Source organism: Micropterus salmoides, unplaced genomic scaffold (assembly GCF_014851395.1).
Source record: "Micropterus salmoides isolate LMB-PRFRI ecotype aquatic unplaced genomic scaffold, ASM1485139v1 Ms_hic_scaffold_2646, whole genome shotgun sequence".
Classification (NCBI taxonomy): Eukaryota; Metazoa; Chordata; class Actinopteri; order Centrarchiformes; family Centrarchidae; genus Micropterus; species Micropterus salmoides.
In genome coordinates this window covers 1-51,084 of record NW_024041869.1, presented here as the reverse complement: position 1 = coordinate 51,084, position 51,084 = coordinate 1, and the positions used below count along the sequence as shown (strand labels likewise).

Genomic DNA, 51,084 nt, shown 5'->3' with positions numbered 1-51,084 from the left:
TTTGAGCTGATTGAGTGTGGCTAAAAATGAAAGAAAAGAGAATTCAACTGCTTCAAGGTGACGTGGGATTAGTGAAACTCTTCATACTTCTCCACCTTCCCTGATTTATCTGCAAATTATGTTCCCGGCTAAGTCTCTGACAGGGGCCACGTAAAACAGAATGTGTCCTCGATAAAGTCCTTCCCCTCAACCACTTAGTAATGCCTAGTTCGAAATAGTATTCTTAGCAATTGTGAGCTTGCATCTCTTCTGCTCTGAGATTATGTTTCCAGTTTAATTTTTCCCATAAATGTAGATATAAAACCCTTTATATTAATTTCATAAAACTTGAAAAATACTGTGGCCTGAGCAGCCATTTCGTCTGCCTTTGACCCAGAGCGCACCAGTGACAGACTTGGAAGACGGTGAACGTTACGCTGCCTGCAACATCATACAGCATGACCGGTTTGGCAGTGCTAGCTAGCGGTCCCCTGACTGCTGTTAGGTCGCCTACCAGGATGAAATCCTCAGAGCCACTGTCGAAGAATCAGAATCAGAAGGCGCTTTATTGCCAAGTTTAACACATACAGTAATTTGCTGTGGTGTTAAGGTGCTACACGTAGACAAACATACAGTTGACATAAATAAATCTAGAAACATATACACATGGAATAAACAAATGCAAGTTATGAAGAATTAAAAAATATAGAGAAACTATTTGCAGAGAAAGAACAACGTGTCAGTAGGGGACCCGGGCCTTGTTGAGGAAGCCCACTGCCATTGGAAAGAAACTGTTTTTGTGGCGAGAGGTTTTGGTCCTGATGGACCGCAGCCTCCTGCCAGAGGGGAGAGTCTGAAACAGTTTGTGTCCGGGGTGGGAGGGGTCAGCTGCAATCTTTCCTGCTCGCCTCAGAGTCCTGGAGGCGTGCAGGTCCAGAAGAGAGGAAGATTGCAGCCAATCACCTTCTCTGCAGAGCGAATGATGCGCTGCAGCCTGCGCCTGTCCCTGGCAGTGGCAGCAGCGTACCAGATGGTGATGGAGGAGGTGAGGATGGACTCAATGATGGCGGTGTAGAAGTGCACCATCATTGTCTCTGGCAGGCTGAACTTCTTCAGCTGCCGCAGGAAGTACATCCTCTGCTGGACCTTCTTGGTGAGGGAGGTGATGTTCAGCTCCCACTTTGACCTCAGGCGGGTGCAATGGGACCTGGGTTCCCCTGGTGCAGGACGAGGCTCGGCCTCATGTGGCCAGAGTGTGTGGGCAGTTCCTGGATGATAAAAGCATTGATGCCATTGACTGACCTCCATGTTCCCCTGACCTGAATCGAATAGAGACCCTCCGGGACATTATGTAATGTGTACCGACTCTGTCTGTGGCTCTCAGCTCCAACCGCATTCTGACATTAAGAATATATATTAGGCTTTGGATACACACGCAATACTTATTCGTTGCATAGGATACATTCAGTGTCGGTTTATCTCTGCACATGAGATCTGTGAATTTTTTGAAAAATATAGAATCTCACCAGAGATTAAATATTCTTAATGTCAGTTTTAAGTGAAAACGTGGGAGATAAATGATTCGTTCCACTTTGTAAATGGAATATTGCAGCTGGAGGAGCAGATTTGGAGCAGAGCCTGAGGGTCCCGTCCCCCTCCATCAAACTATCTGGCTCAGTGGCTGAAGTTGTCCGTCCATTAGAACATCTCCTCATTTGTCATGGCTCGTTTCCCCAGCAATCAAACCCCATTAGCCGCCTAATGGGCCTCTGCATGATCTCAATGTACATACAGTACGACAGCACTGATAGAAAATGCTCCAACCACTGTTAGCTTTTTCTCAGAGATATGAAAACAACAGTGGTGTTAGAAAAATACACCAACCACAGAGAACTTATCAGTATGTCCTCACCTTTAACATTAGCATAACAACGGCTTAGCTAACTTAATTTTCATGAGGTTTTATGATTAAGTTAATAACCAAGAGCAGACAGGGGGAACGCAGCTGGAAGCAAAACCAATTCTTTAGTAAAATTAGTAATGGTTAAATACTAGCACAGTCTGGAGTTTTGAACGAGATCAAACATTTGACCCCTATTCTGTATTAGCCCAGCCTGAACCCAAAACATTTAAAAAGGGACTTACAAGATATAGATTATTAGAAAGAAAGGTCAAAATCTGTGCAGCAGAAGAGGCCGAGATATCCTGATTACTAGTACTTAGAAGTAGTAGAGTCAAGCTCCAAAAACTCTGGATCCTACATTTCCCATTATGCAACTTAATAGCATCTTTAATTAGACCTCCCCTGCTTCACATGCAGCCACATCCATTAGGGTCAGATGGTGGAATGTGCCCAATCTTACAAATATCTCGGGACAATGATCGACTCAAAACTGAACCAGCGTTTGTTTTGTTTGAGGCAACTGTGCTATTTCCACATTGAAAAAACCATGATGACTTTATATTTTTTCATGCTTTTGAACCAATTTTATATTTCTCTTTGGTGGCATGGTTTGGAAACCTGTCCCTAAAAGACAGAAACTCCCTAAACCAAAGTTGTCTTAGTAGGCTGATTGTTGAGTCCCAGCTCAACCCAGCGTCCCTGTACGCCGGTTCCAGCTGATAACTGCCTCGATTTTTCAATGACGACTTTAATGTCTTCTTCCTTCTAGACGAAGGTTTACAGTCCCAAAGGGAAGAATGCGGCATTAAAAGAGCTTTGTTCCAGCAGCCATCACACAGAAGAACGTGACGTTGCACAGATGTAGAAGCAACATTTATTTATTTTAATAGAACCTTGAGTACTTGTGATGACTTGTCCAATGCAACAAAACAAAAAAGAAACCTGAACCTGCCCTGTACCCAGTTCTTTGAAACTCCACACCTCACACACCTGTGATTTCTGTTGTAAATTACAATTCTCCAAGACTAACGCTCATCATTATGATATTATTAGGGCTATTCACTGACACTTTTTCTTAAGCTTTTGACCATTTCCAATCCACTTCTTCGTCAGATACAGCTAGCTGAGGTGTGGACATGTGGGGACCTTTGGTCATTAACAAGTCGTCTTAGGTAATACTTCCAACCGTTATTGTTTGTATGTTTCGTCTTTTGTACTGATAAATAAAAAGGCATTAATTAGCGAGTATTGAAATCAGTCTTTCTAATTCCTTTCATGAAGCTTCAGTGGTGTTTGTTGTGTGTTTATCATCAGTCTCGTATGTCTGCGTTGCCGGTGTAATATTTTGTCACCTGCTCGTAAACATGACAGCAGACACAAACAGTTCTGTTTTCAGTTGATTTTATGCAAACAATTATTCTCATGCTGAGCAGAAGATTCACTTGGCTGCACACACAATGCTGCACAGTTCCTGCACTAATGACACGACAAGATAATGTGAGTGCCTGGTGCTTTGCACGCTCATGATGTTTTACATGAAACCACATTACAGAAAGTAACTACCTATAGTTATAGCAGAATAAATGCTAGTCATAGATAATATTAAAATTTTGGTTTGATATGATGAGGTGATGAAGAAAGAGCACTGACTTTTATATACTTGTACATACTACACAATCAGTCAATATACAACTTTTAAAGAGTTATGTGTTCAGTTTCCTTGTCTGTCACCACTTCCTGTTTTGTTTCAGTTACTTTTCTTGTGTTTCGTTTCAGGTCTTTGTCTGCCGTCCCTCCATGTGTGATTACCTGTCCCCGCCCTAATGTGCTGCACCTGTGTCTCATTGTCTTCCCTCCCTTAGTTTATATAAACCCACCTTCCCTTGAGGTCTTTGCCAGATGTTTCCGTGACGGCGTTCCTGCCTTATTCCTTGTGTTATTCCTGCATAGTCAGAGAGTTTGACCGTAGCCTTGTGTTTTGGATACCTTTTCCTGAACTGTAGCATCCTGCAATAAAGTTATTGCTCATTTTATTGGAGTTGTGCTCTGTGAGTTCATTTCCTGAGAAAGCCTGACACCTATATTCATATCTTAATAATAAAAAGAGGATCAAAGAGATGTTCGAAACATTTTGAAAATCAGTGCATAGGAGATGGAGCGTCGAGTGAGCTCAGTGGTCGAGGTGATGTAATCATCTCCCATAAATCATACAGCGCAGGTCAATGGGACCCTCGACTCCGTTCAAGGCCTACATTTCCATTTTAATTTTCTGCTCAGTGGAGTTGATGTATGCAGGGACACAGTGAGTAACCAGGCTCTTCACTCCCTTCCATTCATTATTAAATGACGATGACCTTTCTTTTGGAAAACTACATGAGGAGACAGGAAAGTATGCGTACACTCAGTGACACCAGACATTTCCCATCCAATGAAGAGACATGCCAAATGTCATGTAGGGTGAGATTTAAAATTCATTTCTTCAAGGTTTACTCATTGTGGTTTGGAAATCACTTGTGTGTTTACCTGCTCAAAGTCTTTGCTTACCTCTAAATGAAGACCTAAAGGACCATTACCAGTGGTTTTGCTTGTTAAACTGGATCACCACAATGCATTGGTTGTGTGTTAGTGCAGAGGAGCATAATAAAAAAACAGATACTCAGCAGTAAATTGGGATTTTCATCTGTGTGTCATCTTTGATAGGTGTGGAGTTGTGCGACTGTAAATTTCACATCAACAAAATGCAAGCTTGTGCCAAGGACATTGCTTTATACGTTCTGTTGTGAGGTTCTTGAGGCATGGCAAAGTAGGGAGAACAGATATGAAAGTAACACAAAGTGAGCATGTACAGCACGTAACACAGGAGTTATTGATGGGACGCTAGTAACAGATGTTTCTTCATTTTCCCTACAGCAACAACAAGTGTTTCTACTCTTATCAAACCACTGCACCTACAGTTTCCCAGACCAAGGATGACGAATGTCTTGTGTGTGAGAGGGAGACTTTCAGCTCATCCTTGCTTGGGAAAGTGTGGGTGCAATGAGTCTTTGGTCTGCACTGTTACCATGAAGCATGTACGAAGGCCACAGAGCACTATAACTGTGACAGTGAATTAAAAAAGAGAATTGATGTTAGTAATACAGAAAATGGAAGGTGTTATTTTTACACTGTCATACTGTAAGAATGTTCAGGTTTATACTATTGTTGTCACAGTTTGCTTCTCAGTCCCTCTCTTCAACCACGCCGTTTCATCCCCGGGCCTCTGTATTGCTCTCTGGGAGCACTGGGTAATAGAAAAGCCAGTGGCCGAACTTAGAAGGGTGTTGTGGGCTACTCGACCCAGAGAAGTTGTTTGGACCAGGAGGATGGGTTTCAGGAGGCGAGGCAGTGCAGGGCTTTCTCCATATCTTGGTTCATACATTCTGCTTGACAATCGTTTGAGGGTGGAATCCTGATAACAAACTCACCAAATGCTTCTTCCGCCACCAAAGACCGATTTAAGAATGAAAAGGGAGGTGAGCGCAGTGAGGTGGGCTTCCACAGAGCTGTACTTCATGATGAACCTGTTGGCAAACCCCAGGAAACGTTGACACCCCTTACATGTCAAGGGAGTGAGCCACTTCATGACTGTCCTGGTTCCTGGGAGTCCATCCGGATACTGATGATGAAACCCAGGAACGACACCTCTTCTTCTCCTGGAGCCTCTGGAGCACTTTCCACGTGTGTCGCACATGCTCCTGTTTGGATTTTGAGAAGATGAGGATATCATCCAAAAATGCATCATTAACTACACCAGGGGAATTGGTGAGTTCAAACAGCCTGACCAAGTACTCATAGTGACCGCAGTGGGGGAGTTGAAAGCAGATGCGTGCTAGATGGTAGGCCTACGCATTTCTGAGGACGACTTTATACACGGCAGTAAACACACCTTTATTTTAAGTACACATACAAATAAAATTCAGATTGTCCCTCTAAAACTTCATTGTGAATACATCTCACATTTACATGGTAAAACAAACACTGATGTGGCCAATAACATGACTCAGATAAGACAAAATAACAGCTGACAATTTGCATTTAAATGTGTATGTTTGACTGTTCCACTCAGTACGGTTGTTCACCAGTGGGTCCGAATGTCACCAGGGAGCTGAAGTTCAAGATAAAGAAGTGTGTAATCTCAGTGACGTTAGAATATTAGACATCCATGACTAATGCTATTGCAATATTTACCACAGTGTATTTGCTGTACCATGCCACAGTCTGTTCGAGCTGATATGTGTGTTTGTGACGTGATATAGGACAGACATGAAATTGCAAACCAGACACCTTTTTCACATTTTGCTGCCTTCTACACCCGTTAAAAGAGAATACGTGTCTGAGTATTCTTTTGAAATAATCATATTTAATACATGATTCACCTCTGGCTCCCCCTGTCTAGGTGATCTGAACAGATTTTGCATTCATTTACACATTGATGAGGAAAAGTTAATGACATATCTGTAGTGGCTCGAGGTTGAGTGAGTGTTAATATAAACATGACAGCAAGCGTACTGACATACAAATGTGTGCTAATGAATGCATCGCTCAGTGTAATAACTGTCTTAATTAGCATGTTTAGTTTAACAAAACATGTGGTCAGAGTCAAGTCTTTTGTTTTAAATACGGCTGAGGTTGATATTTTTTTCCAAATCTGCATGTTTTCCTGCAGCCTCAAGAAGATACTGCACCTAAACTGTGCTATTTATTTATTTTCTTTCAAGTGCAGTTGCTTTTTTATTCTCTCTATTATAGATATTGTTTTCATCTTTATTGACCAATTTCAGACTGGTCAGTAATTTAAAGAGATGTTTACATTTTCACATTGCCTGCTGAGATACAGTGCTTGGAGGAAACAACATTTTGAAGAAGTGCTGAAACATATCTGCCATCTTGTGGTAACTAATGTTAAGTACAGGAACAATGTTACCGAGAGCTGCTGCCTGCCTCATTAATAATACTCAAAAAGGAAACATTCAAAGTTAAAGCTTAACTTTGAACTAGGTAATCCATCACAGCATGACCTGATGATGTCCTGTTATGTTATCTATTTCAATCCATCTTAAATAGTCAGTTCAGCCACAAAGAACATGTTAGTTTACGATAATATATTACTTTATCAATCACTTGTAGAGAAAATTCACATTGGCACAGCAGTACAGAGGAATGAAACAACAAGGAACAAAATACAATAAAAGTACTGTATGATCAGTTACTATTCTATGAGTAAATAAATATATTTACACTATATACACACAACATACACTCACATATAATAACATTGTGTGCAGAGATAGATGTGATATGGGATGTTGTATGAGTTGCTCAAAGCATTGAAAAAATGCAATGTGTCTCATCAGAAACAGTGTTAGCACCTCAGGACCAAACCTTGGACAGTTTTAATATAAACTATTATTTGCATTTAAAAAAAAGAATTATGGGCCAAATGCCGACAGAGATGTTTGGCTTTAGGGCTATAGTTGGGTGTTGAAGAGAAAGTTTCCCTTTGTACTGGTAATTGTAGGATGAACCTCCAGGAAATTACTGAAATGTCCCTCAATTGATGACTGATGCTACAATTGAGTGATAAATCTCTACATGGACATCAAATTAGCTCCTGTCAAATTGTCTCTGAAGGCTAAGATCTATTTGAATTTGTTTGTTGAAATAAATAGCCTTTTGTAAAATAAACAGTATTTGTTATGGCCACTTGTTAACAGCCTTAAATAAGAAGTGAGGGTTAGGAAATGATTTTTAATCCATCCATCCATCCATTGTCAATCACTTATCCTGTAGTACAGGAGGGGCTGGAGCCAATCCCAGCTGACATGGGGCGAAAGGCGGGGTACACCCTGGACAGGTCGCCAGTCCTGATTTTTAATGTAATTTGATTAATTTATTTTAATTATTATAAAGGACTGCTTCCATTCCACATGCCTATACTCATAATTAATATAAGTTTTTAATTCTCTACTACTATTCAGTTTGACACTTCTGTCAACACTGTAGCCTACATATCTAAATGTTTAGATTTGTGTATATATATTGCTATATATTCTACTTACTAATTTTCTATATTTATTTCTTAATATCTTGATATGAAAAGTAAGCAGCCTGAATTTCCTCTCGGGGATCAATAAAGTATTTCTGATTCTGACACAAAGCCATGAATCTCCTCACTGACACGGTAGGTGGCGGCATGAACCTTTAAAGTTAGTTTGCGACTCGCCAACAAACACAGAGAAGAAGAAGAAGAATTAACCCACTCCCATTGGTTTAGTATGATTACGTCAGCGCGCACTTGTTTGAATGACGGAAGATGCGGAAGAGGCGTAAATGTAAAGTAAATAGAAGCTGCGGTGAAACCATCTGCTGTTTTGCAGTTTCAGAAAACTACCAACAATTGGTAACCGACCTCTCCGCATCTTTACTTTTAAAAGTCTGCTAACAGTAACACATTCACAGCTAGAAGGTGGAAGTTAACGATAGCTTTTTAGCTGACGTTAAATTAACCGACCTCTAAAGTTGAAAAAGTTAATGTTACTTGGTTGCAGATATATTTAAGTACTTACTGGGCGTTAATGGGCCATTTGTGGAGGAACTGCATTATGAAATCTAGCTAATTTAGTGCCTGTCATTTCTGTTCCTTTTCGAGAGCGCTTTAAAAACACTGTTGAATATTAGGCAGTTTAATGTTATTTTAATAAATTAAAAATGCTTGCTCGGTTAACTACTTCTATGCCGAATTTACCGCAATAACTTCAAGATTCATAAATGGTATTATTTATTTAATTTGAAGTTGTTTTTTTTGTTAGAGACATTCTGTCATCTTTAAATTGCCCATTTTTTAAATTGAGATCCGCATCAACTTAATACTGTACTAACTGGAAGTCACTACTAACTCTAACGCCGTGCATATCGTTTTATTTCCTGCAGTGGGGTGAAACGATGGAGCAGGTAAGTCAACACTGACTAAAATAACATTAATATAGAGGCTTGTGTGTGGAGGGGAGGGGTTCAGAGAGATCATGTAGGAGTAAGTGGATCGCCTTTCATTCATTGAAGTGGCAGTTTCTCCGCAGCAGGAGCTGCAGAAACTTGATCACTTGTTGGTTTTGAAAGGAGGCACCCAAGATGCAATGATAACAACGATGCTCTTGCTAATTTTGCACGGAGTGGAGGACTTTTAAGAATGGACATGGACAGAGGGACAGCTCATTTTTTGCAATCAAGAAATAAGACATATGTTTATTTGTGGACCTGCAGGCAGTTCCAGGTAGAGCTCAGATGTCTTTACCAGGTTCAAACTGATGTGATGTTGTTCTGATGGGTTGTGTTTGTCTCTGTTGCAGCAGGAGCAAGTAGAGTGGGATGAAGTGAATAAACTTATGCAGCATCATGGTTTTAAGCCAGTGCATTTTGCAGATCCTTTAGAGAATAAGAGCCTTTCGGGTAAGAGTCAGTGCTTCTTATTCCTTGCCAAAATATCAATTTCTAAATAAGATCTAATTAAATTAATTGAAGGAAATAACTAATTTTCTTCTTTGTAGCATTTCTCGCTCAGTAGTTTATTCTTGTCTGCATACTGTACATTTGGCTTTGGGAAGCTTGAGTTTTATACTCATTAGTGAAGCCTCTCGGTCCCGTGACTCCTCATGTGTCCTTAGATTTGGTTCTGCTGGACAAGAAGTCAGCTGGTGAGATCAGGACGACTCTGAGGACGATGCTCACAGACTCTGAGAGAAGGCAGACCCTCATCCAGGAGCTCATCAAGGCTAACAACCAACTCAAGTAAGTCAAACAATGAGGCAGTCACTCATTCCCCTCAGATATGTTGATCTTTATACTAAGTACCAACCTCCTGGACCATCTGTTTCATTAATCACTGCCACCTTTTGCCCAAAACAGTGGCGTGTTCATTGGTGGTGAATGGAAAAAACGGCGGGGGTTAAAAATGTAAGGTTTTTAGAGGGTTTGAATCTGCATGGATGTCGTGATGAAGGCATGCAGGCACCTTACTTCACTTTGTCTTCCATTCAGAGAAATAACCCAGACATTTTAATTGCAGCAGTGCAAGGCACATGTTAATAAGGCCTACAAACACTTACAGGATGTGACTGTACAGCTACTGGAAACATACATCTTTTATTGCTGATGTTCAGCTCACTCTTAAGGTCCTGGGAGATGATTGTGCCCAGGAAGCGGAACACATAGTAATGGGGGAGGGTGGGACTGAGCTCTTCCTGAAATCAGTAGGAATCATCTCCACTGTCTGCAGAGCATTGAGCTCCGGGTAGTTCTGGCTGCACCAGGTCACCAGATGGTCGATCTCCCACCTGTGGTCGGACCCATCCCCACCAGAGATGAGCCCAATGAGGGTGGTGTCATCTGCAAACTTCAGGAGCTTGACGGGCTGGTTACTGGAGTTGCAACTGAATGCAGCATTTTGGTGAACCAGTGCTTGTGTTCTGAGAGTCAGAGACACGTCTTCCCAGCTTCATGTGCTGCGTCCTGTCAGACAAGAAGTCAGCTGGGAGAGCTTGTCCAGCAGCAGAGCCGGGATGATGGTGTTGAAGGCTGAAATCCACAAACAGGATCCTGGCGTAGGTTCCTCTGGAGTCCAGGTGCTGGAGGATGAAGTGAAGGGCCACGTTAACTGCATCATCTTCAGACCTGTTGGCTCTGTTGATGAACTGCGATGGCTCTATAGTCGTTAAGTCCTGTGGTCCTTGTTTTTTTGAGTACGGGATGATGGTGGAGGATTTTAAACAGGCTGGCACATGGCATGTACCCAGTGAGATGTTGAAGAAGCCTTTGAATATCTGAGGCAGCTGATCGGCACAGTGCTTCAGGTTGGATGGAGGCCCCAGGTCCCTGCTCAGGGAGGTGATCGAGGGTCACGGGGGCTGGTGTCAGAACTGTCCTATTGTCTTTCAAAGCAATAGCAGGCCAGGTTGTTAATGGAGTGGGGGCCTTTAGGTTTCTAGTCTGGGGAAACTGAATTTTAACAACGTGCGCTAAAACACAGAGGCAGCCATCTGCAGCGCCATGTTGGCAATAGCAGTATGTAGACTCCATCATGTCCTCGTCCTGGAATGTATGAAACAATTCAAAGTGAAGTAAAACGGTGGAAGCACAGCTGAGGGAATGCTCCAGTGCATACATGCCTGCAGCATGGATTACTGCAGGTGTATCTATTTAATAATGGATATGTAGTGTGTGTCGACCACCTGTCCTCCTGTCATCTAATCTCATCAGCATCAGATGAGTATCACAGAGATGCGCCTCCTGAGTGCTACAGCTCAGTGCAGGTATGAAGTGACGAAAGGGAAACCAGCTGACTGTATTACGGTCGTATTTCAGTCATTTAGTCAGATGAAATACTGTAGTTAGAAGCCTCTTGGGTTACATCACCATTAGTAAATCACATTATGTGCTCTTCAATTTGGCTCTTGTGAGTCCTCCGTATTCATGGAAGCACATTAGTAGATCTTGGGAGTACTCTTTTAAACTGCGTAATACCGACAGTTTGCACCGAATGTCTCATTTTGTCATATATTTGTTTATTTGACAGCAAAGTAACTGTAAATGAGACAGTTTTTCATCCATTGTCCTTGGCCAGTTTTTAAAATGGCAACCTAAAATAAAATGACTTATTACAGACAGATACGATGAATAATAAATAGTAACGACTAACTTGTTGCATTTTGAGAGTGAACCTTTTCTGTGTATGTGTGTTTAGAGAGGAGGTTCATGAGCACATGGGTCGAGCAGCTCAGCAGTCTCAGAGGGCCGCAGAGCTGGAGGGGCTGCTGGACGTGGTAAAGACCAGAGTCCAGGACCTTGAGGACCGCTACCTCGGCAAGGCTGTCCAGCAGCACAGCCACACCCAACAGCTGCAGCAGGAAAAACAAGAAGCACAGGTATGTCAACAGACTTACATGAAAGATAGATAGATATAGATATGATGCTCAGTTTGTACACACCGGATACATATATGATTCATTATTTTGGGAAATGTTATCTTTCTAGAAGCTGTGTCAGGTTCTGGAGGAGAAGCTGTCTAAACAGAGGGAGGAGGCAGCTCAGCTTCAGAGGAAACTTTATTTCACCGTCAAAGAAGAAGAGCGACGATTGGCTCAACAGAGTCAGACTTTCCAGCGCATCTGCAACAAAGTCAGCCAGCAGAACTCCGCAGCAGACCAGCAGTAAGAACATGATATCTTCTCTTTGCTGGCTTGTAAAATATGAGCACATGGTGATTTTATCAAAGGTATTGATTCTTTTGTTAGTATTGGTTGCATTAGGCTATGGCAGCATGAAGTATGTGAGGCGTGGGGCTAGGAGAGTCGGACACAATGTTTGCAGAAATTGTACCTTAAGGTCCAATTACTCGCTTTTTCCCCAGCTTTCAAATGCATCATGCAGACTTCCTCAGACAGATGTCTGTGATTGAGTTGATTGCTACTTGTTTTCTGGTGCTTCTGTCTGCAGGGTGTTGGATGTGATTGACTTCTATGAAACTAAAATGACTCAGATGATGGATGAGCTCAGGTAAGCGTGCTTCTCAAACACTGGCTTCAGAGTAGAATATTATGAGGCTGTAGTGGCAGGTGGCGTAGTTCAGTGGACTGCTGCCTTTGTTGGCTCACTGTAGCCCAGATCAACCTGGCATTGTGTTTACGCTGGCTGCATCCTGTCAAGCACACTGTGTTAGTCACTAGTATGCTAGAGCAGTGATTCCCAGCCCAACAAGGGCAATAAATCTAAAAAATAGCAAGATTACAACTGAGGCAGGAAGAAATAACAAAAATTTCTGAACAAAATCCGATTAACTTGTTTTTTTTGCTCTGCTAAGCTTTTTATTTTCACCCCAGATCTGTGAAAGGACGACCAGAAGGATCTCAAGTGGCTCATCAGACAAGAATCAAGAAGGCGTCCAGTAATGTTACTCCATCTTTCAAAACCATTCTGAAGGTACCGTGAGAAATGTTTATTTATTTTCAAAGTAGTTTCCCCTGAAGCCGCAGGTAACACTCTTGCGTTTCTTCAGGCGTACCAAGAACAGCAAAAGGAAAGCAAAGCTGAGATAGAAGAGCTAAAGAGGGAGACGGAGCGCCTGAAGCAAGAGTTGCAGACAAGGTGCGTGTTCATCCAGCTTGAAGCAAGTGCATGTGCCGGCGTATCAGTATTCATGCCGACTGTGTTCATCTGCGCAGGCCGACACTCAGAGAAGTGAAGATCTACAAACACAAGCTCCGCCGTTTGGAGGGGTTACACAAACAAAATAACACAAGGTAGGAACACCAGTGAGTGAAAGACTGCTGTAAATCTACTCGCTGTGCCCAAGATGTGAGGAGGGCAGCTATATCTGTGTATCAGATGCATGATGCCTTCAGGTGTGGTTGTGTTACCATGTAAATAAGAATACCACTTATTATTATGGCTTGGTTGTCATAGCTTTGAGTTTTGGAAGTTGTGACGTATTCCAGGTTTTTTTTGTGGAGGTTTCTTTAAAAAAAATGTTTTAAAATTTATGCTTTCACTGTTTGTTTGTTTTTTTTTTTTTTGTCCAAGTTAAAAGAAAGGAAGATGGCCATTCACTGTATTTAATGTCAGAAATTTCAGAAACATAACTGTTTATTATTCCTATAGATTCTTAGTTCCTGAAACATAAATCTTTATTATTTTACATGCACTCTACCGGTCAAAAAAAATAACATTTTTAGATATAAAATTAACAATTAAATTAAGTATGTTTGTTCATTATTTCACTGTAGGATCAACTGACGACCAGCTGCTCTGTCTTCCCTCATTTATTTTTAGTTTTTTAGTGGCAATATTGCACAAACAAAGCTTCTGAGAGTGTATTAACACAGGCTGTTCCAAGGTTGGGACATCAACTTTCAAGGCTTCATTTATTTCCACTGGTACAGAATAACTTGAAGTTGTTAACTCATTACTTTATTCCTGAAAATGGTATATATCTGAAATTTACTTTACCGTCTGTGGTTATTCTGAAATACTGCAGTTTGCTGCTTTCTAGTGTACAGGGTGCTCTCGTCTGCAACACTAAAACAATTAGCGCATATGAAACAAATGGCATTCGAAGTGTTAATGAAGGATATTTAAAGTGCCTATAAGCTGTGACAAGTAGATTTTGCTAAAGGGGTCGTAAGCCCAACCTGTTCTTAAGCTTTTTAAAGCACAGTGAACATATTTGCCGCACTGGGCAAGTGAATGAAGGGCCAAACTCTTTAACTATTGGATTGTAAGTGTCCAGGGACTGATTTAATCAGAAGCACCACCCATTTTTGCAGATTGCCTAAAGAAGACGACACAACTGAGACCAGTGAGAGCATCAGTGACCAAGCCAGGGAGGCCGGCCTGTGTGGCCATTATCACCATGTAAGCATACTGTTTGATTCCACAAGGAAGGTTTCCTGTCTTCTCTCTACTGGGGTTCAACCCTCATTTTCTAAAATATGATTTCCTAACTGAACACTTCTCCTACTTCTCCTGAATTCCAGCTGTTGAATGAGATCAGTGCTGTTGTGACCAATCCCAGCGCTCCGTTACGACTGCACAGACAGAAACCCTCTTCTGTTGGTTTGGAGCCGGCTGAGTTTCAGACTCTCCTCCCCTCTCTGGAAGTCTGGGCCCAGCAGCTCCACCTACTAAAGGTAAACGCCACTATCAGTATCTTCACCCCAGTCTAAGCGAGCTTCTTGCTGATCATTCAGAATGCGTCTCCAGATTTTCTACCTTTACCTTTCTTTTCATATGTGTATATTGGCAGGATCTGCAGCAGGGTTTAAACAAACTGAGTGACAGGCTGATGCCCTGGCAGCCGTCTCACGGTGGCTGTAACGCTGCGGAAGCTGTGAAGGTGGAGGACATGATGTTGCTGGTGGACACCATGCTGGAAAACGCCTCCACTGACAATGAGAAAGTAGGACACTACTTTGTTCTACTTGCTCAAGGTGTTGTTTAATACGTTCCATGGTGCTTTGATGGCCGTATGCACTTGCAGCAGCCTTTAAGACCTGCTGCAAGTGCCCCTTTTTATAGCTCTAATCAACCCAGATCCAGGACAAGCCAGGCAACGTACTGTATTTAAACGTGTTTTAACTGTTAGGTGCTGAGGAGTCCCACTCGATACACTCTGGGCTCCATGGTGTCTCACTTCCAGAAGCTGTTTGACGTGACCTCCCTCAGCGGAGTGTACCCGCGTATGAACGAGGTCTACACCAGGCTGGGAGAGATGACCAACACCATGAGGAATCTCCGAGATGAGCTACAGCTAGGTAACCTTCAGCTGGAATCTGAGCCGGTCAGTGCTGGGTGTTTGCACAGCAGGAATGAAATGACTGAGTTGCTTCTTTGTGGTGTTGTGTCAGACAGCAGGGCTCCTTCTTCAGAGGTGGTGAACCAGGTGGCCAGACTTGTTTCCTCCACGGGTCACGCTGCTGGTTTCCATGATCTGCTGGCAGATGTTGACATCGACAGGTTCACATACACAGAAACCACACATATTATCTGGAATATCAAAGGCTTTTACTGCAGGGCTGAAGTTTTCTTTCTCTTTGCTTTTGTTTTCCAGCATCATCGTCAAAGTGAAGCAGCACGAGGAGTTCTTTCCTGCTTTCCATGCCCTCATTATGGACATTTTACAGACTCTGGGTAAGTATCAAACACTAATCTGAATATCATGTCATAAACAGGGCTTAATGTGAATCTTCATGTGGCTGAATCTTCTGCTTTGTGTTTCAGGAGTGAGTCAGCTGGACGACATCCTTCCAGCTCTGCAGTCTTTGAAACAAACTGCCTAATGATACGCTGCTTTGTTAAATGTAATGTTTGTGGTTCGTTAGATTTTCGTTTTTAATAAAAGACTTTAAACTCTCCATATGCACAGTGTGTGATGTTGAAGTGTAGCCGGGTAAAATTCTTATGGTCTTCCCTGCCATAACCCCCAGCATGCATCTCTCAGAACTGCCGGGGAGAGACACGGCCCCTCCCCGACCCTGTTACTTCAGGAATGTCTCAGATGATCTGGGTACCGGCAACGGATGGGATTTGAACCCAGAGACGCCGCACCAATGGCACAGACAATCTCAACACGCCACCGAATACCCTTCACAATGGCGCCTTCTCTCTGGGCGCTTTTATCACTTCACATTAGGAGTTGCGCCTTAAAATTCACTGAGCCTTGATAAGGATCGAACCCACAACCTCTGAACTTCAAAGCCAGCCGCTATCTCAACAAGCTACAGGCCCAGACACTTTTACTTTCTTTCGTAGAGCTCTTGACTTTTTCTTTTCTGGCAGTTGCGCTTCAAAAATCACTGAGTCGCGATAAGCATCAAACCCAGAACCTCCATGAAGTGCTTTCACCTTGAGCTATCTGACCAGACACTTCACCTGTATTTCTTAGAGCTCTTGACTTTTTCTTTTAGGAGTTCAACTTCAAAACTCACTGAGCCTCCATAAGGATTGAACCCACAACCCCTGAACCTCAAACTCGCCCGCTACCAGGCTGAGCTATTAGACAAGAAAGATGCGCTGAGTTTCCTGGTGCTTTTCACTCTTTCCTTTAAACATCAGCTTTTTAAAATATTCATCATCAGCTGAGATTCTAACCCAGATAAGATATCCACACAACCCTCTATCAACCTGAGTTAACGGCCTGCAGACCTTCGAGCTCTCCTCTGTGGTGAATTTTATCGTACAGCAGCATTCAGTCGAATCCACAACCTTTAAAGATCAGGTATCTTTTTCCAGATATTGTCTTTTAATTCCTTTTGCCTTATGGCATCAACACCGGAGAGCTCACAAGTCTTTGGGTTGGACATCAGTTTTTAAAATGGAGGGTCAATCAGGGAGTTCTGGTTCCTGTAGGATAAGAACGTATTTTTTTATCAAACTTTATTTGAACATAAGTACAAAGACAAACTCCCTGTAGTACAAACCAGACAATGTTTCCAGTCCAAGGTGAATCACACTGTATGTATATAGTATGCAGTATAACTATATTTATAGTTACATAACTTTAGTAGCATACCTTTATTTACAGTTGTATTCACAGTTAAAAAACTTTATTTATTGTTGATTATACTTTAGTAACATTTTCAATGGGGGACTTTTACTTGAATATTTTTAGTGTGGCATTAGTACTTAAGTACCACAATCCAAAATGATGATTTTGCTTCATTCTGTCAGTTTTAAGATTTCAAGTTATTTTGTAACTTTCATAAAATATACAAAACAATCTTTAATAATTTATTTTTTTATCTATTAAAATCTATCTATAATAATCTATTTTATACCAAGTCCATGAACCGCACATCTGTGTTAGCATTTTCCATTTAAAAGTTTAACTGAGTATATTAAATCATATATCATTTGAAAGTTTGTTTTCTATAGCACAATATTAGTTCATTTATCCTAATTAGCCTATATATCTATAAGCGATGTGTTCATGTGACAAACAGTAATGTTTATTCTAAGTTTAACAGCTGTTTTCTCAAAATGGCAAAAAACGGAAAAAGGGCTCCATCACATATTATATATAGTATATTTTGAATAAATCCATTTTGATAAGCCGTTCTGTAAATGTCTGGCTGTTTGGTATATTATCACAAACAAAAGAAAAATGTGTTTGGAAAATGGATTTGTGTGATATGCAAATCAGTGCATATTTAATGAGGAAATAACTTATTTGCATAGGCTCATTAAAAAAAAATTAAACATAAAAAAGTAACCTAATTAAAAAAAAAAAAAAAGAAAAAATGCTTATATGTTTGTATCAGCTTGTAAAGTTTCATTGTGATATGTGATTCTTTTTCAAACATAATCATGTCGAAACATGTCAATAATTTTTAAGTTTATAACAACAATTATAACGTTTTTAATTATTCAACCCCCCCCCCCCAACAAATGAAATGGTACGGCCGGGTAGTGGATTCAGTCCCTAGGAGGCGGAGAGCGTCTGACGGTAGAAATAAAACACAGAGAAAAGGTGGACCTCAGTCTTTGGCAACGTTAGGATCTACTTTTTTAATTTCTACACCGAGGGATAGCTCGGTGGATGTGTCGGGACGGGACGGGAGCCTACGGCAGGCAGGAGAGCATGTCCGTCGCTACAGCGTGATAAAACTGTTAAAAAGTGGTCGTATTAGTAGTTTTTTTTACAATGGCTGCAGAGTGTACTCAAGAGGCGATTCTGGGGTTTCTGAAGGACAAAGGGGGCAAAGTGAAAAACACGGATTTAATTGAGCATTTTAAGGCTGTGTTCCCCGAGGAGCCTGAGAAGAGGGCGGCTGTGCGCGAGAGGTTTAAAAACCACGTTGACGACGTTGCTTTCGTAAAAACGGAGAGTGGAGTTAAGTATGTCTGCCTTAAGAAAAAGTTTCGCTGCTCAGTGAAGGGTGTCAGCAACGGGACGGATAGGGAGCCAGCTCACCGTTATTATCCCGCAGACAGCAGGCGGGTTAGTGGGAATGACGCAGTGGCGGATGCGGCCCCGCAAAGCCCCGCCGGCGGTGACGTTCAGCCGCAGGTAACACCTGCCTCAGGTCTCGGAAGTGACAAGCAGGTGACATTTCCGCATGGTTTGTCTCCTGCAACCATTTTGCCGGACAAAACGGATGACAAAAGTAAGAGTCATAAGTTTGTTTGTGTAGTTGAGGAGGTGGGCAGCAGCTCAGGTGAGATGGGGAACAGAGAAAGCTTTCGAAAAGAGAGGAAGGAGTCCAAGAAGGAGCGTGTTGGAAAAGGGCCTGACATACCAGAAATTGCAGTGATTGAAGTTTCGCCTCTCCCTGCAGCGGGACCCGTGTTCACCCTGCCTGGGCCTGTACAAACTGGTATTACAGGACAGGTAGACGCGGCCACCTCTGGACTCGATCCCAAAGACCGGCAGGTTGAGACTGAGTCTCAAACAGTAGACGGCCTGAAGGAAGCGGAGCAGATTAATGTGGCGACCAGGCGGCGAAACACTAAAGGATCCAAGCACAGATTCAGACAGCAGCAGCCAGACGAAGAGAAGGATGAACGGCAGTTGGATGAGCGTAGTTTGTCTGGGAGTGAAGGGAACATCACCCCGATAAGCAGCCGCAAACACTTCATCAAGGTCATGGTGAGCAGATCCCCCCAGTTGAGGCGGAGCATGGTGTTACGTAACTCTGTTCACCTGTCCTCCAGGGATGACAGTGACTCCGTTTCCTTGGCTTCCTCCAACCAGGACGACGACAGGGCCTCAGTCGCTCTGGACCCGCTGGAGCATGAGTGGATGGTGTGTGCTTCGGACGGGGAGTGGGGCAGCATGTACGGCCTCCTCACCCAAGAGCCCAGCCTCGTCCTGAGGAAGGACTTTGTCACCGGTTTTACTTGCCTGCACTGGGCGGCCAAGCACGGCAAGCCTGAGCTGATAGCCCTGATCATCAACTTCGCCAAACAGCACAATGTTCCCATCAGCGTTGATGTTCGATCCAACACCGGCTACACGCCGCTGCACATCGCTGCCATGCACAACCACATGGAGGTGGTGAAGCTCCTGGTGGGGGCCTACAACACAGATGTGGAGATCAGAGACTACAGCGGGAGGAAGGCCTGCCAGTACCTCACTGACAACGTGAGTGTGGACATACGGGACATCATAGGAGCATACGAGTGTTCTGAGTCAGAGAACGCCGACCCCAGGGATGGAGGCCGCTGGAGGTTCTCTAAGGTTCTCCAGTCTAACCTGAAGCCGCTCAGGCTCCTCAACCCCAGTAACTGTGACTCTGTGGACGGGGAGCCCCGAGAGAAACCCCTCAGGAGGAAGTCTTCGCTCAGCAGGATGAAGCCCAAACTGCAGAGGCTTCGCGCGAGGACGTCTCAGATTGTCCACAGCACGTCGTTCCGTGACTCAGAGGAGCTGGACGGGTCAGCGAAAGGTTCCTTCAAGTCCAGACCCAAGACACATTTCTTTGGGTGAGATCGGTACTGACACAGGACAGGAAACGGTGTACAGGGATGTCGACAGGTACAGAATTTTTGCAGAAATGTGGCAAAAGACAATTTTTTTGTTGCATTGGAAAAACTGGGTCACAAGAACAAATCGCAGCTTCTTTTTTTTTTTTTTTTTACGGTGCAGCTGATTCTTTGCGTTGAATACAGCATCTCAAAATGTGTAAAACAATCAGCAAATCCTTTTTTCCTTGATGTCTTCCTATCGACAGCTAGTAGTCACATACATTGATTTTCATTTACTCCGGTCAAAGGTTTTAGAACGGCCGCGTCTTTCTAGTTTGTATGTAAATATAAGTCCAGTGAAAAAAACCTTGATGACGCCAAAGTAAGCAGCAAACCGACAAAGTTAAAAAAACATTCACACCACCAAAACAGACATTTTCAGATATAAAATTAACAAAAATGAAGAGTTTTGTTCAATATTTCACTGTAGGATCAACGGCTCTGTCTTCCTTTATCCCTTTCTAGTTGCAATATAGTCCAAATAAAGCTTCTGAGGGGAACAGTGTGTACACATTGGAAATTTGTTTTTGCATCAAGGCATTTCAAGTTCTTCATTTACTTCCATTGCTGCAGAATAACCAAAGAAGGTAACAACAAAGTTAAGGCTGTGTAAAACACACTTTGTTTGTACAATATTACTAGAAGGCGTTAATGAAGGAAGACAGACCAGGTGTGCATCTGTTGATCCTACAGTTAAATAATAAACAAACACATAAATACACAACAATACAATTTAATTGTTAATTTTATCTCTGAAAACGTCTCAGTTTTGGTGACATAACCTTTGTTTTTAACTTTGGCAGTTTGCTGCTTTCCTTTTTTACCATTTAAAGGTTTTTCTCTGGACTTGAACTACTTATATTTCAATACAAACTAGAATAATGGGGCTGTTCTAAACTGTTGACCGGCAGTGTAAATGCAAATATATTTGTTTTTATTTAACCAGATGATCTCATTGAGATCACCTGGCAGCATACTGACAGAGCAGAGTTACAGAGTTACCAGACACACCCGCCAAAACCAAAGGACGTTCAATGACTCTTTAAGATCTACAAATAAACACTAAGACTAATTAAAAGTACAGTTGTTACATAGGTTTAAAGGAATTAGTTATTTTAAAAGCAGTGACAACAATTTATATGCGTTTAGTTCCAAGTCTTTCGTATGTAATAATGGTAGCACAGGCAAAAATGCAATTAAGCCTCTTAGCAGCGCACTTAATTGGTATTTATTTTAGTTTTTCCTCTTTCAGGTAGTTTTGTTCATTCTGAAATGCTTTTCCACTACAGAATCATCCCAGTGACATACTGTGTATCACTCATTTATGGCTCCATGATCTATCACAAATGCACATTGTGTTACAAAAGCTAGATTAGATGTTAGCACATACTGTAGATGGTGACGCGACTGCGGGTCAGCCTGCTTCTCTTTATCCTCTAAAGCCTCTTGACCTTGAGTCTGTAATCGTGACCACTGCTGGCAGATTTCTGTGTCACAAGGGGGTCGTGTGACGCCAGAGCAGTGGCATTGAGAGAGAGGTTGGTCTTGCTTTTCATATTTTACATGGCCAACATTTTAATGGTGACTCAACATTTGGGGCCAACAGGCGTGTCCTGGAATTACAAAAGCCATCTGGAGAGGGTTAAATCCAGTAAATCCTCTGGTTAAGAAACCGCACAGCACTGACGTTTACACACGGTTTACTCAACAGGGATGTTGCAGAACGTACAATATTCTGCTTTAAGGAATGTGTTGCCAGACTGGAAAACAACACGATCAAAACAACCCCAACCAAGCACAGAAACACTTTGTCCAGTCATGAAATGGTACTTAGTAGTAATCCGGTGACACAGCAGGGTTATGAATCACACATGTAATCCACAGCATGCTGCCTCAGGTCAAACCTGACCCACTGAACAGGCTCTGCATGTAAAGCTGCGCTAAGGTTCTCACCTGGAGGCCCGAGGAGATGAAGGTTTAAATGCTCACATTTCTTTATTGAAGGTGCATTTAATAATGGTGTCATAGGTGCAACCTCAAAAATACCGTGGAAAAGTTCACTGTGAGCGCCAGAACCAGACTGAGAGATTAAAGGTTCAGGAAACCTTTGCAGGTGTTTTGAGTTAACTAGCTGATTAGAGATCTTCTCAGGTCGACACTTCTGTATTATAAATGATTTATTTTAACATTTTGAGCTACTGGAGTTTTGATTTCTATGAGCTGTAAGCCGTAATCTTCAAAATTAAAACAAAAAAAAAGGCTTCACTTTATGTGTAATGAAGCTAGAATACATGAAAATTGAACTTTTTGAGTTAAATTACTGAAGAAAATGAACTTTTCCATGATACTCTAAGTTTTTGAGATGCACCTGATGGTGTGTAAGGACAGACTGGATCAGTGGATCATCTCGCTTTTTTAAAATCTGTCCAGTGTTTCCACATGAGGAATCCAAGACTGCCTCTCAACCTGTTCAGGGTCTACAAGAAGTAATTATACAGCACAGTTCATTTATTCCGATACTGTCTGGACAGAGGATATAATATCCTTTAATTTGGCCTGAAATAAGTGACACTTAATGTAGTCTCCAGTGGAACCAGGCTATATCTTGACCAATATATCAGTATTGGTGTATATGTCAGCTGATAAGTACAAACAGTACAGTATATTTCAGTAGAGAAATGTCAAATATATATTATGTTTGAGGTCAAAACAGTGTTTTCATTAGATAGTCTGTCCACCAGAAAAGTAATTTCAGGGATGTTTCTGCTCTGTATTAACTCGAATATCGGTTTGAGATCAAATTAAAATTTTCACTTTAAGGTTTATGTGTATGTGTATGTGCCACAGTGTATGGAAGCCGCTTCCTGCCGAGTATTTGAATCAGTCGTAACGCTCGGACTGGCCAAACTAGAAGTATCTCATCATTTTGACATTAAAAGATGTGACTTATTTTCTCACAGTATTGTGTTTTAGAATTGACTTTACCAAGTCATCCTTTTTAGATACTCATGAGAATTCATATTTTTATATCATTCCTAACTTTTTATGTATTTGTTGATTTCGGTGTGGCATTGCGTAGCTTTCTTCTTCAGGTATGAGGCCCATACTAAGTGGTGCTTAAAGGAAAAGCTGGCTGCATCGCTTTGTATTTAAGTTGGAAATTGATTAATACAGTGTGACGTTGCTCATTTCTATGTAACAAATCATCATAGATTATTTTTGTACCTACGATTTTCCCTGACTCGATGGCACCTTTTAATCTTTTTTATTACATCTTTGCACATTTGAACAAAATCAGCTCTTAGACTTGCACATTATAATCTGGTACATAACAAAGCTTTGCTTTTAAAGAGCTCAAACAAAAGTGACTGTTTACTTGGGTTACTTGTACTTATGGGGGCTGTTTCAATGATTTGTATGTTTGATTACAGATTTAATAAATAACATTGCACATCATTGCACTTGAATAAAGGACTTTGTTTGTGATTTGACCTTCGGTATGTGCTAATATCAACATATGAATGATTTCTGTGCTGCCAAAAATCAGTTATAGGGGTTTTCAGAGGTCCATTAGGAGCTTTTGAGGGCTCCAGTTAAATTATCACTAATTGCTTTTGCCAAATAGTCTTTGACAAATCTATTTTCAAACCACTTTCTGAAGCTTTTTACAGACTGTCTTCATTAGTGAACACTGAGATGCAGTTTAAAGCTCCAGAAAAGGTTGTTAAACTATTATTCCCTCAGTTCAGAGTCCTTAAGTGAAGAATAAACTTTCACGGCCTGGAAAATGAACAGTTCCAACATCTTGTGGAAAGCCTGATTTGGGGATTTGCTCGCATTCAACCGCAAGAGTATTAGTGAGGTCCAACACTGATGTTGGGCGACGAGGTCTGGCTTGCAGTCAGTGTTCCAGTTTCATCCCAGAGGGATGGTGTTGCAGTCAGGGCTCTGTGCAGGGCCAGTCAAGTTGTCTCAAACTATACCAGACCTGGCTTTGTGCACAGGAGCATTGTCATGTTCGACCAGGAAAGCACCGAACACAAAGTTACAAGAACACCACTGCAATGCAAAAGTGCACTAAAGACCTGTTTCCTGTCCCTATACTTTTGGTCATTTGGTGAATGTTCAGTGTAGAAAGTTAGATAATCTTTCAGTATGCATCAAGTTGTTGCTAGTTCACTCACTAGATGGCACTATAGCGGAAACTTTATTCTGAAGTCTCGCCTACAGCAGAATCACTTTTCCTGCTCTGCGTGACTTGTGACTCACCAGAGGTGGATCATGCATCATCTTTGGCTGCTCCACATAATGACAGTTTGTGCTGAATGAATGCTTTTCACTGTGCCTTAAATTCTCCCAGAGTGAGCTGGCCTTCACGTGATTGAAAAACACTCCCATGTTTTGGTTGAGTGAATTCTTGAGAAAGCTTTATGGATAACTTCTGGAGAATGATGTTATCAGCGTAAGTTGCATTATGCGCCAGAAGCAGCGAATATCTTTCTTTAAGTGTATATTTTTAAAGAGAAGAGAAGCTTGAATTGAACTTTCAGCCTGTCCAGACTAGAAAATGAGACATCTCCTCACAATTGTTTCCCTGTCAGACATAATGTGTCCATCAGCTCTCCACCAAATTCTGTTTTTGTGTTATTTTACTAAAAATAATAGCAAAAACAACATACATTGTTTTATACATTATTATATTTGTACAGTTAATAAAATACCAGGTGGTTCAGACTCTAAAAGGCAATTTTTTTATTAGCAATCAACACATTCTTGCAAAGTGGTTCGTCTTTCTCAATCTGTATAATTACTGTAAACAGACTAATTTACAGGAGTTAAATTAATACACTGGAAAAATCATAGTAAACTATTTGTGCGCATTATAAAATCATAAAGTCACCATCTGAAATGTATACAGTACATTTAACAAAAATAGCCCAGAGGATATTACACAGTGTCTTACATTAATAAGAAGTAAAGTAAGAAAGCAACTTGGACAGTAACTGCAACACAGATGAAGGACAGTCTGGTAGGTATTTTACCACGTTTTCACGGCACAGAAATAAACACATTAAAATACATATAACATGATACAATATATGTCTATATAATATAGACAGTTTATAGACGCTTATCCGGGGTCGCGGGGGCAGCAGCTCCAGCAGGGGAGCCCAAAATTCTCTTTCCCGAGCCACATTAACCAGCTCTGACTGGGGGATCCCGAGGCGTTCCCAGGCCAGTGTGGAGATATAATCTCTCCACCTAGTCCTGGGTCTTCCCCCGAGGCCTCCTCCAGCTGAACGTGCCTGGAACACCTCCCTAGGGAGGCGTCCAGGAGGCATCTTTACCAGATGCCCAAACCACCTCAACTGGCTCCTTTCGACGCAAAGGAGCAGCGGCTCTACTCTGAGCTCCTCGCGGATGGCCGAGCTTCTCACCCTATCTCTAAGGGAGACACCAGCCACCCGCCTGAGGAAACCCATTTCGGCTGCTTGTACCCGCGATCTCGTTCTTTCGGTCATGACCCAGCCTTCCTGACCATAGGTGAAGGTAGGAGCGAAAATCGACCAGTAGATCGAGATCGGCTCAGCTCTCTTTTCGTCACAACGGTGCGGTAAAGCGAGTAAAATACCGTCCCCGCTGCTTCCGATTCTCCGGCCAATCTCCTGCTCCAATCTCCCCTCACTCGTGAACAAGACCCCGAGGTACTTTAACTCCTTCACTTTCCTGCTGAGAAGCATGGCCACTGATTTATAGGTGCTAATCCTCATCCCAACCGCTTCGCACTCTGCTGCGAACCGACCCAGTGAGAGCTGAAGGTCACGGACCGATGATGCCATCAGGACCACATGATTTAAGAAATCGATACAGAATTATTTATAGGCCTAAATAGGCACCGCTAAGGCATTTAGGTTGTTCAAGTGCTCAGGTTGTTTTGATTATTTAACGCAGCGTGGTGTAACACCCATATTAAAGTCTGGTTTAGTGACAATTAACACAACAAGTGCATTTGGAGAACTCTGTACAAAGAAAAACAGGAGTCAGTTGTAGAAACAGAATCTGTCCCATCAGTCTCATCTGCTAAGTGATGCGACACCGACGTCATCCACTGTGGTGAGTGTTAGTGCCTCTGAATATCAGAAAATAAGAACTAGTAGCAAAGCAAGAGGGAAACGGCACTTACGCAGTGAGTGGTATGCTGATGGTACTTTCCACTGACAGACACGGTGTAAAACTTGTAGCTAATGCCACAAAAGTACTGGACGTTAACCATTATACAGTTTATTAGCTATACCATTCTGGTGACTAAGCTAACAGCGCTAATCGTATAGCTAATGGAGAGCATAGCGTCTCGGATAGAGTTTGGAGCACTAGTCACTCCCCTTCCAGTGGACCTTATTTCAGAAAAAGTATATACGGTGGTCAACGGAGAGAGACAACTGATGTTTATTTGAATTGTGCCCTGAAATACAAGCATGAGGTTTGTCAATTTAAAAGATAATTTTGCAAGTCAAGAAAGTTGCAGTTTGTCGTAAAACTTTGCAGCGTTGACTTAACGTGATGCATGCTGGACTTAACTTTGGCATGCTGGTTAGAAATGTCGCTGCAAAACGTCACCATGTCACATGAAATTAAACCTCACAGGAGCAAGAGTCAGGCCGACGCAGTTGCTATTCTCCGGCTGAACCCAGTTGGAACCACCATTTTGCCTGATCTAGCGGCATTTGCAAAGGCAATTGCAGCAGGATCAGTCATTGTTCTAACTGTTTTAAGCTCACAGTAAGCTCATGCGCTCTATGGGAAGTATAATGTGTCTGACTGAACACTGCTTAACCCCTGCACTCACGTCTGACTATCAAGTCAGCGAAAGTCAGCTGCGGTCATCTTAAAACGCCCCTATTAACTAAAGCTAATATTACCGAAGCTAAGGTAAAATAACCTCCATGTGTACATGTGATAAGAGGATCAGGAGTCGTTGGATTAAATACATCAGATTAAACTGTGCGTGGAACACAGCTAAGTTACCTAGCTAGTAGCAACCAAGCAGTTTTCACAAAACTAAATGTTACTTTACTTACTTACAACCAACTACAGCTTTTATCTTATAAATTGACAAACATCATAATATTCAGGGTAATTCAGGGCACAATTTAAATGGGATAAAGTTGTCTCTTACCGTTGATTACCGTACATATTTTTGCTGAAATAAGGTCCTAAAGGGCGTAAGCTTTAATTACCAGCACAGCATTAATTAGCTTTACCCTGGACAGAGGTCTAATCAGACACAATGCGCAGCCTTTTACATAATACTGACACGATTTTGAATCTTCTCCTGTATATCTTGGACATCTTAGTAATTAGAGAGCAATCGGATAATCAGACGGAACTGTTACTTCATTTCACCTCATTTTTCAGTCATATTAGGTCATTTCTGTTTGGGTTTATTTTGTTTTTCCCAAACCAGTGAACGGTGAGCGACACATCTGTCCCGCCTAGTCGACACACAGAAACTTAATTTACTTTCACTGTTAACCTTTTTCAAGTTGTTAACATAAATATGTTGATTTACGAGTTGTTATTTCTGTGAGTCGACTGTGTAAGAAGCGCACCTGTGTCCAGCTCATCCCCAACTGTCGCCATTTTTGTGGCTATTTTCCATTGTCGGTGGATTATTTCTCTAACCATCGCAGTAATAGAAAGGTATGGAACCGGGCTAACAAAAACATGGCTGTGCAATTTAATAAAAAGTATGTTTCATCAGTTATATTAATTTGATTATTATTATTTCTTAATTTATGTACCTGCAGGCCATTACTGCATTACTAAAAGGCAAGTTTAGTCATTTTAGTTTGGTTACGTTTACAGGACTACAGCATTAGCGGTTAGCACAGAGATATTAATTCTTAATGTACATGTTGGAACAATATAAAGTCAGGCAGTGGTTCGATATGATTAGTGAGCTCCAGATGGCGCTCCTTGTGCGAGGGTCCCAGTGGGGTCCGTCAGTCCTCCTGAAGGCCTACTAACTCACAGCTCTTCTTCCACAGCTTAGCCTGTAGCTCAGAGTCGTAGGAAATGTCGGAGGACTGCCTTTTCTGGCCGTTGTACAGGTAAGAGCCTCCGAAACCTTCCATCTCAGAGGCAGCTGCGGCGTAGATGGCTGTGGATGCTCCCTCTGCTGGACTCTGAAAAGGACATGCATGAAGAGAAGGCTGTCAGCAGGTTGTGTTAAAAGAATGGAGTGTTTCATTCACAAACATGTTACCAAAGAGTAAAAAGAACCTCATAGTCCTGCTGTTGGACATCAACAGACAGAAAGACTACAAATTTAGCGGCGTCTGTAATTGTTTTAGAGAACCCAAAAAGAGAAAAAACATTACAACACACCTAGAATATTCACACACACCCGGTTGATGGTGTGAATATTCATTTAGCATTCAGTTTTATTATGTTTATTTAAAGTATTTTTTTGTTTTAACTCCAAAATCATGCAGACCAAAGCATTATCATCATAATATCAAACAGATGTTTTGTCTTATGGAGCTATGCAGACTATCTGCATGAGTCATACGACAGGTCTGGACTGCTCCTGAATTTTGTTTTGCGTCACAGATAAAATTCCAAATTAAATGTTCACATTGCGCAATGCCTCTTCAAGTTCTTTCAAATCACTAGTGCGTTCCATGTAAGAACAAATCTGTACTCACAAGTGTTCTGATGTCTGAGCTAATGTAATTTATGCCAGAATTAAACAGACGGAAAGGAAATCATTAAAGTGAAATAGAGTTGATGGCACTGATATTTTCTTTCCATAAAAATAACGCACTGTTTACTCTGCTGTCCCAGGCTGTGCAGAGATTTTGCCTGTGTTAACTCAAGCTATGGTGAAAATGTACCCTGAACAGTATCTTGGCAACTGGTTTCTTCAGGGCCTGTGCGAGGCTCCACAGGTTGTCGTACAGCGCCGTGTCCACCATGCCGGGGTCCACGGCGTTGACGGTCACCGGGAAGCCGCCGGCAGTCAGCTGCTCCTGCAGGTAGTAGGTGAAGAGGACCAGAGCCAGTTTGCTTTGGGAGTAGGCACCATGGGAACTGTAGCAGATCCTGGAGAGGGGGGTGACAAACCAAAGTATTAAACAAATCTGAATGTTATACTGGTGACGGTGATGATGAGAAGTCAGAGGATCATCCTGAGGGGAATGTGACAGAAAGGCAAGAGCAGTTACCCCACCCGGATTTGAACCCGGGTCTACAGTGTACCAAACAAGCAACTTGACCGCAAGAGCCAGGCTTGTTGGTATGGCAGTCACAGCGCATACTCAACCGTAGTGACGGTGGTCCGTCACAGGGAACATGAAATTCATGGTAATATTTAGATATTTCACCGGCAGACACTGCCATCCCTGATTGACTGGTCAAAATTGGATGTTTACCTTTATTACACAATGAGCACAGGACAGTAGGCTGATGCAGAAAAACCAAACAGACTTCTGCACACATCAGACTGGTCCGTAACAACTTTATATTCTGCCTGTTTATGTGCTGCTGTGTCTCACTTTAACATCTAATGCAAGTATTTACAATGTGAAATACAGTAGAGCAGTATAGTGTCAGATTGATATTACCGCTACACCAAACTTTTTAATTACTTGCTCCTGTCGTCTGTCGTCTGTCGTCCTGCAGGTGTTTGGTGCTGCGTGTTCACATCGTGCCGCTCTGCAGCATCCTGACAGCAACACGATTTTCCAGAGGTAGCTCGTTGTGCGTCACTGTGATTGGCTCAGCTGTTTCAGAGCAACAAGAACGGTGGTGTGACAGGCTGAGAGTGTGTTTATTATTAATCACCACGTCACCTCTGATCTATATCACCCAGGCCTTTAGCACTGCTGCACACGCATGATTCAAAATAGCAGGTGGAAACACCAAAGATGCACTTGTCGTTGTGTTTGCACAGTTAAAATAACGTGCTTTTTAAGTGTTTATAAAACCGCCTAGTGATCTAAAAAACAACAATCATTTTACGATTTCCTTCTTTTCTCTCACCTCCTGTTTAAGTCATCCATGTTCACGACTCCTGCGTAGTGCGTAGCAGAGGACATGTTGACGATTCGGGAGCAGCGGCCCTGTCTTCCTGACCTCTTCAGGACGTCCAGCAGCAGGTTGGTCAGCAGGAAGTGGCCGAGGTAGTTGAGCCCAAAGTGGAACTCAAAGCCATCCACCGTCTGTGCTTCAGGAACCAGCATGGTTCCAGCTACATGAGATCGTTTAACATATGGTAAAAATAGTTTGAGAAAGACCTCGACTTTTAAAAAAAATAATAAGCTTATATGACTTTTTTTATGGATTTACGGAGACAATCAAAGTGGCCTACCATTATTAAACAGAACATGGAGGGGGAGACCTCTGTCTCTGAACGTCTGAACAAACCGTTTCACTGATTTCAGTGAGGTCAGGTCCAGGAAGATGAACTCAGCTGTGAAAACAAAATAAAAACATGTTAGCACAAATTCCAGAGAGATGTGACAGAGATAAAGATAACTGTGATTTGATAAGTTAGTCTGACCAGTTAAGACTGTTTAAAACAGTCCTAAAGGGGTTTCCAGGGGGTTCCCCAGCAAAAAGGGAAATAATTTCTTTTACTATAATTCGATACAGGGACACAATGACAGAAAGTGTGACTATAAGGCCATTGGTTTCATACACTTTATGTAATAAAACATCTAAAAGCAAAACTACCATCACATGTGGGTCTAAGTTTTGTCAGTTTAGGGGTCCTTGATGTGAAAAAGGTTAAGAACTACTGGTTTAAAATATTTAAACAAGCAGTTATGACTGCAGGTTTTTAAAGATAGCTGGAATGAACTAACGTCTTGTTCCTAGACTACCTAAAACAAGATGTTCTACAGATGCCTGTTGAACTTCAAGAAAGGGAGTATAAAACAAAACAAAAGCAACCTTTGACCTCGTCCATCTTGAAAAGAAAAGCCCTGCACATGCAGTGGGTGACTTCAAGTGCTGGAACACACAAACTAAGAATACAATATATAAGTAATGCTATTTACGTGACAGCGTCACACAGTGTGAAAACATGTCGTCCTCTGAATTTAAAGCTGCATTCATTGATCTTTTGGAAATTTTGGAGCAGCAGATCTAGCTGGTGAGACTTTTATTGTGGCCAGCTTAAGGCACACTGTGCAATACCCATGATGTCGGATCAGCATCTTGACATGCCACACCTGAGGTGGATGGATTATCTCGGCAAAGGAGGATTTTGACAGATTTGTGAACAATATTTGAGAGAAATAGAAATAGATTAAATAAATTTTTTGTACTTAGAAAGTCTCAGCTCATGACGAATGGGGCAAAAACAAAAGTGTTATAATTTTGTTCAGTGTACATATACACATATATGTACATATGTGTATGTCTATAAATACACACATACACACAAATAAACTTAAAAAAGTACAGCCACCACTTTTAAACTCTTTTAACTCTTGTGTGTGGTAGCCAGGCAGGGATGGAAATAATTTTAGGCCTAACATGTATTTAAATTAAATATTTTACAGTAAAATAATAACATATAAAACACTGTAAATTTAATTCCTACTTGAAGTGAAATAAGAAGTAGCGGCATTTCTCACAATCGATCAATAAATTTAAGGGATAAATGAGGTATCACTGAAACATTTTGGTAATCATCACAGGACACATAAAGACTCTGATACATGAAGGCGCAGCATTAGAGAGCAAAAGGGAATTTAGCAGCACGACGACCCAGAAGAAACCGACTTCTCTCTTACATGCAAACATTTTTATTTTGGACTGAACCTTTAACCTTTCACTGCTCCAGAATAACCAAAGAAGGTAAAGACAAAGTTTAGGTCAGAAAAACAGAGAAATTGTGTAAATTTGAGATGTCCAATTTTCAGAGATCAAGTTATGAGTGAACTTCAAATAATTCTGCAGCAGTGGAAGTTGAAAGAAACAAATTTCTACAGCGTGTTAATTCACCCTCAGAAGCTTTGTTTGTACAACATTGTATAGGCTATATATATATAATATTAATCAAGTAAGACAGACCAGTCGTCATCAGTTGATCCTACAGTGAGATAATGAACAAAACTCCTTACTTTAATTGTTAATTTTATATCTGAAAATGTCTCAGTTTTAGTGACATTGTTTTTATCTTTGTCAGTTTGCTGCTTACTTTTGTACCATTTAAGGTTTTTCACTGGACTTGAAGAAGTAGAAAAATGTTCTAAAACTTTTTAGTGTTTTTCTTCTCAGAAGTCTAAATTTTGAACGTGGGTTCTGTTAATTTGATTTGTTAATTCTGTGAATTTGAATCACACGGGTTGATTATTATTTGGTTTAAAGGCCGTCAGCTTTATTTCGGGAAACTCAATCGATGCTTGGTGTCCTTTACCTGGTGTATGATTTTTGTTTGATCATTTTTAAATGACAGGTTAGGATTAAGACCGACCTTTATTTTGGGTATTCAGTAACCCTCCCTTACAATACTATCAATAGTCCTACTACTAATTTTGAATGCAGGACTTGTACTTTTACTGGATTTTTTTCCCCCCATTGTTGTACAGGTACTTTTACTTAAGTAAAGGACCTAAATTCTTCTTCCACCACCGGTAAAAATGATGATGTTTGGTGTGAAGTCTTCAAATTATCCAAATCTGCAGTTACCCAAGGACAATTTAAGGGTAAAAGTGGACTTAAAAAACAATATTAGTTCAGACAGTTACAGAGGTGAGTCTGCACTGTGTGGCTTCTGGGGTTATGCCCAGTTTTCTCCCTAAAGTCTTATTTTTTTAGCAACTTGGTGTCAGTTTGTAACGCCCTGGGAAGCCCCTTAGCGTCGTAGCTCAACGCACGGGGGGGAGCCCTGTAGCGTCATTTATTATGAACGCTAAAAGCAGGTGCATAGTAAATAACAGAAAAGTCCGAGTAATGTATTTTTTTTTTTTTTTTAAACCAAACCATGAGGTTTTACTAATCCTAACCAAGGACTTTGGTGCCTAAACCTAACCAAATTGCTACCTTTCACAACATTAAGCATTAGTTTCATTTTGAATGTTTAACTAGACGTATTGCATATGCATATTTAGTCTTGCTAACTTGACCACGCAGCCGTACACGTCTGAAAGTTTATGTAAAAGGGGTACCCCAGGGAGTTAACAAGCAATCCCAAGGGGTGTTGGCCAAGCGTCCATATATGAGGAGTTGCTCAAACACCTAATTAAATCAATTCAACACCTCCACTGCAGCATATTCTGCATTACACTAATTGAAATGCCTCATGAGAGAGGGTTATGTGCCAAAGAATGTCCATATAAAGGAGAAGCCTACTTGGAATTCAGTTAATCCCTGGTCTAATTAGTGCTGTTTCTCACACATCGTCAGGCTGAAACAAAGAGCTCTTTGGGTAGAAATCATCGTTAGATTGGACTATTTATCCAGCACTCAGGAGGTTTAAGATAAGATTTTACAAATTTTAGGACACTTGCCTCTATTCAACTTCAATCAGGTTAATTACAGATGGACGTCTCCAGGATTCCCATTTAAAGCTATGGCTGCAACTTATGATTATTTTCGTTGTCGATTATTAGTTTCTATAACTACAAACTGCATCTCATCTTACAACCCTGTTGTATGTGTAAAATAAATGTACCTTGTATAAAGTCAGAAAATTATAAAATATATGATGATGAGCCCAAAGCCCAAGATTATGTCCTCAAATGTCTTGTTTTGTCCACAACCCATAAAGCAGAAATTAAACCATTAAATATTTACAATATTTTTTATCAAAACTGGTCCAAGGAAGAAAAAAGATGAGCTGGCGACAGGGTCGTGGACGGCCAAGGCATGAGGGAAGCGAAAGCTGTCATGTGTAGTCCGATGCACCAAACTTGTCAGAACACACAGCGCACACTCACAGCGGTCTATGCCTCGACGAGTGAGGGCTGTTTCGGCGGAGACCGACAAGCAGGTGGTCATAATGTTATGGCTGATCGGTGTATACAGAGGCCGAGCGACATTTTGCAGTTGGCTTCCACAGATCTGTCATCTTCCAGCTCCGAGAGCCTCCTGCTGTGGCGGCAGTGCATGCACACAAATGGACCTCTTTATTTAACAGTTTCTGAAAAGCTGGCAAATATCTGGCTCTACCATTTACAACCCACCATACTGTTTATTGACATGAATAATTTCAGATAAGGTGTTGGCTATCCTATGAGGGGGTGCGCAGCAAAAGGACTTCAGTCCTTGTAAAATATAAAAGCATTAAGTTAATATTAAAACGGGGTTTGAAAAGCTTTTAAAGAGATAACAGCAAGATTGTGTGCCACATTTTGAAACACAATTAAAACTTAATAATGGAGATTACAAATGACTTATATCCACATCATTTTAAATCTGCATTTTTGTCTCTATCCAATGAAATCTTACAGGACCAGCTTTGATTTGAAGGTTCCACTTTGAGCATCACTTTTGTGTCACTATACTATTTTCTAAAAGCTTTTGTTTTGGCTAGCAAATTGATAAAAGCAACAGAGAGAGATGGAGACAGGTAGATGATTACCTTTCCCCTCGCTGCCTTCTTCATGAATCCTCCTGACGGCTGCTGCGCCCTCTTCTTTCTCGTTCCCAGCTGGAGATGATGGAGATCAGAGAGGCTTGGTGGGCAGATGTCCAGTAGATATCCACTTCAACTAAATCCAACTGTCTACACCGACTCAGTAAGACTAGCTAAAGAATGTCATGTCATCTGTTTATAGCAGTATACTAATTATTCATCTATCCTGGAAATTCTTACATCATAAAACATAATCAATCTAAGGTTTATTTTTTTTATCATTTTGACTACTAAACAAAACACTGCATGCAACTAAATGACAGAGCATGTAAACACAAAGCACCTGCCTATTGGGGATTGTTCCTGTTGGTTTAAATGTAAGACCATTACTTCAGTCAGTCAGCTCAATGGAATTTAGTCTGACGTGGGGCAAGGTGCAAGGCAGCAGACCTCCAATACTCGTCACACATGGACGCTTGTTCAAGATCCCTTGGCGTCACTTTTTATCGACCTGGTTACCCCTTTGTGTGTCATTTTTGAACAGTCAAGTTAAAAACAACAAATATGCAACGTCCGGTTAGACTTTCAAAATAAAACTAGTGGTTAATGTTGTGAAACGTAGCAATTTGGTTAGGTTTAGGCACCAGAAGTACTTGGTTATGTTAAAATAACAATATTACTTGACTCAAGTAACGCAACTAAAAAACCATTAAATGTTGACTTTTTGTTTCACACAGGAAACGAACACTGGTCTCCTGTGTAAAATCCGGTTTCTAGCCCACCCCTCCACCTCCTTACATGGACTTTTCTGATAAATATCCTAAACCTTCCTTTAACACTGAAAACTACACAGCGCTACACGGCTTTCCCCACTGCGTTGAACTATGACGCTAGGGGTTTCCCAGTGCGTCACAAACCGACGCCAAAGGGTCTTGATTATGCGCCCATATGTGACGACTTGAGAGCGATAACACGGTGGTAGGTCTGTTTAAATTTCCACACAGTGTGTACCAACTTCAACATGAATTATACAAGCTCTTTGATACACTGTAAATACAAAACATTGGAATCTATGATATCTTAGGGTATAAACCACAAATGTAAAAGTATAGCCAATGCAATGCTCAAGCAGTAGCTAAAATAAGCACAAATTGTTAAAAATGTTGTACTCCATATTTTTTTGTGCAAGAAAGTAACACTATGTTGTTACGTGGCTTTTGAAAAACTGAATTTGACACAATTATGGCGCACAACTTGTCTTTTTTTAACATTATATCATTTATTTACAGTAATAAAATTAAGATAGGGGGGAGAGACTGCAAATTACAGCTGAACTGCAGACTTATAACCTGTGATATGGTTGGACAGTTGCCTACCTATGATAACATGCATGCCCAGGCTTGCCAGGTGTCTCGCTGTCTCAAAACCCATTCCTCTGGTACCCCCAGTCACAATGGCAACCCTTCCATTTTGCTTGGGTAAGACTGTGTGGGAGGAGAAAGGGGACCACATGAGAACATTATGCAAATTCATTATTTTTTGGGAATCAGTATGACTTTTTTTCCCCTGCGCAGTTAAATGTAGTTACATCACAGCCAGGTCATTGATTGTTATTGATCCAGTTCCTGAACTTGCAGGGAAGAAAGACTCTTAAGACTAAAACAGAAGGGTAAGCTATGTGAACTACTGAGAAGAATAAATTAATAAAGTGTTATCTGTTCGCCTTGTGAAAGACACGACATCAACCAGTCAGGCAATGTTGAAAACAAAAGCTTTACTGTCATAGTTATTTTACATCATAATAATATGTGTTTTATGTTCTGCGGAGCAAGACAATTTTAAAACTCATTCATTGTTAATGCTGCAATGTCCATATACATAATATATTTACAAAGTTCATCCCAAACAAAACTTAAACACCTGAATTACAGAACCTCAAAAAAGTGCAACAGAAAAGGCCAAAAATATATAAACAGAGCGTAGAACATACAGCAGATGTTTGCAGGAGGCACAGATAATGAGAGACAACACACAGTGTTATTATGTAATCACCAGAACTCTTTTAGTTTTTGATTACAGGTGGATGTGCAAACTACAAACTACATTTTCTGTAGAGCTTTTGACAGAAAAAAAACTACAGTGAGGAAGGAAAAACGTCAACTGTAGCAATTTAATGATTTTAGCTAATTTGTGCAATAGCTATTTTAAAAAATATATATGTTTATTAGACTTAAAGGCTTTAATACACTCGTTCCAGAAGATTTACTTCAATTTACGTTTAGTGCGTTAGGTATAGAGCTGGAGTCAGGATGTTGTTAGCTTAGCTTAGCATAAAGACTGCAAGCAGGGGAAAATGGCAAGCCTGGCTCCGCACAAAGTAGAAAGAAGTCCAACATCACCCCTGCGTCTAAAGCCACGGTCCCTCGGTGAGGCTGTACTTTTGCATGGTGCTGTTTTGAGCTACATGCTAACATGCTCACAATGAAAATGCTCAGTTTTCACAATTTTCACCATGTTCTTTATCCTAGTTTAGTGTGTTAGCATGATATTTCAAACACAAAGTACAGCCGATTCTGATGGGAATGTCATTAGGAACCAAAGTGTTGGATAAATACAACCTTTGACCCGATGATGGCGCTACACGGAAAGTTAGAGCATCGCTAAAGTAATTCGTATTTGTTGAGATATTCAGATTGGACCTGGAGCCACGCTGCCTGCATGTTTGCTTCAAATTCTCCAGTTCCCCCAAAATGAAAAAACACGTATGTAATGGTCCCCTAACACTGCGCCTCACACTTAAAATGGGTTAACTGCAGAGAATGAATTTCACTGTAAGTTGTACTGAGTTGATTGTGATGGGACTATAAAGATTATATGATTTGATTTCTTAAGCAGCTGGTTTTGGATTTTACATTTCCATTTACAAATTAAACAAGAGGAAGTGTGGGCTTTGGAGATTGTTGCTAGGTGTTTCCAACTTGGACGGATGCAGGATAGCCATTTCTCTTGCTTATGCTGCCTGACTTAAGCTCTGTCCGAGACAATATAGGTCAAACTCTTCGTACAGATTACTCAAAGGAAGGTTATCATAACAAGTCCATTACATTTTCATACTACTGTCTAAGCTTGGGCAGTATCAAAGTATTACAATAACACGGAAACTAGATATCCCAAAGGTATGATTTTAAATACCATAAAAAACAGACACTCCTCTTTCTGGTGGATCGATCATAATGGCTCATTTATTTTCTGTGTTCTCAGTTTGGATTAGAGTTTAGAGTCTGTCTCTCATGTCATCTCCGTGTCACACAGGCCGTGTTTCTCATTCTCTGAGTGGAGTTGCAATGCACAGATTTTAATGGCCGAGTAGCATCACTTAGGGTCTCTAGGATGCAATAGTGACTTCTATCACCAGTTGCTTTTTTGTTTGTTTTTACCTAAATAGCGCATACTAGCGTAATAACTGTCAGAAAGGTATCAAAACATAGATACTGCTCAAGCCTACTACTGACTGATACACCTTGGTTTTAATGCTTCACCAGGTCTGCCATGTAGGCCAACAGTATACAAGGAATAACGTCATCACAGTTATTTGACTTTTTGCAATGTTTAGCACACTGTCCTCAAGTGAGTGACCCAGACTAGTTTCCTTCATGAACATTGTCCAAGTCATCCTCACAAGGCTCAGGCTCATAGTAGTTTCGCGAGTTCTCATACAAGAAGACCTGTTGATCAACTAATGCTGGAGCTATACGGTTCCTTTTCCCACACAGAACAGTCCCAGAGGAGCTGAACAGCCTGTGACAAGGTACACTCGTTGCAGGAATACACCAGTACTTCTGGAGCACCTTGGGTAGGGTGGGGAACAAGGGCGCATGACTTGACCACCACAGTAAAGGGTCTTCATCAAGACCCAAGACCCTTTGTGATTTGTAGTTGCTGAGCTCCTCTACCACTTGTGCATGCAACTCCTCCTGGCTCTGGTCTGCATCAGACTGGCAAAATATGGCAGCCAAAGGGTTGTTCTGTGTTACGCTGCTGGACGAAGATTCTCTTAGAGGGGTCTGCTTTTTGCTAGGTGGCTCGTCAGATACCAAGGAGAAATCATCTAGGCATGGTCGCTCCGCAATCTGCTTCTCAAGGATTGCTTTTGCCTCCTCAATGATGTTATTCTCAACTTTGGAGCATTCCTGAGTGGACAAAAAAGGCAACTTCTTGTACCGAGGATCCAGGAAGGTAGCAATGTTGAGGAATGTTGAAATTTCTTGCAATAATGGTGAATTCTGTGAATAGGTTTTTGAAAGGACCTTTGAGATGACCTCTTTGGTCATGCTGATCTCTTTGGGGTCCCCTTCCTTGACCTTGAGGGTGGTGTTCAACAGCATATGAAGCACAGGCCTAACCATGCTAATGGTTGGGTACCTGCAAGAAGTTATCATGTTTGCCACAACTTTAAAAGACTGGAGGACTTCAACCAAGCCCTCCAACAAGGCCCAGTCAGGACCATCAAAGCTGAAATGATGGCTGCTGGAATTCTCTATAAGTGCTGCAGTTACAGCAACCTGTTGCTCTTTCAGTCTTTGTAACATTGCTAATGTGGCCAACCAAGACCTACCCCTGTCTGTGATAAGTGCACACTGAGCAAGGCCATGCTGCTTTTGTTTTTCCTTCAGCAGATACATTGCCGGTTCTCTGAAATGATCAACAAGTTTGCGGCAGCATCCCAAAAAGCTGTCCACATGCGGCAGCTGGAAGGCTTCATCCATTGCACGATTGACCGTATGTCCAAAGCACGGCATTTCCACTGATAGTTCCAGGAGCGAGCATGCTTTTACAATGTCCAGTGAACCGTTTGTCGTGGCACCGCTGACTTTATGAGTTATTCCCCATTCAACAAAGGCTTCATACATAGCTCTGGTGATGTTCTCGGCCGTGTTGTCCTCTTGTACTTCAAAAGTTTTAAGGCATTTGTTGGCCACAGAGAAGCCAGTTGAACTGTTGTAATTAACCGAATGCATAGAGAGTGATATGTATGTTCTATTCTGGGTTTGGCTTTGCCAAAGGTCTGTAGTAATGCCACAGTTCAAAACCCCCGCAAGCTCACTAAAGACCATGTCCCGGGTACGGCAATACATCCGAGGAAGCATTTTAACTGCTAGATCACTTTTGCTGGGTGGAGAATACTCGGGATCGATGGTACTCATTAAGGTCTTGAATGTAGGCTCTTCAACTACAGCTATAGGGTACAGCCCCTCGCAGATGAAGTTGATGACAGCAGCTGTCAGATCATTGTGTCGTCTGTTTTCAAAGTCTAAGTTCTGCCGTAGGTTTGTGTCCTGGGATTGTTGCTGAACATGTAGACCTGAAGGCTCAGTCTTTATCCTAGAGAAGGCTGTGGCGAACGCCTCGCGCATCTGATCCGTGTTGCTCTTCACAAACTCACTGAACTCTACAGGGTGGTTTTTTTCCAGGTGGTACGACAGATTGGATGTGTTTCCAGAGTACGCAATTTGACTCATACATACGCGACAGTATATCCGTTTCCAGTGCAATACGCAGCCATCTGCATCTGTGTCAAAGCCAAAGTATTTCCAGACTTTGCTTTTTGCCCGTGGGTGTGCGACCAGATTGAGGCCAGAGCATGAAGGTCCTGAACTTTTACCCTCCATTGGTTCCTTCAGTAAGCAATCACTTATTGAGTACCTAACAAGAATAGTGAAATAAACATTTGAGGATGTTGATGAAATCATTACAGCCATTTGAGAAGCTACACTGAAACAGGATTGTAAACTGTTTCAGCAATGTACACATGCACACAAGAAATCAGATTACTTCTACCCATGCTGCAGCCTGATCTCCAATAACCTGCTTCACATGCAAACAGTCATTATATTTCATATCTCCCATACCAACTTCTGCATTTTCAATTAATAATTACACCTCCTTGAAGGAAGGTTCCTCTCCGAGATCATGTACTATCACTTCTGCTGGTCACTGCCTAACTTACTTTCTTATTCGTTGCAAGAAATAAAATATGGATAAATAGATTAGATTCTTCATTAGTTCTCTCACATGTACGGGAGGCAGCAAAGAAATGTCATTCAGAATAAACAAACACGGAAGGAGTAAAGTTTACTCAGAACTGGGTAAAACAGGCAGACTCTGACCATGCAAGCAAAAACGAGGAGCTCATATCTAAGAGAGAAGTCTGTTATGTGGACGAGCCACACAACACTATTATTATTATTAACAAATATAACAAATTACACTAATTACTTATACTAATTTAAATATACAGTATGTGTCAATGCTGTCTGAGTTGTGTAATTATTTATTAACCATACTATTTAAACTTCATTAGAACGGTGTTTCTGTTTGATAGGAAAATAGGTTTAAGAATATTTCCTTTCTTGACATTTTATGAGTTAATTTAGTTTATTTATCAGACAACAAAAGCTAAGAGAGCTTGTGTAACGTAGCACTTTGACCTACTCTACTTATTTGTACATGCATGGTTTTACAATGCAGTGGAGAATTACAACAGACCTAAACTCCTGTAAATGTCGTCCATAACCAGAAACACTGATGTCCAAAACCAAAAAAATAAATAGAGACCCAGGCAGCAAAACTGGAATTTTTGCTTCATAAGCCAGTCAGGCTTTATCTTTTTGCCATGGTGGGAATTTAGGAAATCTCCTTACTACTTGTTAAACAGCTTGCATTTTTTGTGAGATTACACTAGTGTGTGTCTGGAGACACAATCGCCTCTTTGTCTTACAGTGTTTTGCATTAATGATTTCTCACTCTACCATCACATGTTTTAATAGTTTAAGGTATTACAAGAAGATTCATTTGAAGCTCAAGGTCCACTTACTAGCTGTCTCCACGGCTTTTAAACTCAGCAAAAAGTAGTGGGACCTTGCCCAAAGTCCAACATACTACTACTACTACTACTACTTCTTTCAAAGTCAAGAGTGAAGTCTGATGCTTAAATTCCCAACGTTTTAGGCAGGTTTCTCTACCATTAGATAAGCAACCCTATTCAATTAACAATAAATAAATAAAAACGTTTTTAGGTTACTGCAAGTGCTAGTGTTTCCCATTAATGATGGCATTGTGCTTGTTGAACAGTGGAAGGTGTTAATAACACACTGACACACTGAACGCTGAGTTTGCATATCTGCTCTTCATACACCCTATATAATACAATTATAATATACACCCTTGATTATGCATAACTTTAAGCCTCAATATAATTGTCACACAGTTTTCATTATGGGGGAAATTAGCTATAAGGACCAAAACCAGGCTGTAAACATATTTATTTCTGCTGTAAAGTTGGTCTTTTTAACATGGGGGGGGGTCTATGGAGAGCGACAGTCTTTTGGACACCTGTCCATCAGTATAGGAGGGTACTCATATCCACAACAATGTGTAAATATAAGCAGCGCTGTTGAAAAAGTTCAGTAGGAGTCGCCTGTAATTTTTCTGGTAAGTACATTTGGTTTTAAGCCTGTTTTTTTTTTTTTTTTCGCTAGCCAAAATTTGCATCCCAATTAATATTACAGATTCACCTTACTAACCAAGCAAGCTATCGCCACCCTCTCACCCAGATATGGTCATGTCCAGTCAAGTCCCTTCCAAAAAGCCACTTCAAAATGGTAGTCCACAAACCTATGGGTGACACCATGGTGGCTACGTCCACTTCTTTTACACAGTCTATGGTCAAGATGGTAAAACCCTAGATTTCGCGAAACTCTTGCAAGATTTCTACGGGTTGTTTCTGCACATGGGTGAAGTTTGCCTTCAGAGCATTCTGTTCGTGTCCCATGTCAAACCAAAAGTCAACGCTGACTTGTAATTTTAACCCAAACCCAATAATCTTTTCCTAAATCAACCAAGTAATTTGTTTACCTAAAACCGCAACCACAACTGGAAACAATTTAAAAGAAAACTGAAATTATGTAAAGTGAGTCTAAAATTAAAAAGTACATTTTGACTTTTGGCTTCACACAGGACAGAAACCCCATTCTCCTGAGTGAAGATCCTATTTTTGAGCCATTCAACCACCAGACCCCAGAGCCCGTCACTTGGAGTGGATAGTATGTAGTAGGCCTAGCAGTATGTAGTTCTAGTTAATATAAACGTAAGGGCACTATTAAAGTCAGTTCATTTGAATAAAAAACTGCTTTATTAGATACACTATAACACAGTCTTTTAACTGTCACCCTAGCTGGCAAAATAAATAGTGACAGGTGGTGCACTCATAAACGGTGTCACCAAACTCCATTAAGAATATCCCCAATTTAACGTTGTCTTCAATGTTTCCAACCATAAACGCCTGTTAAGACTTTACCGTTATCCCTTTTAGCTAGTTAAATCCACACACACACACACACACACGACACCTCTGGTCGCATTTCTTTTCACTGAACTCGCATTTATCAGATTTGGTTCACAATGTAAGCTAACGTTAAGTTACATAACTTAAGTAACGTCACTGTTGGAAGATGAACCTGATGTATTGAGTAAATTACTGATCACACTAAACATGCTTGACTAATCAGAAATAATATTACGCCGAACTGCCCAGAAGACACCGTTATTAAAAGTCTTAATTCAGACTCCATCAACTATGTTCACAGGTCGACGAATAAAGTAATATTTCTGTAAACTGTCAAATTTCTAAAGAAGTTCGGCATGCAAGCGGCACGTATTTGAAATGAAAATATAACATTAAAGATTACAGATTAGCAGACAGTGACAGACATTTGGGGAATATAGATAGACCTGACCTGGCAGCGTAAAAGATCTGTTGAACGTCTGATAGATAAGAACTTTAATTCCGCAGAAATACAGCCTGAGAAGAGGCACCAACACCGCCAGCAGCCACATCCCTCTGTTTCCGACCGGACAACTTCCGAGTCCAACGGTGCTTCACGTCAATGAGTCCGGCTCGGAGCCTGCCATGGGGTTTTTCCTTTCCTTGGTTCCGCCCCTGGGAAAATTGCGTCACAAAATGCCAGAAATGGTGCAGATTAACTGTTAAAACAACATACTGCATTTTATGAATGTGTTTTTATCATATTTTAGGCTAAAGCTGAGCGTAGGGCTGGTTCCCCGTGGAGGGGTCATTTACACAATGAATAGTATGTAATCTCATATTTTACTTCTGAAACAAATACTATATAAAAGTCCCTTATAGTTCCCAATTCATGAGTCAAAAATAACAATTTAGAATTTCCTAAAGAGAAAGAAACATGGGGAGTTGTTGAATTTTCAAGTTGCAGACTGGCCACTCTTTATAATTGTTTTAATTTCTTTCAGAGGAAAAAAGACCCCTACAAACATTTAAATATTGTAAGTAGGCAAAGTAGGCCTAATTAGGCAGATGTGGTTGGGCTCATAAGATAATTTTTGTTTTGGAATGATAAAACACTTATTGCTGTGTCAATCTTGGTAATAACAACAACAACAACAATAATTAGTTATTTAGCTGCCACTTTTTACAATTGCTATATGTGCCAGAGGTCACATGCCTCTGGAGGAATTATGGGCTAGGGACACATTGGATGTGGTGGTTTGAATCCAGGTCACCCACACCAGAGGTTTGTGTCTTATCCACTGAGCCACCAGCAGTACAGCAGCAATATAACTGGACAATATGGCAGCAAAACTAAAGGATTCTGGATATTTCTAGGCGAGTCAGTCACAGAAAGGCTAATGCAAAGTCACAGCAGGAGGACACACAGCTAGGGCAAGTGTGATCGAAACAGCGGAAAAGGGACCTTACAGATTGCTTTAGCGTCAATCTAAATCACATTTGAACCCTCTAGGCATTGTGGATGTTTGATCTGGACCGGAGTTTCCCTTAACTTTCCCATTTACTGTTGAATCGGAAGCCGCAAATTGGAAGGTCACGTCAGTGTCGTCAGGGAATCAGCCTATAAAATAATCCTCTTGTGTGAGTTTTTAATTATTATTTCATGTTATAAAATCCCCCGAATTCCCAGAAAAATCTGCAGAGACCATCACGGACATGCTCTGCTGACACGGGAAGTATAATGTGTTCTTTGTTAAATATAATTAATTTGTAATGATTTTTTTTTACATCTTGTTATTACTAAAACATTTATCTTAAATGCCAGGCTTAGCCCATGCAGATGATATCATTGAAACTTTGAAAACTGATATTGACCTTTGCCCAAAAATGTATTCATGATGAGACAAGATCTAATTTTCATTTTACTCACCAAACTCTCAAATAGCATGAACGTTCCCACTCAATCCTTCCCTAATGTGATATGGCTTTCAACAGAGTCTTATTGTTTGAAAGCGGGTCAGTTGTTCTGGATGAATCAGAATCCACTATTTCACCATTTGTCATAGTGTGCTGTTTCACAGATGCACTTTCATTCAAGTGGGGAAATGGTAAAGGTCTGTGGAGTGGGACTATTTTTCTGCTTTCGGGGTATATTTGACATTTGGGACCATATGTACTTCTTATAAGCTTGTAATTTTATGACCACCAGTTCAAATGTGACAGATTCTGTCTTCGTCCAGGGGAGTTTGATCTGTGATGCTCCAGATTATTTTGTGTCCCGTGTGGCTGTATGAAAGACAGCATTCAGATTTCTCACAGGGTTTGAGGAACATAGAGACGATCATGGTTGATGAATTTAAACTGTCTACATTTTTACATTGTTGTTTTATCATTTGGTCAGTCTGCCAAACAATTTGGTCCAGAGCAAGATATATCACAACAACTACTGGCCAGAATGAACGAACCTTTCCTGACACCAAGAGGCAAACATTTCCATTTCAAACTTCACTGAACAGACATGAAATTTACTAGCACATCTTCTGCTCTCCAGAAGATGAACCTTTTCTGTGTCACACTCCACGAACGGTCCTCTCACCCTACAACATTGCATGATATCCAGGTTAGCATGAAATGCACTAAGCCTCAAGTAGACCACATGACTACTGGCGATAGAGTAGGCCTGCACTCAATGATGACAAGACATGTCACTTTCACTTCATGACTTGATTTGGCATGATTTACCTGTCACAGAAAGATTATTGAGATCTGGGAAACAGACTCTTGAGTCAACAGAACTCCCGCCGTGAAGACATCAACATCAATCCTCAGTAAAAGTCATTGTGCCACTGACTGACAACAGGAAGTGCGCCCTTTGTGACAACCATTTGATCTAGAACATAACATATAATTAGCGTGTGCGATCAAGCGACACATGCAACGTCCAAAACACATGAAAATCCAAAGCTGTGGTGACTGACCTCTGGCCCCAAGCCATTTCATCGCTAGTTGCAGCTTTAATAATGTGTTTGAAATGTTTCCATGCAGGATAGCAGAAGGTGAATCAATGACAATCATTTGTAAAGAAATCCATTGTTCCCAACCCTTAAACAATCTAAAAATGTACTTTCAACATGAAGAATTTAATTTGAGTTTGTTTTGGTGATAAGGTGCTACACGTAGACAAACATACAGTTGACATAAATAGATGCAGAAATATATAAATATGGAATAAAAAATGCAAGTTATATAATAATAAAAGAATAGAGGAAAAATAATACAACTATTTGCAGAGAAAGAACAACATTGCAGATATATTATTCTGGGTTTGTGTTGTGCAGACGTATTGCAACGGAAGAGAATATTGTGTACATAAATATATAAATTGACAATATAAAAATATAGAACAAAGATTAACACATAACACCTAGGGGGGTAGACAGAAAGAGACCTGACTCACAATATTTCAAACCTTACCTGTTGGTTTTGTTGAACGGTCTGTGATCCGCTAACCCAGGAGCCTTTACTGTCCGGGTCCTTCAAGAGCTTACTCGATATTATTATATGTTTTTATTGTAAAGCACTGTGTGACTTTGTTTTTGAAACAAAAAAGTTGTATATAAAAAAGTTATTATTATTATTATTATTATTATTATTATTATTATTATTATTATTATTATTATTATTGTGAATGCACCCATAAAAAGTTATTGCACAGTTGCTATTAATCGGTGCATAAACCAGACAGGTGTATTTATGCGCATTTTGTGTTCTGTAACAAGTGATTCAATACTTTATTGGCACATGACAAGACAACATCTAATCACAACAATAAATAGAATAAGATCACATAACGTTTAACATATAACCCCCACCGCATGGATCATTACGTGCCATCCATCTGTAGATGTATCGTCCAATGCAAATAAAAATAAAGTAAAGAATACAGTGCATACTAGTACAAGAATAAAACATATTAGTCATTCACACCACTTATTGTTCTGTAATGACTGTTTGTTTTTAACTAATCTGTTTTTGTCAGGTTCATTAAGAATATTTTTTCGCAATATATCTTTTGTAACAGCCCTCTCAGACTGCCACACCCGGTGAGCTCTTTAAAAGGTAGGAGGACAGTTGGACCTGCAAAGTCTAGTTCATAGATAGCCACATCTAGTGTACTGACGCTGGTTTGTATTTGGTGTTGCGAGAAAAGATTTAGGTTGGTCTAGCTTTGAGAAAACGTTGGAAGCTACAGTCAAAATGAAGTTTGTTTTGAGGGTCGCTTTCCTTCTGCTTCTGGTTTCTGGCACATTGGCAGTAGAAGGTAAGCTGACAACTGGACAAAAGTGTAATTTTTACACTTTTATCAAAAGAAAGGTTATCCATGATCATTGCATGGTTATGACCACGTGGTATCAATCAAATCAGAGCAACTTGTAGGGTTTGCATCTGATGAGTATTTAAAGAGTAGAAGTATAACCTTGCGGGGGGGGAATCCTTTTTCAACCTTATTTTGGGGCAAAGCCATCAAACCTTTTCAGCGGTTTTATCAGATTTTACTTTTATATCCAGACCAGTAAAAGTGTAGTTATGTCTCTCTCCCCATTCATTGAGATACGGCCCTGATTTTGTCTTAAAAAAAAAAATAGCAAACAGGCTTTTTGGGAAACTCCTGACTCGTGGTGTCCACAGCTGCTCAGAGCATCAATAGAAACCAACAAAAACACTGTCTGTCATGCTAACACAAGCTATTAGTGATGGTTATAGGCACACAGTTTGAGGGAAACTGTACTGAACACAGTTTATACCAGTCATGACTTTCATGTTTTCCTGTTGCTCGAGCTGTTGCTACCAATGATAGCCTGATGCTAATTGGTGATGGTATTCCTCGTCTTCTTCTGACAGGATCTGACTTGTCTGGTGCCCTCGATGGCAACGGCGAGTGACCATTACTTCCTTTTAATATTGCTGTATACAAGTACATTTAACACTGAAACCAAGAGTCTTTTCCATATTCTAATAATGTGAATTTGTAGTAAAGATCTTGCAGTTTTTGAATGTTTCCTACTTATTTATTTTAGATTGTTAGTCTGATGGACATACAGTATGTTGTGATGATGTGTGTGTCCATCTGGGTGTTTAGATTTGATTTTGTCTTGTGGCCTGAAAGAGATGAGATGAAAGGGAGAAATAGATGATGTTGAATGCACTTTAGAACATCAGTAGCATCTAACTATTGTCCTAATGAGGAGGGAGGGCTGGTGAAGCCAACCAAAGACATGCAAGTCCTAACAACAACAGTCCTAACAACAACATGTCCTGCTTCGGTTGAGCAACAGATACTGCTGATTTTCTGAGGTTGATTCTTACAGATCATCGCATCAGATGTCTGGATCAACACTGCAGCATTGCACCATTTCTGCTGTATCACACTAGTGGTGTAACGTATCCACCACTTGTAAAGTCTCTTCATAGTGTCTCATCTGCTGTCGTGTATTTTTTATTGTTTTATTTTATTGTTCCTAATGAAAGAGGAGAGGTTTAAAAAAAAATAATACAACTTTTTTAATGTTATGACATCAGGGCCAGATTAACCTGCAGCGGCATGGTGCGTGGTTTGGTTAAGTTAAAGTAAAAACTACTAGGTTTAGGAAAAGATCATGGCTTGGCTTAAAATAACTACATTACTTATGGGACTTAAATTACACAAGTTAAGTAACGCTACTTCCATACAGTAAGTTATGTAATATCACTAAAATGTGGAATCTTTTGTCCCACCCGTCCAACCTCCTTAGTCTGACTTTTTAGCGTTGAACAAAGACGCTACAGGGCTTCCCTCAGTGCGTTGAACTATAATGCGAAAGGTGCTATGTGCGTTGGTACTAGACGCCAAAAAAGTGTCAAAGCAATCAATAAGTGATGAATGCTTCATACAAAGATGTACTGAATGTTCAGTGAGGTGTTGCTAATAAAAACTTATCTCCACACTTATATGGAGCCAGAATGGATATGATCAACTATTGTAAACAGGAAGACAAAATACATTAGAAACAAAAAATTAGCTTTTGTTTGATATTCTGTAATCTTTAAGAATCCTTTTCATTGTCTTGCTCTGTTTCCACCTTCTGTTTCCTACTTGTTGATGGGCTTCATGTTTCTGTACTCACAGAGCCCAATCATGAGGCAGCTGTGCACCGACCTAAGCGTTGGCGTGGTGAGTGGGCAAATGCTTCAGTTGCATCTTTTATTATATGTGTAACATATTAGTCAGGCATATTAAAATAATGAGGGATCATGTCAATAAGGCAAAAACACAGAGAGCATTATCCAGGATACAAACCGAGTAGACTTCTTGCCTTCAGGATAAATAATTTTATTTACTGTACTTTAGGCTGCATTATATTTTGTAATCACTGTATTTATTTAATAGTCAAGTGTGTTTTTAAAGCCATGTTGAATATTTGTTCTGTTGTATATATGATTTTTTTTATCCAGACCAGGTCTGAGAAAGAGTTTAAAGAAAGACACCCTGATTTTCCAACAGCAACCACAAATCCCCAAACGTCCTCCCAGCTTTGATGTTTGGAAACTCCCGAGTTTCACAACATCATGAAACTTTATGTTGGCTGAATGGATCGTCAAATGATCTTTAACGTTGTGTTTTGAATTGGTTTTTCATGCAGGATTTAGCTTGTTCGATAAGCTTCGCGGTGAGTAACCCCCCCACAAAGTTTGTAAAAGTAACAATAAGAAACTTTAGACAGGGAAATGACAAAATCTGTAAGGAAACAATAGTGAGGACAGATCCTTCTTTTTATGCATCTCTATCTTACAGGGCCCAAACCTACTACTACTACTACTACTACTACTACTACTACTACTGCTACTACTACTGCTACTGCTACTAAAACCACAGGAGGAGGTGAGTCAACTAACATCACACTAATTTAAATTCATTGCATCTTTATCATACTGATAATTATATATATATATATTTCATACATACATACCTGTATATATTTTTTGTTTGGCTTTTTTAGATGGCTTGGGGTTCAATCTGGCAGATGCTCTTGGTTCAGGTAAACTAGTACAGCTTCTCCAAAAGGTTCTACTAAAAAGGAGTTTATACAGGTGATAGCAACAACTTACGCCAGTGTTATACACAGATTATAATAAAAGTTTCAATAAGTGATTCTGTGGCAACTTGGGGGCAGCGAAACAAACAGAGAGGGAGAGATGGGCTCTAGGTTCTTCAGACAAAAGTAGCAGGGACCTCACTGTTGAAAATACCACGTGTAGTTCTACTGAAAATTACAATTACTCAATCATGAATGTAACACAAGACATATCTGATAAAACTCTCACGAAAACTGGACCAAAGCCAGATCTGTTGCAGAAGAGGTATAACAGTCGCTCTGGCTGAGGAAGCAGACCAATGAGTGGTCACCTGGCTCAGTTGAGCGATCCTCTCATGTTGAGGGGATGAAAGGCTAATACATGTCTGATTGTGTCTGCTGGGTCGACATTGGCCAGATTGTTTAAGTGGAAGAGCAGACACAGAACAGGTGGAGTTGAGGAAGAAAGTCTTTACATCTATTAGTGAGGTGGCTGGCAGGCCTGACGAAGGCAGAGGGCGAGCAAGTAGAAGATGGGGTTGTTCGCGTGGTTGAGGAAGCTGGTGGTGGAGTGACCGAACAATCTGCCGCCGAGTAGAAGGAGAAGTGTTGTATTTAACCAGGAAGTAGCTGAGGTGAAAAATACTGGAGTGCAGCCAGAGCTGACACATGTGACACCAAGGATAGTAATAATAATTGTTAATAAGCATTCATTTGTATAAATGTAGTTTGGAATAAAGAAACCTTCTGGTAAATTACAGTATGCTAATATAATGTACTTTGAATCAACATACGGTAATAATACAAGCTTTCTGTTGACCTATAGATCCCAAAACCTCCCAGCCTGCTGGTGGAAGTGAGTACACAAAACTTCAACTTGCGTATTTCCTGCAGATTCTTGACATACAGATGGGCAAAAATTGAAAGTACAAAGTCTAAAAAAATATCAGGAAGTTTTGCCAAGAAGACATTACAGTAAGTAACTGTATCATTGACATTCTTCATTCCTAGATGACTTTGGGTTCAATCTGGAGGACGCTCTCCGTCCAGGTAAAGTTCTTAGTTAAGCTTAAAGTTAAATAATCCTTTATATCCTGTTGAATTTCATATTGTAAACTGGGCGCTT

The 51,084-nt window shown here is 40.7% G+C and overlaps 4 protein-coding genes across 4 annotated transcripts; 2 read left to right on the top strand and 2 right to left on the bottom strand.

Annotated features, from left to right (window-relative positions):
- Window positions 1-8,218: 8,218 nt before the first annotated feature.
- On the top strand, window positions 8,219-15,825 carry LOC119919279 (centrosomal protein of 70 kDa-like). The gene is made up of 17 exons (XM_038739690.1): window positions 8,219-8,321; window positions 8,852-8,872; window positions 9,268-9,367; window positions 9,583-9,706; window positions 11,658-11,838; window positions 11,948-12,123; window positions 12,410-12,469; window positions 12,793-12,892; window positions 12,969-13,057; window positions 13,135-13,212; window positions 14,236-14,323; window positions 14,446-14,598; window positions 14,715-14,867; window positions 15,054-15,222; window positions 15,316-15,424; window positions 15,519-15,598; window positions 15,689-15,825. The coding sequence occupies exons 1-17, from the start codon at window positions 8,235-8,237 to the stop codon at window positions 15,745-15,747; spliced, it is 1,827 nt and encodes a 608-aa protein (XP_038595618.1). The 5' UTR covers window positions 8,219-8,234; the 3' UTR covers window positions 15,748-15,825.
- A 2,091-nt stretch (window positions 15,826-17,916) lies between these two features.
- On the top strand, window positions 17,917-20,080 carry LOC119919278 (ankyrin repeat domain-containing protein SOWAHC-like). The gene has a single exon (XM_038739689.1). The coding sequence runs from the start codon at window positions 18,111-18,113 to the stop codon at window positions 19,893-19,895; it is 1,785 nt and encodes a 594-aa protein (XP_038595617.1). The 5' UTR covers window positions 17,917-18,110; the 3' UTR covers window positions 19,896-20,080.
- A 5,279-nt stretch (window positions 20,081-25,359) lies between these two features.
- Window positions 25,360-43,456, bottom strand: LOC119919277 (dehydrogenase/reductase SDR family member on chromosome X-like). Its single transcript, XM_038739688.1, has 7 exons — window positions 43,319-43,456; window positions 35,900-36,007; window positions 34,530-34,598; window positions 30,306-30,407; window positions 29,978-30,185; window positions 28,831-29,038; window positions 25,360-28,119 (listed from the first exon to the last, which is right to left on the bottom strand). The coding sequence occupies exons 1-7, from the start codon at window positions 43,416-43,418 to the stop codon at window positions 27,937-27,939; spliced, it is 978 nt and encodes a 325-aa protein (XP_038595616.1). The 5' UTR covers window positions 43,419-43,456; the 3' UTR covers window positions 25,360-27,936.
- Window positions 36,278-43,454, bottom strand: LOC119919276 (E3 SUMO-protein ligase ZBED1-like). Its single transcript, XM_038739686.1, has 2 exons — window positions 43,319-43,454; window positions 36,278-40,226 (listed from the first exon to the last, which is right to left on the bottom strand). The coding sequence occupies exon 2, from the start codon at window positions 40,190-40,192 to the stop codon at window positions 38,165-38,167; it is 2,028 nt and encodes a 675-aa protein (XP_038595614.1). The 5' UTR covers window positions 40,193-40,226; window positions 43,319-43,454; the 3' UTR covers window positions 36,278-38,164.
- Window positions 43,457-51,084: the final 7,628 nt, after the last annotated feature.

Bases quoted from the DNA above. Each gene is read 5' to 3' on its own strand.
- LOC119919279 (XM_038739690.1), top strand. From the start codon at position 8,235: ATGCGGAAGAGGCGTAAATGTAAAGTAAATAGAAGCTGCGGTGAAACC. The intron at 14,868-15,053 runs GTAGGACACTAC...TTTAACTGTTAG, and splicing joins CCTCCACTGACAATGAGAAA to GTGCTGAGGAGTCCCACTCG. The intron at 15,223-15,315 runs GTAACCTTCAGC...GTGTTGTGTCAG, and splicing joins CCGAGATGAGCTACAGCTAG to ACAGCAGGGCTCCTTCTTCA.
- LOC119919278 (XM_038739689.1), top strand. From the start codon at position 18,111: ATGGCTGCAGAGTGTACTCAAGAGGCGATTCTGGGGTTTCTGAAGGAC.
- LOC119919276 (XM_038739686.1), bottom strand. From the start codon at position 40,192: ATGGAGGGTAAAAGTTCAGGACCTTCATGCTCTGGCCTCAATCTGGTC.
- LOC119919277 (XM_038739688.1), bottom strand. From the start codon at position 43,418: ATGTGGCTGCTGGCGGTGTTGGTGCCTCTTCTCAGGCTGTATTTCTGC. The intron at 30,186-30,305 runs GTAGGCCACTTT...GATCTCATGTAG, and splicing joins CCATGTTCTGTTTAATAATG to CTGGAACCATGCTGGTTCCT. The intron at 29,039-29,977 runs GTGAGAGAAAAG...CCCCCTCTCCAG, and splicing joins ATGGATGACTTAAACAGGAG to GATCTGCTACAGTTCCCATG.